We start from the raw sequence: 53,448 nt of genomic DNA, 5'->3' as shown, positions 1-53,448 counted from the left end.
GACGATAAATACCATTACAGGAAAATGTCAGTCAGCTTTTCTTTTTTCAGCTGCTGACAGGTAGCTTGATAAATCAGTCAGGTTAAACAGGACTGTGCAGCTCTCACATTTCTAATTAAAAACATACATGCTTACAAACAGCCGTTCTTCGTATTGGCTGTGTGAAAGACGGTGTGTCTTCACCTCTCTGACTTGGTCCAGTGTTAGACTTAGCATTAGCTCATCTAAAGGGGGAAATTCCTACGAAGGCCCTAAGGGGCCGTGGTTAAAAAAAGAAATTAGTGACGTTGTGTTCCCTCGCAAAATATACGCTTGTCAGACAGCAAACAAACATAGGACCAGAGGTGCCCAACGACACTGCCTACATTAGAGCTGTGTTTTTAGCACAGCTAATGTTAAAAGCTGTTTTCCCAGTTTGGCCAGTCTGTGCTGAGTTTATTCAGCAGTTGTTCTCTGCAGTGTCTGTAAATGTAGCTTTTACTGTACGAGGACACTCAGTCTCAGTTTGAGCTCAATAATAACACAATCATGTTTGATTTTGAGAAGCGACACTGTCTTTATATTTTAATCCAAGATCAATGTAAAATTCAATCAGCTGCTTCATGTCTCAGCTTAAGCAAAGCACAGCTTTTGTAAGTGAATGCAAACCGGTTGCATCGTAATGCAGAACATTTGCGAGGGAACGCAATGTCATTTTTTTTTCTTTTACCACGGTCCCTTAGGGGCTCCGTAGATTCCTGCTGCTTTAATGTAAGCATGGTTTCCACTTTGTTAGCACGAGTGTTACAGGCGCTAACAATTACCCTGTACTGAACGCTTGACAGACATGGCAACGTATAGCTAAGGCAGGAACTTTCTCAGAGTTTTGCAAACAGTCAGTTAGAAAGGATTTTCACACAATTATAGCCGTTTTTATTCACCATCAAAAACAACCACTGAGCCTGCCTGTGTATTCTGAGTTTTATGTGTATTAATGACAGTAAAACAGTGGAAAATCTGAAAAAATGGTTAGGGGACTATACAACACCCTGCATGTCCCTCTCTGCCATGAATGAAATCTTAAAATTATGGTAAAACAGTCTACCAGGCATCATGGCAGAGCATTCATAAATATTTCATATAATAACTTTTTGTGAGGGAGCTGTGGGAGGCGTTAATCCTTTAATAGGCCATGAGCCCACCAGCAGGCCCAAAGTTTTATTACACACTTCTATAAGCTAAGAACAGCTTGATGAGTTTTGCATTGAAGCCCCTGTAGTTACTGAATAATAAGCCTTAGTACGTAATAATCCTGGGGTTTTAAGGAGTTAAACTCTTCAGATGTCTGGTTCCCATCACCACCACTCTGAACAGCTCTGACACTCCACAATAGAGCATTTCACACAAAATCACTCTGGATGGCTCTGTTTAAATCTGAACGATTTGCATAAGTAGAAAATTTGAAAAATTGGTGGAATTCCTCTTTAAACCTGTTACTAGTTCATGACATCTTGTCATAGACCCCACATTGCATCATGTATATATGAATAAATGAATGAATGAGTGAAAAATGAATACGTGTTCTTCACTGAAGGACTGCATCACGTAGGCTATCAGTGATTTTACACACAGTGCAGTGTACAGCCACATACAGTTCACTTGTAGGGAATTAGAAGCTGGATCAGGGCTCTATTCGTCAACATGATCATGTCTGCAATTGTTTTGATGCTCATATCTCATATCCGATATCAAGCCCTGACAAGTCCTTTCAGTGAAAATGTAATTAAATTAATAATTCAATCTTTCTCTCTCTTTCTCTCTCTGAAGGAGGCGCTGCTATGTGTGAATGAGAGCAGGATGAGTCATCTCAGTGAGTCATATCGACTGTGTGTGTGTGTGTGTGTGTGTGTGTGTGTGTGTGTGTGTGTGAAAGAGAGAGAGAGAGAGAGAGAGAGAGAGAGAGTATTTTTATAAATCCAACAACTGGTATGCAAATGTATCAACACATTTAACCAACAGAGCAGCAGAGCAGATAAACCATAATCTCTGTCAGAGAACGTGTTCGCTTCATGTTCGTCAGTCTTTGAATGCAGAGCTCATAAAGGCCTCCAGATGGCAGCCTTGTGGCATTTTCAGGTCTAATGGCACAAACACGCCTGGCTGAAAAGACTATCCAGCTCAGGATTTTATACAGTGCTCAAAGGGGAATTCCACCAATTCTTCAAAAATTTTGTAAAATTGAGTCGTTAAGATGTGAGCAAAGTCATTCAGAGCGGTGTGCTGTGAAATCCTCCATTCTAGAGAAACGCACAACTAATTAGCTATGACGAGATGGCACGAACTAGTAACATTAAAGAGCAAGTCCACCAATTTGTAAAATTTTCTACTTAAGTAAATCGTTCAGATTTAAACAAAGTCATTCAGAGTGATTTCATGTGAAATGCTCCATTCTAGAGTGTCAGAGCTGTTCAGAGTGGTGGTGATGGGAACCAGACATCTGAAGAGTTTAACGCCTCTAACAGCTCCCTCACAAAAAGGTATTAGGATCAATCTATGGAAACGTCCATTTCTGTGTCTCTACCATTTACAGATATATTACACTTGAAAAACACATTAGAGTTACAATTATTTATATTTTAAAATTAAACAATACATTTTTTAACAATTACACCTTATCGAGTCGTCAATTTAGCGATATTGATTTTTAAATCAATCATACAGAATTCCAAGCACCACAGAGGAGCTCGTCCTCACAGTCATGTGTGAAGGCTGAGACCATATTTTGAGGTAAAAAACACACTTTTCTGCTATTTTAACTGCAATAATCTATACATGACTATGAAATATATAAATTAAATGACATAAAGAAAACAAAGCCAAATAAATATTATAAAATATATAATGAAAGTTCCCCAGGAGTCGTGTCACTGGTGTTACTGCATAACAAAAATCTCTTATTTTGTAATAAAAGTCACACTGATGACATCACTCGACTTCCTTTTACCTGTTTTCTGAGGATCTATGAATAAAAGCTCATGGTGAGTCCACTGTGTCTTTCAGTTATCAGAGATTTTCTCATTTATCTCATGATTTCATATGAAGCTTTTAGCTGAAGTCACTGGTGTGACTGACTTTATTTAACTGTGAATAAATTGAACACAAATGGATTAAATTCCATATTTTAGTGGATATTCCATGATTGACAACATGTGGTTTGATGCTCTGTAGCAGTTATTTTGTAAAATGCATTTTTCATTAAAAATGTCTCTGGTGTTCCTTTATAATGTGGAACACCAATGAGGATCAGTAACACCAGTGACTCCTATGGACAGACAGAAAAGTGGACGTTTCTGTAGAATGACCCTTTTACATGAAACGCTTATGGTCCCTGATGCCTGATAGATTGTTTTACCATGATTTTGAGATAAGATTTCATTCATGACAGAGAGGGACATGCAGGGTGTTGTAAAGTCCCCAAACCACTATTTTGCTGCCATTAATACACATAAAGCTCAGAATATGCAAGCAGGCTCAGTGGGTTGTTTTGGATGGTAAATTAACGGCTATAATTTTAACAGAGAAAGTGCCGCCTACCCTAGCTATTGTTCAGTACAGGCTAAATGTTAGCACCTGTAACACTCGTGCTAACGAAGTGGAAATTTCATTAGTACAAAAAATTGTACTCAGAAAAAAAGTGAAAACCATGTTTACAGTAAAACAGCAGGAATCTGACCCTTCAGATGAGCTAATGCTAAGTCTAACACTGGACGTAGTCAGAGAAGTGTAAAAGACATTTTAGGATAGGAACCAGACATCTAGATAGATGGATGGATGGATCAGGGGTCAGTTTCTGGTCATAGACCGCTGTTGACTGGATATTTTTGGTTTGTGAACTGTTCTCAGTCCAGCAGCAACACTGAAATGTTTAAAAACTCCAGCTGTGCTGCTGTGATCTGCTCATGTCACCACCACGTCAGCGTACCTGCAGTGCTGAGAATGACTGACCACCCAAATAATGCCTGTTCACTGGTGGACCTGTGGAGATCCAGGCTGTTGGATGGGTTAAAGGTGGCTATGCAGAGAAACAGATGGACTACAGTCTGTAACTGTGGAACTACAAAGTGCACCTATATAGTAAGTGGAGCTGATAAAATGGACAATGAGTGTAGACAGAAGGTGGGTGTAGCTAATAAAGAGGCCGGTCAGTGTATCAGGTAACTATATTAATTGTCCTAATTTACTATAAGATTCTTACAGGAATCCTGTAGAAATTCCTGTAGTACTACTAGAGATCTTTTTCATGAAGGTTTAGCAGATTTCTTGTCCTTTGAATACATTTTGAATCACATTTATTGCTTTATTTATAAATACAACAAAAAATAGCTTTCAATTCATATACTTACATTTATGAAAATAGAATTCAGAGGCTAATTTTACAACTTCAATTCCAGAAAAGTTGGGATGCTGTGTAAAATGTAAATGAATGTAAATAAAAACACAATGCAATGATTTGCGAATCTCATAGACCCATATTTTATTCACAATAGAACATAGAACACATATCAGATGTTGAAAGTGAGACATTTTAGCATTTCATGAAAAATATTAACTTATTTAGAACTTGATGGCAGCAACACATCTCAAAAAAGTTGGACAGGGGCAACAAAAGGCTGGAAAAGTAAGTGATACTAATAAAAAGAGCATTTTAGAGAGGCAGAGTCTCTCAGAAGCAGGGATGGGCTGAGGTTCACCAGTCTGAGAAAAACTGCATCTAAAAATTGTGGAACAATTTTAGAAAAATATTTCTCAATGTAAAACTGCGAAGGAAATCCCACCGTCTACAGTACAGAATATCATCAAGAGATTCAGAGAATCTGGAGAAATCCCTGTACGCAAGGGACAAGGCCGATGGTCAGTATTGAAGGCTTGTGATCTTCGGGCTCTCAGACGACACTGCATTGAAAACTGGAAATGACTGCATGGGCTCAGGAACACTTCCAGAAATCACTGTCTGTGAACCAAGCAATCCACAAACACAAGTTAAAGCTGTATCACGCAAAGAAGAAGCCACATGTCAACACGATCCAGAAACACCGCCGTCTTCTTTGGGCCAAAGCTTATTTGACATGGGCTGAGGAAAAATGGAAAACTGATCTGTGGTCAGATGAATCAAAAGTTTGAAATTATTTTGGAAACCACAGACGCCGTGTCCTGCAGACTCAAGAGGAGAGGGACCATCCAGTTTTTACAGACTGTCGTTAAGAAGAAGGGATGCTACACAGTGGTAGACACGGCCCTGTCCCAACTTTTTTGAGATGTGTTGCTGCCATTAAGTTCTAAATGAGTTAATGTTTTTCATGAAATGGTAAAATGTCTCACTTTCAACATCTGATATGTGTTCTACACCAATCAGGCATAACATCATGAGCACCTCCTTGTTTCTACACTCATTGTCTATTTTATCAGCTCCACTTACTATATAGGTGCACTTTGTAGTTCTACAGTTACCTGCAGTACCTGCTCTGTGAGGGTTCATGGGGGTCCTGACCACTGAAGAACAGGGTAAAAGGGGGCTAACAAAGTATCAGAGAAACAGATGGACTACAGTCTGTAACTGTAGAGCTACAAAGTGCACCTATACAGTAAGTGGAGCTGATAAAATGGACAATGAGTGTAGAAACAAGGAGGTGGTCAGAATGTTATGCCTGATTGGTGTATATTCTATTGTGAATAAAATATGGGTCTTTTGAAAATCATTGCATTCTGTTTTTATTTACATTTATTTACATTTTACACAGCATCCCAACTTTTTTGGAACTGGGGTTTTATATAAATGAATGTTTTTTTAAATATTTACCTGCTTTGTCAGAGGTGAAGTCATTTTTCTGAGCGTGTGTTTTCAAAAATGTAGAGTTACAAAATAAATGCAGCACATTTTCAGGTTACGTTGATCTTTGGCTCTGCACTCTAAACGTGAAGAACAAGAAACGCGACGTCAGTTTGTGCACATCACAGCCTTAAACCGAGAGAGTACAGGTGAGCGAGGAGGATCTTTTAGAGGCTTCTTCATTAAAATATGGGTCAGCAGGTCGTTTTTCATCCTCCTGCCTGCTTTCTCTCATTTGGAGGTTTCGCTGGGTGCGTTTGGCATTGCAGGGGCGTAAATCACTGCTCTGAATTCTATTAATGAACTTCAGTCTCCTTCACTAAGCTGCCCTGTTCTGACATAATCAGGAAAGTACAAGAGGAAAGCAGCAAAGGAAGAGAGATACTGAGGGAGAGCAGGAAGGAAGGAAGGAAGGAAGAATGGACAGAAGGAAGGAGAGTGAATGTGTAAGGACGGTAGAGTCAGCGAGCTCACACTGGTGGAGTAAACAGCTTCATTTCCCCAGCAACATGGCATCCCTCAGATTTAAAGATACAGGCCCACGCTTTTCTCTCCGTCTGCGTTCCTCACATTTTCTCTCTCTGCTGCGCCTCAGACTGACTCAATGCTCCCACAGCATTCGGTTTATACTCTATGAGAATTATGGCTCTAAATGGCATCAACAATTTGATGTCACCTCCCTATAAGGTGCCACACTGAAAAAACAAATTGTACTGAATTTATTTGATTCAAATGTTCAAATATTCATTTAATTCCTACATAAATAAAACAAATTACATCAACACAAGTCCTGGCAAAAGGAAAAAAACCGTTCTGTTTTGATGTGATGCACACATTTGGATCACTTTGCCTTTCTTTAGTGTGCCCAGGATGAGGCTGCATCTGCTATATGCAGATACAAAATCGAATTATGTTGTATTATTATATTTGATTTAAAATGTAATGCAATATAAAATGATTATTTAATGTATGTGATGTAATATGTAACAATTATCTGCCTTGTAATGTATGCAATATAACGTACGTAACATAATGTGTAACCTAATGCATGTAATGTATAGTATGTAATGTATGTAATGTAATATGTAACTGTTACATGTAATGAATATAAAGTAATAAATAACCCTATATAATGTAATGTATGCAATGTGGTTTGTAAGCGTTGCATGTGATGTAATGTGTGCAAATGGTAATGACATGTGATGATATAGTTTTAGGGGCCATGTTAGAGATCGTGTATCAGTGCAGCACTCCAGAGCAGAGCAGGTAAAAAGAGATGCTGGGAGACAGGAGAGAGGGAGGACAACGGAACGAGGGAGAGAGGGCGGGGGAGAGAGAGAGGGCTCGGAATACAGATGAGCTGTGCGGAGGCGGGGAAGGCAGGGAGTTTTCTGCAGGTGAATTCTGAACACCAGGGGGTTTCTCCGGCCCCCTCATTAATCCATCCCTGCTTCTCTCTCTCTCTCTCTCTCTCTCTCTCTGTCTCTCTCTCTCTCTCTCTCCCTCTCTCCCTCTCTCCCTGGGGAAGTCTCAGGATGGTGGGAGACAGAAGCCGACTTTTTGAACGTAATGAGGGAGGAGGTGGATGATGGTGAAAAGGAGGGATTGAGCAAAGAAGGAACTCTGAAATCTCCCTTTATCAATGAGCAGATCTCAGAACAGCACCTGCTATGCAAACTGCCTGCAAGAGACTGCAGGACTGGCCTGCGGTCAGCACGAAGGAGTGACTATGACTCACGTGAAGAAACTCATAGAGTGAGTGACTTTTAATTAAACCGCAAAGGTTGTGTTCTCCCTTCATGACTACGTAAAGCACATATTGGCTTTGTAGTAGTTACTGAATCATTTGTAGTAGCTGATAAATAATTAGTCTCACAGTCTTCCCCAGTTAAAAATCTTAAATCTAATTAAATCTAATGATTTATCAGCCTACACTCTACTGTGTCCCACACAGTTGATTAACATGGACAGTAGTTTTGATGCATTTGATGACTCTTGAACAGAAACCTTGCTGACTCAAGGGGCAAAGTCAAATGCGCCTGGTCTTTCCGGCCCAACGGGACAAGCGTCGGCGGTCAAAGCGGTCCGTGTTGTTTGCCTTGCTTAGGGGCAGTTGTGGGCTGGAGGTTAGGGATCCCCAGAGCCAACAGTACATGACTGAAGTACCTTTGAGCAAGGCACCTAACCCCCAACTGCTCCCCGGGCGCCGTGGATAGGGCTGCCCACCGCTCTGGGCAAGTGTACTCACTGCCCCCTAGTGTGTGTGTTCACTAGTGTGTATGTGTTGTTTCACTGCACAGATGGGTTAAATGTGGAGGTTGTGGGACTAATAAGGTTCACTTAATCTTAACCTTAATGTAAAAAATACTATATAATGGAAGGCAATAGGAAGTCGCCTCATCATCTGCCCACTGGCTTCTATTAAAATTGTGTTGGATATTCCTTTAAGAATAATAGAAAAGAATAAAATTTAAAGAATAATAGCTGAACACTAAGGCTTGCAGTTTAAGGGCTTGAATGTGGCACACGGTGCAATGCAGATGCAAAGCGTGCACAGAAAGTGTCTGAGTCAGTAAGTCAGAGAAGGAAGGAGGCTGAGGGAAAACGAGAGCATATGGAGCGAGACGGAGAACGAGGGGTTACAGTCTCTGTGACGCACGCATCGTGATCGCCGTGAACGCGAGTTGGGGAGAAAAACACCCCTCTGCTGTACATCTTTTAATGTTTAATTCACACCAGCTCCACCAGAGCGAGAGTGAACGAGAGTGAGCGAGAGAGAAAAACGTATCTGGACTTCGTCTGAACTGCTGGAATGGTGTGTTTAATTAATGAGCTGCTCAGACACCTACACGCACAGCACGATCGTTTCAGATCAATGAAATTAAAGATTAATGGGGTTTTTATGTCATAGTGCATGTATATCCACAGCGTATGAGGAATATACAGTACTGTGCAAGTCAGAGACCACCCCTCATATATTTAACATGGTGAAAACAGCCATTAAATACAGGTTATTCATTTTTTTAGAGACATTTCAGATGAGAATGGATATAAGATGATCTACACGCACAAAGAAGTGAAAAAGTGAAATAACAGTTTAAAAAATGATTGAATGTAGAGAAAATAGCCCCCTAACAGATGTGGAAGACCTACTGGACCACCTAAACTCCATCAGATAAACAGTACTTAAAGGTTCTTCACATAACTGTTGCTTCAGATCTGAAAAAAATAGATTATTCTGTCCATCCTTTCACAGTAAGAGGACAAGAAGAGTCAGTGCTATGGGTCTGAAAGGATGTGTAGCTGTCAAGAAGCAATTATTGATGAACGGAAACAAAGAAAGTTCTGGTGTTTTCAGTACAATGGATTGACCACCAGTCCAGACCTTAACATCAGTGAATGTGTTTGGGATTATTTGGATCATGAAAAGCAGAAAATACAACCAACTTCCAAGACTGAACTGTGGAGGTGTGGAAAAATGTCTGCAGGTTTTTTTGAGAAACTGAAAGCAAGTTTACCAAAAAGAATGGAAGCTCTATTAAAGGTGACGGGTGGACACAATACATACTGAAACATCTGGTGTTATATTTACACTGTTAGAAATAAAGGTTCTCTGCAGGTACGTTTCTTGTTCATCAAGGTACAAACAGTGTAAATGTTCCCTCAAAGCTCCAACAGTGGTTTTAAGGTCTGATTGTGAACCTTAAATAAGTTTCTCCAGGTGAAAAGTTCGTATTTGTTCCTTTTCATAACCGAATGTTTTAAACAGAACAGTAAAATAAAAGCCTGGAGACGAGACGGGGTGTGTGGAGTCAGTACAGCTTAGAACATATCATTTCAGTGGATTATGGTTCAGTTATGTTCCCTGACTGAAGGTACTGAGATGGAGCCTTGAGGGTTCCACCCCAGTGACAGGAGGGGAACTGACCCAGAGACAGTCTAGTACCTTTGTTTCTGAGAGTGTAGCTGTTGAGGCTTCTGTTAAATATGTTTCTGCTTATTTTCCTGATGCTGAAAATGAACTATTTGTGCTTATTTGGATTGAAAATGAAATAAATGAAGGGTGGTCTCTGAGTTTTTACTGTACTGTATATCCCTGGGTATCATCAGCACTTCTGTTATGCAAATTCACAGTTTTAGGAGTAACAGGCTGCGCAGGCTTCATGTACCACAGATAGAACGTCTGCATCTGAGCGTGTAGGGGTGTGTGCGAGTGGGAGGGAGGCAAAAAAGTGTGTGTGTGTAAATGATCATGTGGGGGCGGAGGGGATTTTACCAATCAACTTCCACTTGCTTCTCATCCCCTCTTCTTTTTTTCGCCCTTTGCACAACCACCCCCTCAGCACCCCCCCCCCTCGTTCTCCAAGCCAACCTCATTATATGCAAGTCAGCCTGGCAATCAGAGCGAGAAAACACAAATGAGGTTCGGGCATGCAGGGATTTCGGCATGAGTCAGAGCGAGAGAGAGAGAGAGAGAAAGAGAGAGAGAGAGTGTGAGAGAGAGATGGAGGCAAGGTGGGTGGGTGCGTAAGAGAAGGGTACAGAGGGAATCAGCGAGGGATGAGGGGGGTTTCGTATTGATCTGACTACATTCTGTGAGCAGAATACAGAACAAGGGTGAGAGAGACAGAAAAAACAGGAGAGACTGGGATGGAGGGAGAGAGAGAGAGAGAGAGAGAGAGAGAGAAGAAAAAAGAGGATTTCGGTCAGCAGAAGCTGCGGCGCGTAGACGAAAGTGCTTTGGTCGTGACTCATCTTACGAACTTGGGATGGATGATGTTTTGTGTGCAAATAATGAAGCAATCGAACCAACGAGCTGTGCAGGTGCACATGGTGAAGCAGAGCAAAGGCACAGTGCAGGGAGAGAGAGAGAGAGAGAGAGAGAAGGAGGGGGGGAGGGAAAGAAGGAGGGAGGCAGGTGACAGTGACTGTGGGGGCGATCAGATTGGAGAGGGAGGAAGAGAGTAGGACGAGGAGAGTGGGCGGAAGTGACAGAAGAGAGAGAGAGAGAGAGAGAGAGAGAGAGAGAGATCACATTCAGCAGACATTCATATCACATAACAAAGCAAAGAAATGAGCTACAAATACTGTACCTACAACAGATTTAGCTTCTAAAATCAATCTCTTGTTAACTCTCCTCAAAAACTGCCCATTGGATTCAATTATCGGGGAGTTTTTGGGTCGGAAGGTTTTCTGTTAATATCTGTTCTTTTGTGTTCTGCATCAAAATGAATGTCTGTGGTGAGTGAACATACTACAGGGGTGACTGACCGAGATGTGGCCGAAAAACCCTGGAGTATCTCTTTAACGGTCATTAAAATATAAACATTCATAATTCACCTCTAGCTAATTTACTGAGTTTATCATTTTTTTTAAATATATTTACTGATTTACAGTTCTGGCACACATGGGGATCTATTTCAAGACTAATATCTGCTAAATCTACCCATTTGGCACAAATAATAAAACAATTTCTGGTTATTTGTCACGAATAACAAAATATTCGATGACTATTTAGCAGCACTAATAAAAGAGTTGATGGTTATTTAGCCCTGCGTTCTGCCGTCTCCTCTCAGCCAAGGTAGACGTCAAACAGAGACGAAATAAACTGAGGAAAGAGACGGAGATAGTGAGAGTGGGAAGAGAGAGAGAGAGAGAGAGAGAGAGAGAGAGAGAGAGAGAGAGCGTGTATTTTTTGCGTCTCTAAAAACGTGGAAGCCCTCATGAGGAGCGGGGCGTCTGAAAATAGAAGCGGAAGTGAAGGAAGGCTCCCTGAGCCCGCACCCACTCAGCCTCACCCGCAGCTATTTCCACAGCTCCGCTCGGGTTTAGGAAGTGATAGCAGAGCTAAAGACGAATCAGCCTCACTCATAAAGAGAGATCGGGTCAGGGATAACGCTGCAGGGTCAGCCAGTAAAAAGGGACATGACTGTGACTGGACTGAACACTGTTTTGGGATAGAAAGAATGGAATAAATAAGGGTCAGGGTTTTATTCGGCACTTAAACCTTCACTGACGTTTAGACACCTGTAGGGATAGAACCGCTCCTGGACAGGGGGAGGGAGCAGGTACACTGCATATACTTTACTTACTACCCGACCAGTATACTGGTCAACACGGCAGGTGAATTTGCATAGCAAGACTCAGTATTTGACACAGATAAACATAATATCACTTGAATTTCTGTGTACAGTGCTGTCCAAACGTCAGAGACCACACTTCATTTATCTAATTTCCAGTTAAAACCACCATTAAGTATAAGCTATATGGTTCTCAGTGTCAGGGAAGAAGCATACATTTAATAGAAAATTATACAAAACACCTCAACAACTATATATAATATCACATTTTGTATTTAGTGTGTTGAGCTTTTGCCTTTAGCTGCCTTTCTTTTCAGGAGTCTTGCTTTCAGTTTTTCAAATAAATCTGTAGGGATACTTTTCTTCACTGAAGTTCAGTCTTAGACGTTGGTTGCATTGTTTGAACACCAGGAGCTTCTTTGTTTGATTTTTTTTCCTGTATCTATTTCCACGGTTGCAACTTCTTGACAGCTGCACATCCTTTCAGCGTTGAGATGTCGTCTCACAGTGGAAGGATGAAAGATAAAAGCAGATGAAAGCTGTAAGCTTTAAGATGAAGGCTTCAGTGGTCTACCAGGTTTTGCATGGTTGTTAGGTTTTATTTTGCTTATTTTCCCCTTTCTTATTTAAGCTGATTATCTTATGTCTAATCTCCTTAGAAATATCTCCTGAAGAATTAATAACTGGTACTTATTGGTCATTTGACTGGAATTTGAATTAGTGATGGGTGGTCTTATAGTATGAGTGGAGTTAGTAGTATGTATATTATGTAGCACAGATATCAAAGAATTGCTGCGTCATGTTTCTGTACAATGTTTCTATCTTTATGTAATATTGAAAACATTATATTAGCTCTCTGTCTCAAACCAGGCAGCAAGGGGCTGGAAACATTCCTCAGAGATTCCGATCTATGTTGGCATGATTTCATCAGGTAATTGCAGCAGATTTGACAGCTACACATTCATGCTGTCGATCTCTAGTTCTTCCCCAGCCCAAAAGTGCTGTATTAGAGTCCGATCTGGTGACTGAGGGAGGTTATTTAAGTGCACTGAACTCATTGCCATTTTCATGGAAACTGTTTGAGATGACTTTGTGACTATGCTGTAAGTAGCCATTAGAAGATGGTAAACTGTGGCTATGAAGTGATGCACATGATCAACAGCAATGTGGTTTTCAAACAATGCTTGATTGGTATAAGGAGACCCAATAAGTACCAAGAAACACTCCCCACACTATTACATCACCACCACCTGCTTGAACTGATGACACAAGGCATGCTGAGTCCATGGATTTGTGCTGCTTAAGTTAAGTTACCCTTTATTAATCCCACAAATGGGAAATTCACCTCCGCATTTAACCCATCTGTGCAGTGAAACACCACATACACACTCATGTATGCACACTCACACTAGGGGGCAGTGAGCACACCTGCCCGGAGCAGTGGGCAGCCCTATCCACACAGTTGGGTGTTAGGTGTCTTGCTCAAAGGCACTTTCAGTCACGTCCTGTCGGCTCAGGGGAAACGAACCGGCAACCTTCCGGTCACAAGGCTGGTTCCCTCCAGCCCAAACGCCATATTCTGACCCTACAATCTACCTGCTGCAGCAAATATTGGCATTAATTAGACTAGACAATCTTCCACTCTTCAGTTTGAGTGAGTCTGTACCAACTACAGCCTCAGATTCTTGTTCCTGAATGACAGTAGTGGCTGTTGTAGCCCATCCACCTCAAGATTTGACATGTTGTTTGCTCTGAGACGCTTTTCTGATCACCACGGTTGTACGGAGTGGTTATCTCCTCTGACCTCTCTCATCAGGTAGGCATTTCTGCCCAAAGAACTGAGATAGTTCTGAGACGCTGGATAGTTTTGTATAAATTCTAAAGACTGTTTTGTGTAAATATCCATGGAGATCACCGTCTAGCAGCAACATGCCACAGTCAGAGTCACTCACTAGTCTGCATGCTGAAGCTGGATTTGAACATTAACGTATGCATTACACTGTAGCCACATGATTGGCTGACTGGATAATTGTGTGATTGTGCAGGTGTACCTAATAATAATAAAGTGACCAGTGAGCATATATATCAGCTTTTCTCCTTGTCATGCTTACTCAACCTGTAGCTCTTTAATATATTTCATACATTTTCATACGCCCGACCTCCATGTCATCACTACAGCAGTCACTCTGTATGTAACAACACTGATTACAAAAAGGCCTCTAGTGGCTTTAGCCTCATATTTACAGTAGTTACATACATGGCAAAGAAATATTCTGCTAGTTGGTGAATTTATTATAAAAATAACTCCAGACAGCTACAGATGGAGTTTAGAGTTGAAAGTTGAGAACCTTTGTGTGTGTGTGCACTTGCTCGAGGAGGCTCCTTGTGCGGGGGAGCAGGCAGTGGATTCCACTCTCTCTTTCTCTCTGTCCTCCCACGAGCAGGAGAACGGAGAGGGGGCTACAATCAGCAGTGTGTGTGTCTGCTGCCCTGACATGTGTGCCATGTTTCAGGGGTGCCCCCAGTCCGCAGCTGGAAATCTCTCTCTCTCTGTCTCTCTCTCTGTCTCTCTCTCTGTCTCTCTCTCTCTCTCTCTCTGTCTCTCTCTCTGTCTCTCTCTCTCTCTCTCTCTCTCTCTCTCTCTCTGTCTCTCTCTCTCTCTCTCTCTCTCTCTCTGTCTCTCTCTGTCTCTCTCTCTCTGTCTCTCTCTGTCTCTCTCTGCCATTAAGTAAAAGTTGTTTGTTTTTCAGCAATTAGTTTGTCCACGCTTTGCCTTCATTACAGCTTCTGTTCCCTTCAGAAACTTGCTTTTAGTTTCTCAATGAGCTCTGCAGGACAGTTTCAGATGTTGGTTGCATTTTCTGCTCCTCACAATCCAAGCAATCCAATTATGCATTTACACTGTATGTGCATATGTCTCTCTCCCACTCTCTCTCTCTCTTTCTCTCCTTCTCATTAAACTGAGTGAAATCCTCTCCTCTCTCTCAGTGATGGCTGCCACCAGGGCGAAGCTCCTGAGCTGCAGAATGAATCAGGCAGCTCACCCCGAGACCCTGACAGTGCCGACAGCTCAGCCTTGCGTTCACACACTGATCCCAGTGGTGGGAGAGCGAGGACATGGCGGATGAGGGAAAGAGAGAGCCTACATAGCATCTCATTGCCTTCCTGGAAAAAATCAGACTTTAATTGCTCCTTTCCTGCATGTGACCCCTCAGTAATCACATCCCACAACTCAGACCGTTATGGCTCATCAGCAGCACACAGGTAAAGAGCAATCTGATTCACAGTGGCAGCTCTACATGCAGCCGAGTCAGCGCAGGGAAATGAAGGCACAGCACGGCCAGCTCTGAGACGGAACTCATTACGTCCGAACAGTTACGTCCGAAATGAGTAAAAAACCCCAGGATGTTAAAAAACACATAACTACGGGCTATTTGGTACCTGTCCATGTGCTATTGGACAAAGCCCGCTATAGCAGAGCACCCAAAGTGCCCCCGGTCTGCCCTTTATAAAGCAGCAGCTCCCCAATGACGTCGTGCTCACACGCACTTCGTGTAGGTGCTGCTTTTTAGTGAATGAGTCCTCCTCCCCTCTCCTGCTTTACTAGTACTATGGGCTCTCTATAAAAAGCGCACCGTGTAGATGGGCAGCTCGGAGCAGAGCTCTCCTCTTTCCACGAGGAAAGAAAAAAACAGAAGATGAGACATGTGGAGAAACGTAGAGAGAGAGAGAGAGAGAGAGAGAGATCGAGAGAGGGGGACAGAAGGAGAGAGACATCCACCCTGTTCGACTTCTTTAGCAAGCCTGCGATCTGCTGTCTGCTGAAGAAATCAGCAAGAAGAGGAGACTCTTCTTCTCAGCATCATCAGCCGTTCTGGTCTGGGTGTCCCAAGGTAAGAGTAAACCTACCTTCTGGATTAGTGTGGATGAAGTGTTCATAGCCACGAAATGAACAGGAAGTCTATCAAGGCTATTTTTTAAATAACATACTTGCTTTTATACTTTTATACTTGTTGTCGTCTGTTAGGAACAAAAAGAGACGCAGTGGAACTGCAGACTTTCATTTATTGCAACGTTGATAGTGTTTAGATGCGCCTCTCTTAAACGCTTTACGGTCTTATTGCGGTCTCCTTGTAGCGTTGCTTTTTTTCACACCCGTTTTCGAGCGAGCCCCGCCTCGCCGCGCTCGGATTGGCTAGTAGTTCATACTCAGGCAGGCTGACCGTTCGCGAGTGTGAACTATCAGCCAATCCGAGCGCTGGAAGACTCACACGGCTGCGAGATCGTAGCGCAGGACGCGGGAAACTGCCAGCCAATCGTAGAGCCCGGTGGGCGGGACTTGTCGGAAAACAGGCGGGGAAAAAAAGAGCTGCAGTGTGAGTCACTTTTCTCGCACGTGGGCAGCATGTAGCCCCCTTAAAGAGGGCAGAGCCGCTCATATCAGCCACTTTATACACTTGTGCGCATTTCTGAGCCTCACTGAGTCGCTCGACGTCAAAACCGCACCTGTTTGATGTTTTTGTGTCAGTAAATCATCAAATATCAATCAGCCTGCGCTGAACGCACACGCTCGCTCCAGTGAGCGCGTTCTGGTTCTTTTTGACTGGCTGTGGATGTGTGAGGCTCTCCACGGAGAACCATACACCCCAACCACCGCCTCTTCTCCTCTTTTAACAAGTTTTTTTTTGTTATCTGTGATTTCCGGTGGATATATTTGCACCCCCCCCTCCCTTTCACGTATCTCCACCGACTGCCCTTTGATCACGACAGACAGTGAGCACCTTCCTCCTCCTCCTCCTCCTCCTCCTCTTCTCCTGAGCGTATGAGTTTCCTACCTTATCGCTTCCGTTTACCTTTTTTCCCCTCTATACAAATTCTGTGACGTGGTTCGGCTGCTGAAGTCAGTTCTGCGTCACTCTTGCGCACTTTGCAGATGATTCGCAGTCACCTACTGTAACCCTTTAAAGAGACACACACACACACACACACACACACACACACACACACACACTGACTGCAGCGGAGCGGGGGAGTTCTTTGTGAGAGTGGGCGTCTGTTTTTCATTCATGCGTGAAGATATTTATTCACTGCTGACTTCCTCGCTGAATGACACGAGTAGCCAGAAATAACGAGCGCGCTTCACAGGGCGGGCAAATAACGCAGGAGGGAGTCCGAACTAAACCGGCGGTCAGTTAGCTCAGTCCCTCTGCCTGCCAACGCAAAGCAGCCAAACTGGAAACGGGACACGTTAAGTGATGCACATTAAACTCACTGTGTGTCACTACAACTCGGACAACACCGAGCGGCCAGTCCTGAACGCGGCTCTGTGGCTTTTAAAGCGCACGACCTGTTTCAGCACCACGGACAGCGCTCAGCTCGGCGGCGCGCTGGACCGCACGGTGCTGAATCTCTGCCTGAGTTGATCGGCTCAGAACGGGTTTAATAACAGAGACAGCGACCCTCTGAAACTTTGCGAGCCTGTTAAACCCCCCTTAAGCCTGCATCTACCCCCCCCCCCACCCCAACGTCACTGGGCTAGACTCACGGGAATTTCTGTTCCGAGAACACGGCACCTGGTCAAGCACTGACCTCGATCAATAAGGGCTGTAGGATAACAGCTGCACCCATCTGATACACACACTTAGACAAGACGGCTCTTCAAGGGTTCTTTAGTAAAGGCAATGCTTCCATCTAGAACCACGAGAACCATTTCATGCTCAAATGGTTCTGTGCGAGATGAAATGGTTCTTCAGACTGATGGAGAACGTGTTAAGATTCTGCTTAGAGTCTCTACGTAGCACCAAGAAGGGTTCTGCTACTGTTACGATGTCAAGCTTGTAACAGCAGAGGAACCATTTTTGGTGCTAGATAGAACACGTTCTCCGTCACTCTGAAGGTTCCAGGTTTTGAAGTTTCCAGGTTTAGTTGCTGAATAATAAGCTGCAGGATGCAATAAGCCTGGGATTTAAGGGGGTGAGCACGTAAATGGTTCCATATAGAATTCATGATTCCGAATAGAACCCTTGATAAACCATTTTAAAGTGTTTAGTACAGATATAGACGGGTTTAGTCCATTTAGGTCATCAGGAGGTGCGAAGTAATGTCCTCAGCATGCCTTGTATGTGTTTGTTCAGTAGAGAGCGGAGCTGAAACTTCACCTAACTCGCCTCGGAGACCGATTGGCCAGTCTTTTTTGGGTTTGAACGAAGCTTTGAGGTGAGCATGACTAACCCAGCACGTATCACTGCTTATGACAGCTGCTCTCTGTGAGTCCACGACCTCCACACAGGCCTGCCTTCCTCAGCAGGGCAGTAAGGAGAGCCGGTGCCATTGTGAGCCAGCGCATCATGACCTTGGCTCTAGACTGCTTACTGCTTATAGAGTCGAACAGCACAGTAACAGTCTACAGTCATGGCTACTGAAGCCTGGTGACAGCCCTCCCTCCCTTCACTCTCCTCCTCTCTCTCTCTTTCTGCTGCTTGGGGAACGTGCGTTTGACCTGATTAGGACTCTGACGTCAGGGAAGATAATTGCCCATAGTAATACGCGCTCATGGGATGGTCAGATAAGCGTTACGTCAGAATCGTCCACTTCAATAAAACAGCCGAGATCTCGCTGTTCGCAGGTTCATCTCGGTGCCTTCAGCGCTGACCTGAGGAAAGGCTCTGATTTGGGCTGAAAGGAGTAAAAAGCGAAGAAAATGCTCGAAAATCAATGACCGTAAGGCGAGTGGCACGCTAGAGGACACCCACACGCGCGCGCACACACACGTTGCTGTGACGCCGAGCGCACGCGTTCGAGTGGGGCTGCATTGGGGGAGTCCTGAGCTACGGAAGCTCAGCGTCGCTCCCCGCCGACCAATCAGAGCGCGCTATTTCCAGTTGCCATGCCAACTCCCTCTCGCCCCTACCTCTTCTGTCTCCATGGTGACCGTGGCTTTAGATTGTTACTGTAGCAACGGCACGTGGTAACAGTCTACAGCCATGGTCGCCAAGGGGCCGGAGCGACAGCGCGGTGGACGACGAAGCGGTTCGTTACGGACTTTTCCGTTCGTTTGATCCGTTTATTAGACTCGCTGGAGCCGCTTTGAGCCGAAGCAGCTGACGACACAAAGTAGGTCAGAGTCCTTATTATTTCCCCTCAGACTGTCTGCCTCTCTTTCCCTCCAGCAGCTGAAACCGCTCTGTGGAGATGATGCCTTGAGTTCTGTCAGTTCTAGATCACCAACAGCGTCACCATTTGGATCACCTGGAGCAAGGCTGTCATTATTTAGCTAGACAAGGCAAAACGTGTTCTTTTTGTCATAACAGGCTAGAAGGCTTCCTCTCGTTCAGCTACAGTGGCCCCTAAAAGTGTTTGGACACCACATCCTCAAAAGTATCTGTCCTTTGCACCAGATGCTGATACAAGAACTCAGTTGTGCACATTCAGGTTGTATAATCAAGCCTAAGGTCAATGGGGTCACCAACACCAAACATCAGCTAGAACATGGTTTCTCAACCACTGGGCAGAGGACCATAAGTGGACCTATACTGAGGGGGTCCAGTGGTCCAAAGTGGGCCTGTGATGGCACTTTTGTTATAAAAATCAGTGAAAAAATAATTGACTTAAGAAGTATTTTGCTGTTGTTGGAACAAAACCTCGTATCTCCAAAATGGTAACTTTACAGGAGAAGGAAAAAACCTACTTTACTTTTAATGGAAGTCAGTGGAACCAGACTTTTTACCAAGTCATTTTGGGCCGTTTCTTTTGGTCCATTCTTAATGAAATTTACACACAATGTAAAGGGAAACAGGCATTTTCAAATTATGTCAAAAACTGAAAAACGACAAAAATGGAGATATGAGTTTTTCTTCCGACAACAGCGATTTGTTCACTGATACACATCACATAATGCAGAGTAGCCCCACAATGAGTGTGTTTAAAACTTTCGTCTAAAACTTTTGTGTTAAAACGTTGAGCATCGTTCTCTTGAGGGCTTTAATGCTAGTTCTAGTGATAAACAGGTGGGCCTTGAGGTGGAAAAGGTTGAGAACCTCTGAGCTCGAAGGCTGTAACGCCTCCCAGCGCTGGGCTGTGGAGCAGTGGAGCTGTGTTCTCTGGAGTGATGGAGCTCTGTGTAATGAGTCTGAATGGCATTAGTGATCCAGAACTGATCATCCAACATCAGTACCTGACCTCACTAATGCTTATGTGGCAGTATACAGTCAGATCCTCACAGCCATGTTCCAACGTCTAGTCTAAAGCCTTCTAAGAAGAGTAGAGGCTGTTACTGTTGTAGAAACCTGCTCAGTGTTGGACGAGCAGGTGTCTACAAACTCTTACACGTACAGTGTGTTTACAGACATGTTAGGTTTATATATGTTAGGAATCTGAATGTCAAACAAAATGGAAAATACGTTTTTATTTCTCTAATAAAGGTAATGTAACACTGATATTTCTTGTATGTCCACATTCTCAGCTACTTAAATTATGGAAAAATAGGAAATTCGTCAAATTGGTCTGTAACATGTTTTGTAATGAAACCATTTATTTTAAACAGACGGTCATTTTGCAGCAACATATTCTCACAGAAGGCAGAGTGGAAAACTTCTCCAGGCTTTCTCCACACAGAGACCCCCTCAGTCTGATGATGCGGTTCAACTGAAACGAATATCAGTGAAACATTCTGTAAAGTCACCTAAAGAACTTCATTAAAGTTTGCCAATGGTTAAAGTGTCCAAACATTTTTGGGGCCACTGTATATTATAAACTGCACACCTGAAAACATTAAATATCTAACATCTTCTGAACTGTTGAAACATTAAAGATATGACTTCACTCGTCTTTCATTTCTGAAAAAAAAACACACAATCAAGGGCAGAATCATGTTTCTGTCAGTTTTATTCACAAGAAGAACAGTAAGAACAGATCAAACACAGTGGGGATAATGAGGCCTCGGCTGCAGAGAGCAGAAGAGCAGAGTCATTCACAGTCGTTTAAAATTTAATCCCACCAACTTTGACTCTGTTTTATAAGCTCTTCACTTCTCCGTGTTCATAAAGCATTTGCAGAGCACGAATGCTGACCTACAGTCTGCTGCCTCTCCGTGGAACTGAATCCAGCTAATGTGAGATGCTGGTGAAGGAAGATAGTGACCCTGGTTCAGCACACTGACCCTTTCTTATAACTTCTTGTGCAGAATTTTCTTATAAGACAAATGATTTATGGCCAACAGATGCTGGTCAGTTTTTCCACTATTCACTTGGAGAAGAGACTCGGTATTTCTGTTGGCCTCAGTGAGTGTTGGAGGGAATATAAAGTTCTGATGGATTGTGTAAATGATAATGAACTTACCCAATACCTGATTCTATCTCTGACCTTTCCCTTAACCTGCTCCAACTGGGGAAAACAACTTAAAACAAACGCCAGCACCACTGAGGAGAAATATACAGCAGACTGAAGGGAAAGTACATCACAGTTCTCAATCTACACTCTCAGAAACAAAGGTACTAGACTGTCTCTGGGTCAGTTCCCCTCCTGTCACTGGGGTGGAACCCTCAAGGCTCCATCTCAGTACCTTTAGTCAGGGAACATAACTGAAGCATAATCCACTGAATGATATGTTCTAAGCTGTGCTGACTCCACACACCCCGTCTCGTCTCCAGGCTTTTATTTTACTGTTCTGTTTAAAACATTCGGTTATGAAAAGGTACAAATACGAACTTTTCACCTGGAAACACTTATTTAAGGTTCACAATCAGACCTTAAAACCACTGTTGGAGCTTTGAGGGAACATTTACACTGTTTGTACCTTGATGAACGAGAAACGTACCTGAACAGAACCTTTATTTCTAACAGTGTAACAAACCCTCAGATCAAAATCCATGAAGAATCTCAAGGTATTTGGTTCTGAAAATGCTTTTGGATGACACCTTCTAGGAGAAGATCCGGATAATGAGAAAACAAACAGCAGGGTTTCTCAATTCTCCTTTCGTTGTAGTGTGCTGCCCTCTACAGGCCAAAGTGTAGAACTGCAGATTTATATGAAAGCACAGTGTACTGTCAGGATCTAGATGAGCAAAAGCATCTGTTTTATAATGCTGTTTATGATTAACTCGTGTTATATTTCCATTATCATCTTTTTTTTATCATCTTTGTGCTTCAATGCTTCTGGGGAAACTGGCTCCGGATCCAAAGTGCTTACAAAGGTAACTGAGCTTTTTCTAAATGGATTTGTTATTTCTGTAAAAGAAAAATAAATAAAGTTACACAGTATAAAAATAAAGCCTTTGCTGACACTTTAACTGAAATAGTTTTTCTCATTTGTCATTAAACCGAAGACAGATACAAAGTCTGTCTGTGGGTCAGAGAGAGTATTAAAAGTCCTGGGCTGTCCTGTGGACCGATGTGGGGTCTCTCGTCCCGGCACAGTGAGAGACTATGTGCTGATATTGAACCCCCAGCACATAAACTCTTACTGTTCAGGGCAGAAAGCAGGGAGGTGGAACACTAACGTACGTCTAACCTATAGAAGATCAGTTTCTAATCAGTACCTGTTGTACATAAACTTACCACTATTCAGTGGTGTAACTGCTGGGGGGGCAGGGAGGTAATCGCACTGGGGTCCGTGGTGACCCGACCCCCTAAATACTGTCACAGTTGTAAATTTATGACTCATAGAAAGATCCACTTTCCTAACAACACCAGTTATCTTCCATCAACACTACACAGACAGTCCTGACATCTATTTAATTACCTATTTGTAATGCATCTCTATGGTAACCACTTTCAAATAGATCATTAACGACTTGATTCATAATATATTCATTATTTATAACTCAAAAATCTTAAACGAGCAGCCTTATGTAAACATGTCTAACGTTAGAGTCTGGTGGGTGGAGTGACATGCCTTGAGACCATGTTTGAGACAACTTATTTGACATAATAGTGAGTAAACAAGCAGATTAATTGATTACTTAATTAAGTAATTACTAAAAATAAAATTTAACATTTTTGTTATTTTGTCATCAATTTTTGTGTCTTTTGCACTAAAGCCCCATAAAATCCTACTTATGCCACTTATACTATTGTTACTTCCACTATTAATATTACTACTACTAATAATAATAATGATCTATTCTTATTACTACTTCTACTAGTATATAACACTATAAAACAATATAAAACTAATAATCTACTTCTACTATCAGCACTGCTATTATATACAATATAATATATATAGAATACTTATCATTTCCCTCCAAATGCTCCATCTTCTACAACTGCTACTAATTCAGTACTTAAAATACAGCTATCAAAAGCAGATCTTTGGAGTGATGCCACAGAAGAAACACTTTTGGTTCTGTAAAGAACCTTTCAACGGAAGGTTCTCTAGAGAACACCTTTTTTTGAAAATGAGACACGTGAATGTCATGAACCCTTTAAAGCTTAAAGAAACTCCACATGTATGTTTAGGTTTTATACCCAGTTAAAGTCCATATATGGAAACTAAGCTGCCAAAGAACAGCGTGACTTGAACACAAAAACAACGTATTTACATTCCCTAATCAGGCATAACACTCTGACCACCTCCTTGTGTCTACACTCACTGTCCATCAGCTCCGCTGACCGTATAGTTTCACTCTGTAGTTCTACAGTTACAGACTGTAGTCCATCTGTTTCTCTGCATAGTTTGTTAGCCCCCTTTTACCCTGTGTGTTGCGCTGGTACGAGTGGATCAGACACAGCAGTGCAGCTGGAGTTTTTAAACACTTTGTCCACTCACTGTCCACTTTATTAGACACTCCTACCTTGTCGGTCCACCTTGTAGATGTAAAGTCAGAGACGATAGCTCATCTGCTGCTGCACAGTTTGTGTTGGTCATCCTCTAGTCTTTCATCAGTGGTCACATGACGCTGCCCACAGGACGCTGTTGGCTGGATATTTTTGGTTGGTGGACTGTTCTCAGTCCAGCAGTGACACTGAGGTGTTTAAAAACTCCAGCAGCACTGCTGTGTCTGATCCACTCAGACCAGCACAACACACACTAACACACCACCACCACGTCAGTGTTACTGCAGTGCTGAGAATGATCCACCACCCAAATAGTACCTGCTCTGTGAGGGTCCATGGGGGTCCTGACCACTGAAGAACAGGGTAACAAACTATGCAGAGAAACAGATGGACTACAGTCTGTAACTGTAGAACTACAGAGTGGAACTATACGGTCAGTGGAGCTGATAAAGTGGACAGTAAGGGTAGAAACAAGGAGCTGGTTTCATACCATGGCTGATCGATGTATATCCACCTCTATAGCCTATAGAAATACAAACTGCTTTTTGGACACAGCCATGTGACAAATTCCACCTAAAGTCCAGCCTGCATTAGTCTGACCGCTATGGTTAGACGTGACGCATCTAAATGACATTTCCCTCATCGGAGGAGTCTGATCACATTAAAGATATTGAGATGAAACAATAAATTATCTGGAGTGAAAGGACTCGGAACAAACCCCCTCTTCCCTCCTCCTCCTCCTCCTACTCCTCATGACTCACATTCACCCTCACTAAGGCACCTGTCAGGCTGCCAAACCACAAGAATGCCTCTGACAGGAGCCCAGCAGACCCCAAACCCCCTGATCCCCCACCATGTTGTGAAGAACGAGAGAAAAGCAGGAGAAAGAGAGTCAGAAAGACACAGAAGAGAGAGAGAAAAAGCACGAGAGTGGTGTAAAGAGTAGCTCTGACGTGAAAAAGAGTGGTGAAAGAATCGGGATGGGCGTGGCCTGGCTGCGGCGACGGTACGCACTGTCCACATAAACAGGAAAACCATCAAGCAGAGGGAAGTGTGTGTGTGCGAGTGAGCGTGTGTTAGCCAATGTTTGGCCCGAGCTGGAAGCGAATAATAAGTGACTCTAACCGCACTCAGATGGTCAGATTCCTCTCACAAACAGGCTGTACTGAAGCAGCGAGGACGCTGTGTGTGCCCTGAAACAGACCCGTCCTCGAGTCAAGAAAGAATGACGCAGAGGAACCTCACACAGACCCCACAGAACCCCACAGAACCCTCCAGAACATACCTACTGCTTTTCTGGGTCAGCTCGAGCTCTGAGGAATAACAATTACAACACCACATTTCATCACCGTTGCGCAACAATCAGGCCACAGCCGCTCTGCCGAGGCTGGTCTTATCGGTGTCTCCTATCAACTGTCCACTCCTACACTTCATACACCCTTAAGAAGATGGTTCTTCAAGGGTCCTTTGGTAAAGGGAACGGTTCTGATTAATTCTAATGTGTTTAAGTGGTTCTGTGTGGAACCTTTTTGAATAAGGTTCTACTTGGCACCAAAAACCGTTCTTCTGTTGTTACGAAGCCTCTAACACTTTTTCCCAGAGGAAAGGAAAGTTCTAAATGAGATCTCCTCTTAATCTCAGGTTCTTCTCCTGGACATGATTAAGTCCAGTTTGAGATCAAAAGGAGATCTCATTTAGTACATTTCTTTCCTCTGGGAAAAACTGTTAGAGGCTTCGTAAGAACAGAAGAACCCTTTTTGGTGTACCGTAGAACCATATTCAAAAGGGTTCCACACAGAAATGAGATCTCCTCTTGATCTCAGGTTCTCCTCCTAGACACGGTTAAGTCCAGTTTGAGGTCAGAGTGAGATTAAAGCCGTTTTCTCCTGTTTCTGAGAAATAAAACTCTTTGATCAAAATGTCGTCCCACATGTGGATTAACTCTTTAGAGTCTGACTCGTCTCAGCTGAGTCTCAGCTGAGTAATATCTCCATAAGAACAGTGTGAGATCTCATCGTTCTCTTATACAGCTCTGTTCTAGATCACAGAACCCACTCAGCAGTCTGTCAGCGCAGAAGGAGAACTCACACTTTTCTGCTTCATCACCAGAACGTCTCACAGTGAGACGCTGATGTTAATCTCCTCTTTTCTCCTGAGGAGGTTCAGGAGGAACAGCTCAGAAATCAGAGATATAATACTGAGATCTGCTTTATTTCTCTGAGACGATCTTAAGACGGATCTTTTTTTTCCTCTGGGTTGGTGCTATATAGAACCAAAACATTCTCCATCAGTCTGAAGAACCATTTCACCATGCAGAGAACCATTTAAGCATGAAATGGTTCTATATAGAACTTCTAAATAGAGCCACTCCCTTTACTGAAGAACCCATGAAGATCATGCCACCTACTGTTTCTGCTGCCAGCATTACATCAATAGATCTCCATGTATATCAAAATATAAACAAAGTCATTCGGAGTGGTTTAATGTGGAGTTCTCTGTTCTAGAATAACTGTCAGAACTGTTCACAGTGGTGGTGATAGGAACCAGACATCTGCCTCTTAAAGTGACCACACAAAAAGCTGTTATATGAAGTGTTTATGAATATTCTGTCTGATGCTTGAGACGTTGTTTTATAATAGATTATAAATATATAGATATAATAGAAAAGATTTTAGCCTGAAACATTTATATTTTAAGGACATTGATGGCGCAGTGGTACATACAGGGCACTATAAGGCAAAATAGTCCCCAAAGTGTTTATTAATCAGATTCGCCACTGTTTCACCAAGATCAACATTACATACAAAACTCAGACGTGTAGGTTAGCTGGTCATTTTACATAGTAACCAGGTGAAATGTAGGTAAAGCAACTCCTGGTTCCTGTCACCACCACTGTAAAGAAATCTGAGTTTCTCTAATGAACCGTTTCACATCAAAGCGCTCTGAATGACTTTGTTTACATCTCAACCACTGAATTATGCAGACATGTTTCTCTTTGAGGACAAATTCCAAGTAGACAACAATGCACTTTATGCTTTTCCTGCTGCTAAATGATGCAAATCGCAGTTGTCAGAAGAAAACCTCGTATCTCCATTTTTGACATTTTTCAGTTTTTGACATAATTTGAAAATATCTGTTACCCTTTACATAAGGGTATGTAAATTTCATCATGAACGGACTAAAAGAAACGACCCAAAATAACTTGGTAAAAATTCTGGTTCCATTGACTTACATTGAAAGTAAAGTAGGTTTTTTCCGTCTCCTGTAAAGTTACCATTTTGGAGATACGAGGTAAATAGACTCCACTAGTCATCTGCTTTCTCTGCTCCCAGGACTACAGCAACTTCATAACCATCTCCCTATACTGTAATAAGTAATGCATTGAATTTAATTCATTTCAGTCTGCACATCATTCTGTCTTTCCGTTTACTTTACTTTTGCCAATACCTGTGTTGACGGCAATTCAATGCATCACTTTTTGAAGTGTGTTTCATTCATCCGGCCCACTATTCCTCTTTCCGCTGCACAATCCACCCACTCCATCCTCTAACTCCCCTCCCTGTTTGTAAATACTCAACCTGTGTGTCCAGAGGACATGTCTGAAAGCACTGGGCGTCTGAAATGAACAGCTTTGTCCACTTAAAACAGGCATCTCATTATGCTCTCATTTTATCTCCATGTGAATGCAGTAGTTAAACTGAGGACGTGCATTGAATATACTTGCACATAATTTCCGTATGAATAAAATAGATTACATCACGGTTTTGTCTTTCACTTCACTTATTTTGGCAACACTTGCGTTAATGTAGTGCGTTATATTCAATGCTGGAAATGCGGTACACATTTGCAGTACTTTTTGAAGTGCATGCTGGATCAATTTCATTAGGGAAAGCAGCCAAATTCATGACACCACTGATTGAGATCACAAGCACTCAAAAGATACATAAAAAAGCAGACGCAGACATCACCAGATCATGATCCCTGCTATGGCTAAAGCACCACAAACGCCTGAAATCCAGCCCAGACCATTCAAACAGACAAAACGCCATGGAACCACAACAGCACATTGCAACTGCGTTCAAAGGACGCATGCAGCAAAAGAAAACGACGCAGGTAAAGCTAATGCCAGCAATGAGGAGCAGAAAAGATGACGATGACGATGATGATGATGATGATGATATAATCCATTCGTGAAGCTGTCAGAGAAGTAAACAGTCTCATTTCCCATAGGCCAGAATCCATGTGGTCCTCAAAGTCTAGGTGAGACTGCAGCACTGCTGCCGCTCTTATACAGACCCACCAAAGTTCCACCTTCCAGCTCCATTCTCTAAGCCCCGCCTCCAGAGGCCCCCAGCCCTAAATGAGTCTCCAGCACTTTCCCGCCTTCGACTCTTTTACTTCTTTCCACTCCACCCCCCCGAATCAAAACACAACCCGAGTGACGCACTCTCCCCTCTCCTCCCTCCAGACGGACGATTCCCCAAACTTACACAACTCTTCCCATCCCTCTCGCCCAGTCACTCGCTCCCTCCGTGGCTGCTGTTGTGCAATAGGACAGATTCCTGAGACGGAGAGTCACGACCCTGTTGTAAAACTTACTGGCAAAGAAGTTCTCTTCTCCTCTCCTTTCTCTCCACCAGTTCTTTCGCTCTTATCAAAACCATGTGTTTGTGTGCAGAAGGACCGCCGTGCCGCAGAGGAGAAGAAAAGGCAGGCAAACAAAAAGCAGAGACAGGCTTGTGGGAAGGATGAGGTGAAAGAACAAAACAGTCAGATAAAAAAGAGAAGATTCCAAAAGAGCAGCACCGACACCAACTAACAGCACCGAAAGCACTTTCCACGTAGAAACAGATGAACAAGAAATGAACCAAAGATAAGCACAGGGGCGACAGTAAAGCAGAGTGATGATGGTTTGTTTCCATAAAAAACAAACAGGAGGGAGGGAGGGAGGAGGATGAGTGCAGGCATGTGGGCTTGTGGTGCAGCGCTCCTCCGGCAGAAAAACAAACCGGTTGTCAACCACATCACGCAGCCGGCCCGGCTTCATTCAAACCCCTCATCTGGACGGCAGCCTGCGAACGTCCACGCAAACATTCCGTCCAAACTCACACGGCAATCCACAAACAGAGGAGATCTACGTGGTGCTCAGACTGGACGGCTTAAAAGCCTGTATTCCAGCCACAACTACAGTCATAAGCATAGTGGTTTACAGCTCCACAGTGGTTTGACAGCTCCTGAGTAAATTGAGTCAGAGAGCAGGGGAAGGTGAGGGGACACACTGGCTGCACAGAGAGAAAAACAGGGCACAATCCCCAAACATCTGGAAATGATCAAGCCTGCAATACTGGAGCACGAGCTGACTTAAGCTACAAGAGAACACAGAGTTCCCGCACATGGACGCACACACGCACACGCTTTTCTGTCTGTGTAGACGGGCTCGGGCGCCCTAACACCTCTAGTTTGTCAACTGAGTTGCCAGTGTATTGGGCACACCTACCTGGTCCCTAATCTCCCTATTTTTGTATATTTCTAGTTGTATATATGACTGTAGGTAGGTTTTTTGTATATATTCTTCTTTTTATATTGTAGCACCCTTATTATTATAACTGTCCTGTGCTGTGTGACTCATACTGGCTGCTAAATTCCTTCAGGATCAATAAAGTAACTATTTATCTATCTATCTATCTATCTATCTATCTATCTAGAGGGAAGAAACAGAAAATGTAACAAAAAACTAAATAAAAGTCCCAAAACCTAAATATAATATCATATTTTCAGGATTCAGAGTGTCCACCTTTTCCGGTTATTACAGCTTATATTCTCATCAGGGGACTCACTTTTTTCAAAGGGATCTTTTTACATGCTTAAAAACCTCCAAAGTTCAGTCGTAGAAGTTGGTTGTGCTTTCTGTTTCTCACAATCCAGGTAATCCCAAACACATTAAACAGTGTTGAGGTACGGGCTCTGGGGTGGCCAGTCCATCGTTCTGAGAACACCAGCAGCTTCTTTTCTTCCTCTTCTTTTCTGTTTATTTCCTTTTCTCAGTGAGGTTCTTCTTAACAGCCACACATCCTTTCAGACCCATAGCGCTGAGTTGTCTTCTCACAGTGGAAGGATGGAGAGAAACACCAGGTGAGAGTAGAGATTGATGTTCTCCTCTCTCTCGAAGACGAAAGCTTTAAATACTGTTTATCTGATGGGGCAGTTTTGGCGTTCTGACCGCTTACACAGTTATCAGGAGTCCAAGCTTCTCTTCACCTTTTGTTATTTTTTTGAACTCCAATTTGGGAAACTCCTGTTAGTTTCCTTCGATTTTCACCTAAAATTATGCAAGTGGATTATTTTATATCTGATCTCCCCAGAAATGTGTTCTAAAAATGAGTAACCAGGGTCAGGGATAGCTACTGAAAAATCAGTAGTTGGAAAAATTAGTAGCTACTTTGTAGCTACTTTCCCAGAAAAAAAGTAGTGGATACTTTTTAGCTACTTTCAAAGCATGACTGTCAGAATGTTTGTGAATCTCCACCTGACACTCCAAACAAGCCCAACTGACAGTGTGAACAAGACACTGCATTTAATCATGAGCCAGAAAGAAACACAACTGAAAAGCTGCAAATCTACAAAAAGATCACCAAAAAGTGAGTTTAATGTAACCAACAGTCAAACTCACACAACCAAACAACTTTGTACAAAGCGTTTTCAACTGTTGAAATAAAACTGCTCTAATTTAAACATTGCAGTAAGATGTGCAGACAGACGCGACATTCAGAGACCGTTAAACTTCAGCAACACTTTAGGCCCAAAATCCTCATCAGTGACTCTGGCTCTGCGCAGGACTGTTAGTAACAGACTACTAGGAAAATGTCATTTCCGCTGTAGCTAAGCCAGGGGGCCAGGGGGCGGCAACACACGGCTCCTTAACCGCCCTGTTACGGCTCCACAGCAGAACTTCGTTTGCTCGAACTGTCCACGGCTCAGTCAGGATTGCACAGTCGCTTTGTAGGCGCTACAGCTATTAGCTACAAAAATGTGTAGTTAGCTACAAAAAGTAACGCGCTACTTAGCTACTCCCCCATCCCTGTGAGTAACATACACATAATTTGACTAAAATGAAATAAATCAAAGGTGGTGAAAGGTTTATAACCTTACAGGGTCACTGATGGGAGCCCATCTCTTACTGCACAATTTGTCTGCAATGCCAATGTACCTTATAAACCTGCACCAGCAGCAACACACAACTAGCACATGGGCAGAGCTGCTGAGATCAGCTCAAAAAAAGGTCAGTACTGGGGCTAACAGTGGCCCCAGGGCCCATAAGTGGTATAAGCAAGGCTCATGAGCCAACAAGGGGCCCTACACATTATTTATGTTCTACTGTTTCATTGTCTTTTTACTCTACCTTTTCTGTAACCAAAATAAATGACATTAATTCTTTTTCACTTTCGTATGTAAATATCGATACTCCATGCGGAATACTTGTGAAACATCTCTATAGTGTAAAGGTTTTTTGCTTTTCTATTCATAATGTTTATATTAATTCCTCATCAATCCCATGTATAATATAAATCAGTACCTCAGGCGCAATTCTGGTAAAATATCCTTACAGTGTACATATTGTTTGCTTCTTTATTTATAATTGTTTATATTGTTGATTTTTGTGAAGGATAGAGTTTATATGTTTTATCTTATTTTTTACCTTTAGTATTACATATATTGTCTATATAGTAACAAGCAACAAACTGTAAATAAGGTTAATTATCTGCTTGTTAATTCTCTTCTGGTTGCTTCTTTTCTTGAGTGTCTTCCTCTCCCTTTGCTACCGTAGCACTGAGAATTTCCCCACTGTGGGTCTAATAAAGGATTTTAAAGGATCTTATCTTATCTTACCTCACCTCATCTAAAATGATCTAAATCTTAAATTATGATTCATGTGGGGATGTCCACTCAGGTGGGACGTCACTTAAGGCCTCCAAAAAATCAAAAATACCCCTGACTGGTCTCTTTCTACTGATGACAGTGCATGTCTATAGTAGGTGTACCTGATAAAATGGCCAACGAGTGTAGATACAATTCAGGTATATCCAATACCAAAATTACTCTGCCAAAATTAATTGTACTAAAATACACATAGGGCCACATTAAACGTGTTCAGAGTACTGATATGATTCATGAACACAAATGTGAACAAACCAATATTTAAACCAATATTTAAAATTTTATTCAAGTATCTGCGCCCTGAGAACTTCAGTAAAACATTTTAGTTCACACAGACCCAGAAGCCGAGTCATGATATTACTTTTTAAGTACAGTATGTATTTTAGAGAATTTGAAATTCAGTATAAATTGAACAATCTGCCACATATACATGGTTTCCCATAATAAAGGACATTCAGAAAGTCTTAGGTAAAGGCTATTTGTCCCAGCTCATCCTCCTCCTACTGAAATCTCTGTAGAAATTCCTGGTAGATTTGTTTCTGTGCAGAGGCAGCAGGAATGAAATGTCCACCCGGGTGAGTAAGGATATGAGCTCCAGGGAACACAGGCAGCAGGTCTCGGCTCATCTGCTCCGGAATAACTTTGTCTTCCTGTCCGAATACGTGCAGGGAAGGCAAAGTGACCTGAAGGTCCTCGTAGAAGTGCTGATGCTGGGCACAGGCACTGCGGAACCCCGCCACCAGGATAGCGAAGCGGAAGTTAAAAGCAGGCTCTAGTTTTCGCTCCTGCAGGGCACATACCATGGCCACAAGGGCGGCACCCTGACTGAAGCCCAAAATGCCATCAAAGGGGCCCATGTCCTTCACCGCCACTCGGAGGGCGTCCAGACTCTCATCTAGACCCAGGCTGCTCTCGCACTCCTGCCTGGCGTCAAAGCTGCGTTCCTGGACATCGGAGAACCACCAGCCCCTCTGATCTTCATCACTCACTTTGGAGGATTTCTCTTGATCTGGAGAGTCTGGTGGAGACAGAGTGCATTAGCAGGCCACAGACACACAGAAAAAAAAACAGAAGCTATTTCCAAAGAACTTCTTGCACAATAAATGCCAAAATTAGGGATGCACCAACATGGAAACACTGGGCCGGTGCCAATGTTCAATATTTCTCATGTGTGTATCTGCTGAGTCTGTAGATATCAGGACTCAATGCACTTCAATCTGCATTACAGAGAAATTGAACATTTGTTTGTAGAGGATTACGAACGCAGTAAACTGAATAACATGTAGGCATTTTAGCACAACAGCCCAGCTTTGCCTGAACCTCTGGAAAACAATAAACTCAATCAAATACCAGTTTGAATTACCAGTCAAATAATAATTGGTCTGAGGCCAATGAAGGTTTTATAACAGTGATCTGATATGGGTTCAATATCACAGCACAAGCTACCTCTTGAAGGTCTTTTAGGAATACTTTATGTACAGAGGGGGCAAGAATGTGTCTGTGTGGAGATGAATAATCTATTACATTGCCTATATCATAAAAACAACAACAAACTCATTTCAAACCATAAGAGTTAAATAAATTAAGAAGTTTATAAACGTATGTTTTACTCTCACGTCCCACGAAGTCTATATATCTAAACTAACCTGTAAAAACAGCCTGTTTCATTCTAATACAGGGGTGTCCAAAGTCCAGCCCCAGGGCCAAATGCGTCCCGGGGACAGATTTTAATCGGCCCCTGGCTTCTGTTTTAGAGTGTGTTATAAGTAGCCCTCCAACCAGTACACTGCACTCCTTCCTTCAACCTGATGGGGGCGGCAGTGCTGTAAGATTACAGTGCAACGCTGCACTGCGGTAATGAAGTTAGCTAAAGACTTTCTTCTCTGACTGACCTGCAGCTTCATTAACTGACCACATTTAGTCCAGACAGCAGCCATAAAGCTTAAACTAACACTGAGAGCCACAGATTCTGATGGAAATTGGAACTTTTTCATCGAAAGCCTCAGAAAATGAGCCTCAGGAGAGAAACTAAAGCACCAAACTCTTTTCAGAGCAAATTCAAATTCAGCTCAGTAAATATTAACCCTTTAATCGTGGCGATTATGCTGTTTAATCTGCTCTTCTTGTTTAATAAAGTAATTTGCTTTTGCATTTATGATGTAACAAAACCAAAAATGTACTGATTTTTACCTATATTTATTTAGCCTGAACAAATAAACACCAGAATAGGAAAATGTATAGGTTACACACGTGGTGCTGTCACTCTTAAATAATTTAATAACTCGTTATAAGCGCCGACTGATCCGAATCCAATCCAACAATGAGAGAAGCCTTGTGCATCTTGTATACAGTGATAGGAAACACGGCGTCTATGCGCTATTTTTTGAAAGTTAATAATCTGTAAATGATGTTTTGGCCCTCAGATATTTTTACACTGTATAATTTGGCCCTCTTTACAAAAGAATGTGTCTGTGTGGAGATGAATAATCTATTACATTGTCTATATCATAAAAAACAACAACAAACTAATTTAAAACCATAAAAATGAAATAAATTAGGAAGTTTATAAACGTATGTTTTACTCTCCCGTCCCACGAAGTCTATATCTCTAAACTGACCTGTAAAAACAGCCTGTTTCATTCTAATGCAAAGTCCAAAGTCCAGATATTTTTACACTGTATGATTCGGCCCTCTTTACGAAAGGTTTGGACGCCCCTGTCCTAAAAGATAAACAGAGATTTGAAAACGGTAACGTACGAACGAATCATGTCTGTTTCTAGTAAATAAGTGATAAGAATAATGAGCTCAGGGAGGAGCATCACCAAATGACCGTAAGATACGGTTTGATCAGAAAATTACAAGAAAGGAAGCTGATTGGAATCTATACAACTGTAACACACAGTTTTGGTAAGGTGGCTCAGTTTCGACCCCCTTACTACTCAAAATTACGGAGCCCCGCTGGTGACTTCCTGTATAAATAAAAATAATGCGTGGCCACACCTTATTAACGCGTGGGAACGAGATCCTAATGCATGGCCACGACTTAGTAAGGCGTGGAAACGAGATCACGGCTTACTAAGTCCTGGCCACGCATTAGGATCTCATTCCCACGCTTTACTAAGTCGTGGCCATGATTTAATCATCTCGTTCCCACGCTTTACTAAGTCGTGGCCACGCATTATTTTTATTTATACAGGAAGTCACCAGCAGGGCTCCGTACAAAACGTACAGAAACCTTTTGGGGTTTTTTTGGGGGGAAGGGGGGGGGGTACTGAAACCATCACTCTGTCTGTTCTGTTGACTTTACTTCTTCCAGCTGTGCCCACAGCTGCTGTCCGCTGTCTCAGGTTAAATCAGAGGACCTGACTTTACTGAATTCTGCTCTAGTTAATGACCGTGCGGCGCTGTTCCCTCCACTGGCTGACCGAGTTACGCACTGTGAGCGGGGGGGACCCGGTGCGGCGCGTCCAGGAACACCAGCTCTCCGTGTTTTCGGAGCAGCTTCCGCAGAGCTCCGGTCTTCTCCCGGAACGAGCCGGCGCTCTGCCGGTAACCGTGAACACAGAGGATCCGCAGCGGAGCCATGCGCGACCTACGGACACGGAGCCGCCTCAACACCCGGGATGTAGTTTATAAGCTGCGCACGACTCTCAGTCAAAACGCCGCCCGACAAACCGAGGAAACCCCGGAAAAACGATCCGTACAACTGTCGGAAAAATGACAGAACCCAGAAAAACTACCCCCACTTCCGACATGCACGACTCCTAACCGGAGCCGTGTTGAAACATCGCGAATATAAGGTTCCGCCTGCGGAGCCCGCAGAGCATACGTAGGCGATACGTCTGCGCGTCCGCCATGTTGGAGCGGTCAAGATCCGCTTGTGAACAGATTCACTTGTACTGAGAGACGAAGAGTCTCAGGATTAAATCAGCCACAACTTCCTTATTACTCAACCGATTTTCACCAAATCTGTTTAGTTATAATCCTCAGACACAGATTAAGGCCCTAATAAAATACAAATTAGATATACTGTATGTTCTGGTAGTGGAATGTACGGTACATCTAACCCATATCTATATCTATATCTGATGTTAAATAACGTTCTGAAGTTTATATTTTTTTAAAAGTAGCTATTATTTGCGACACATACTTACATATTTACTAATAGAGAGGAGCTTCTTCAGTGTGATTTCCTGGGTGCAGAAGAAAAAAAAACACAATAGAGAGGAAAGCAAAAGCTAACTACATTTTTAGTCAGAATAGAGCGCTGAACAGGCTCTGCAGACCATACATAACACTAGTGTTAATGTTAGTGTAGACTGCTTCAGTGTAGCATTAATTTCCCAAGGTCCTTCTCTTAAAATGCAGTGGCATCACAGTACTTATTACTTCGTGGAAAAAGTAATGTTTACTTTAGTAATCATTACTTTTACATTACTGTGTAAAATTAGACATATGTTTCAAGCATATTTCATGCCAGTTACCTGACAACAAAGTGATGTACACCGATCAGGCATAACATTCTGACCACCTCCTTGTTTCTACGCTCATTGTCCATTTTATCAGCTCCACTTACTATATAGGTGCACTTTGTAGTTCTACAGTTACAGATTGTAGTCCATCTGTTTCTCTGATACTTTGTTAGCCCACTTTTACCCTGTTCTTCAGTGGTCAGGACCCCCATGGACCCTCACAGAGCAGGTACTATTTGGGTGGTGGGTCATTCTCAGCTGGAGTTTTTAAACACCTCAGTGTCACTGCTGGACTGAGAATAGTCCACCAACCAAAAAATATCCAGCCAACAGCGTCCTGTGGGCAGCGTCCTGTGACCACTGATGAAGGACTAGAGGATGACCAACACAAACTGTGCAGCAGCAGATGAGCTATCGTCTCTGACTTTACATCTACAAGGTGGACTGACAAGGTAGGACTGTCTAATAGAGTGGACAGTGAGTGGATGATCGGTTGTTCCTGAACAAGTGTGTGCTGCCCAGCCAAATTCTGTATGTCATATTTTAGGATTCTGGTTGACTTTGTGTAGTTTGACGAGTTGTATTTCATGCAGATCGGTCCAGAAATTGAGAAGAACTTTAGCCAACGTGAATTGAAAACTATAAATACAGAAGACTACAACATCTTGACAGTCGAGCGGATCTAGTGATTCTGTGGCTTTAGACAAGAGACAAAAATGCGGACGCCTGGAATGTGATGCAACTGTCTACACTGCAAAAAATAGACATTTAATTAAGTGTAATTATCCCACTGTATTAGCAGGTATTTTTTCATGTTTTAAGAAATATGTCTGAGGGTAAATTATCTGCCAGTGTAAGGAGATAATCTGGTGCAGAGTAACAAAGATGTGAAGTAAAGAACATTTTTTAATTTCCTTTGTTTTTCAGGAAGTAATAAGGAAGGTAATCCCAGGACAGTTTGAGAGAAGTAATTATTTACTTGTAATGGATTACTTTTTTGAGTAATTACCCCGAAACTGGAGCTATCTACACTGACATTAACGCTAGCATTATGTACAGCTGCTGAACCTGTGCAGCTCTCAGTTCTGATTGTATTTTGTCATTTAACACTGATAATGGAATAAATAACCCTCTCAGCATTAAACAGATCTATGAGGTAAACGCCAGTTAACGATGAATTAACGTTGATATAGGGATGTTTTATGGTTGAAGAAAGACATTTTGTTTTGTTTAAAACTGGTTTATATGTATAGAAATTTTCATATGGAATATTCACACAACTCAAAATAGAAATTTGTGATGACATACCTGTGTGTTGACAGAACGTTACAAAATAAGATTTAAAAATAAGTATATATATATATATATATATATATATATAAATTAACCTGGCCACTTTCCTGGAGGATCTGGAGCAGTCTGGCTCCGCCAATGGAGGAGCTTGAGAAGTCTGACTCCTCCCACAGAAGAGCTGGAGCAGTCTGACTCTGCCCCTAGAGGAGCTGGAGCAGTCTGACTCCACCCACAGAACAGCTGGAGCAGTCTGACTCCGCCCACAGAACAGCTGGAGCAGTCTGGCTCCGCCCACCGAAGAGCTGGAGCAGTCTGACTCCGCCCACAGAACAGCTGGAGCAGTCTGACTCCGCCCACAGAAGAGCTGGAGCAGTCTGACTCCGCTCACAGAAGAGCTGTTGCAGTCTGACTCCGCCCATAGAAGAGCTGGAGCAGTCTGACTCCACCTACAGAAGGGCTGGAGCAGTCTGACTCCACCTACAGAAGAGCTGGAGCAGTCTGACTCCACCCACAGAGGAGCTGGAGCAGTCTGACTCCACCCACAGAAGAGCTGGAGCAGTCTGACTCCACCCACAGAAGAGCTGGAGCAGTCTGACTCCACCTACAGAGGAGCTGGAGCAGTCTGACTCCGCCCACAGAACAGCTGGAGCAGTCTGACTCTGCCTACGGAGAAGCTGGAGCAGTCTGACTCCGCCCACAGAAGAGCTGGAGCAGTCTGACTCCGCTCACAGAAGAGCTGTTGCAGTCTGACTCCGCCCACAGAAGAGCTGGAGCAGTCTGACTCCACCCACAGAAGGGCTGGAGCAGTCTGACTCCACCTACAGAAGAGCTGGAGCAGTCTGACTCCACCCACAGAGGAGCTGGAGCAGTCTGACTCCACCCACAGAAGAGCTGGAGCAGTCTGACTCTGCCCACAGAAGAGCTGGAGCAGTCTGACTCCGCCTACAGAAGAGCTGGAGCAGTCTGACTCCACCTACAGAAGAGCTGGAGCAGTCTGACTCCGCCCACAGAGGAGCTGGAGCAGTCTGACTCCGCCCACAGAAGAGCTGGAGCAGTCTGACTCCACCTACAGAAGAGCTGGAGCAGTCTGGCTCCGCCCACAGAGGAGCTGGAGCAGTCTGACTCCACCTACAGAAGAGCTGGAGCAGTCTGACTCCACCTACAGAGGAGCTGGAGCAGTCTTTTTACTGACAAGATCAAGTGGAACAGGTCCTGCTTCACGGGTCAAACTCTGCATTTAAATGGTGGGTAATGAGTAACATTGCTAGCTAGTAATTGACTTGAGCTCTACACACATCTGCAGCTGTATCTCTGGGCCAGTCTGAGAGGTAAAGTCGTTAGCATTAGCTAATGATTTGTAAAAAAGCGCCAGTCAGCTGTTTTCACTAGGAGAACCTATTTTAATCTGCTTTAATTCAGTCCCATTAAAAGTGTTCTGATCTAGAAGGCGGTGAAATGGTGAGCGACGTGTTGAATCTGTATGGTCGTCTTCTCTCCTTGCTGGATGGGGAAAAGAATAAGAAGAGAATATCAGACTGGAATGTTTGTCTGTACTGATGTCAAAAATGAGATGTCTGTTTTTAATAAGAGTCAGTATAAATGTGAAAAATGAGCGCGTTTTCCTTTTAACAGATGTCAGTGCAGCGTTTTGATGACCACATTAATGCCTTCTGCCTTTAACGGGTAACAGATGTCTTCGCAGTGATTTGTGTGATTTGGGAGATGATTTTCATGGATGACAGAATGTTTATTGTAACTTAACGCAACTTTGTGAAGTGAAATGGGATCAACACAGCAGTGCAGTTCATGAAGGAAGAGGCAGTGTTTGAAATTGTGGTGAACTGAAATATGAAGGATTTAAATTGGGTGGTCCAATTGTTTACTCCAGTGGAGTTTATCCAACACCAACACGAGTGTAGAGTAAATTCTACAGTGCGCAGTGTGGAGTAGAGTCGATGTTCAACTGTATAAAGTGTGTGATTTTCTCAGGTTTAGTGTTAAAAATGTGTAAGAGCTATTTAACACTGGAGAGTGTGGACAGATTTAACTCTATCAGAGTTCATTCAACACGAGTGATGCTGCTGTGTAGATTAAAGCAAATGCAGCAGCGCCTCCCGCAGGTTCTAGTGGCCTGTGTTCACTGTAAAATTTCAAGTCAAGAGGCTTTTATTGTCATTCCATCTGTGTACAAATACACAGTGGAGCGAAATGACATCCTCCAGGACCAACATGGAACAAAATATTACTTATTAAGTGACACTTATTAGTCCCGCAACGGGGAAGTTCACCTCCCCATCTGTGCAGTGAAACACCACATACACACTAGTGAACACACACACTAGGGGGCGGTGAGCACACTTGCCCAGAGCGGTGGGCAGCCTTATCCACATCTAGGGAGCAGCTGGGGGTTAGGTACCTTGCTCAAGGGCACTTCAGGTACCTTCTGCCAGACGGCAGCAGCGAGAAAAGTCTGTGTGAGGGATGGGCGGGGTCGTCCACAATGCTGGTGGCTTTGCGGATGCAGCGTGTGGTGTAGATGTCCATGATGGAGGGGAGAGAGACCCCGATGTTCTCAGCTGTCCTCACTATGCGCTGTAGGGTCTTGCGGTCAGAGACAGTGCAGTTCCCAAACCAGGCGATGATGCAGCTGCTCAAGAAGCTCCAAGAACTCTCCACAGTCCCCTGTAGTACATGGTGAGGATGGAAGGGGGAGATGAGCTTTCTTCAGCCCCCTAAATCTGGCCTAGCGTTGCACCGGACGGTCGTTCTTCTGACTTTGTTTCTGTTAAAAATAGACCTAACAAAAAAGAAGTTTCAGAAACGTTTCATAACACTGAGTCTGTTTCTCCTTCAGTTTTCCAGGCTCAGCCTGCGCTGCTCCTCTGTTCTAGTGTGTTTATACATAATACAATATGTGTGTTTATTTATTTATTTTTTGCGAAACAAAGACACTGTTTATCAATAAAGAGCCTTTATTATTTTATTTACTGCATTAAGTTTTGTGATACAATCTTTGAACAGCACATAATTTAAACAAATGTGCTAATTTTATACACCAACTGCTCCATTTTGCTGAGCCTCCAATGGCAGATTAGATTTTGAGACAATGGAGACAAAAACTGATTAACATGAAAACATATTTACTGTAGTGTATTATAGCAGACGGACATATTGCATATAAATTAGGGGTGTGAATCTTTAGGCACCTCACAATTCGATTCGATTATGATTCAAAGGGCTGCGATGTGATTATAAAACGATTATCGATGCATCTTTTTTCTCTATACAGGATTTCTATCTTCCTACTGTCTGAGGACTTGGGTAGTTTTAAAGCATGTATTTGTAATGATCCATAATGTAAATGCATTACGGATCATTACAAATACTTTGCTTTAAATATCTAAAATATCTTTTATTAATAAATCAAATGGAGGTGATGTGGCAAGTGAACTGGAAGGCTCTCATTATCATAACCCAGGCCCTTCTTGTTGTGAGGTGACAGCGCCACCCACTGTGTCACTTGCAGTGTGAAAAACAACGATGATGTCAAATCCAGAGTGACGGTAGTGACTGTTCGGAGGGCGAGAAGATGCACCTCCATCTCTCCTGCATTCGCGTTTGAAATCCACATCACCAGTGTAGCTACGTATTTACTGATGCCGACATCGTTACCAGAGAAACCCATGCAGATCGGTCGGTGAGGTCTGGACACACAAATCTAATCTAATCACTGAGTTTTTTGCAGTCAAAAAAAAATCTGATGGCCAATGGTCCTTTAGCAGTACCACTACAGGCCACTGGGCGTCTTTCAACCTGTGGGCTACATACATACATCATCTAAACCGCTTATCCTTCTGGGTCGCGGTGGGGTGCTGGAGCCTATCCCAGCTGTCATTGGGCAGAAGGCAGGATACACCCTGGACAGGTCGCCAGTCCATCGCAGGGCAGACACGGGGAGAACCTGCAAACTCCACACAGAAATGACCCTGGTTACCCGGCTGGGAATTGAACCCAGGCCCTTCTTACTGTGAGGTGACAGCGCTACCCACTGCGCCACTGTGCCGCCACCTGTGGGCTTTAAATAAAATCTGAGTGCTTCTGGTTGAGGATCTAATTGATCTTTCCAGGCTGGTTTTAGAGAAGAAGAGACAGATAATAACCTTACCAGAGTGCCAGAGTCTCAGGCAGAGTGTCTTTAGTTGTTTTTAGCTTAGCTTTTAGCATGACTAGGCTAACTAGCCATATTTTTATTCTTATTTTTAATCTCTGTTTTAAGCTTCAGCACTGACTGGCCTAATGTTCAGACTCTTTATTTCTTGGACTGTTTTAAATCTACCAAGACCCTTTTCTCCAAGCCTCCACTCAGCTCTCAAGGGCGGTGTGATGGCTGTGGATGGCTAAGCCAACAGATTTCAGAACTTGAAAGAATTTCTGTGCTTTATCAAATAAAGGATCTTCTTGACTCTCTGCTGGCATCAACTCAGGCAATTCCCACTGGGCTGGAGGGCAGTGTCCCCCAAGCGGCTGCTGTGGCAAACCAAGCCGGGGATCCCTGGCCTTAAACAGGGCCTTAAGAGTTAAGCTAAAGAGAGACGTTTTCAAAGTGTGTACCGACCTTGACTGCCTAATAAAAGATGAAAGTGAGTTCCCATTAGTATAATAACAGAAAAAGGCCTCTTTTCTGTATTTTACAGAAGGGATATGCAGAAGGCCAGATCTTCAGATCCAAGATCTGGCCTTTGAACTTAGACACACATGCTTTGAGTTACACTAATACTTTAAGGTCATTTAGAGCCTTAAAACCGAGTACCAGAACGATCTATCCTAAAAGATAATGGCAGCCAGTGCAGCTCTTTTAAAGCGGGAGTGATATGAGCTCTCGTTCTGTTTTTGTTAGAAACTGTGCTGCTACGTTTTTACAAGTTGTTTTCTGGTTAAAAAAAATAAAGTGATCAACTCTGCTGTAATAAAGGCATGAAAAAGTTTCTCTGCGTTGCTCTGAGATAGAAAAGGCCAAACTTTAGCAATATTTCTCAAATGATAAGAAAAAGTTACTAGTGACTGCGTTTGCATGCAACATAAAACAGCTCAGAATCTCGGATCACATCCAGGTTTTGTACTTCAGCTTTGCTAAATGAAGCAAAAGCGCCTAGTAGCAATGATCAGCATCTCAGTCTTTGATTTTTCTGGATTTACTTCCACATCCATCTGACACACAGCTGGTAAGTCTGTCAGTAGAGTCAAAAAATAATAATAATAAAAAAAAAGTATTTTCTCAATGGTGGTAAAAATCTGTGGCAAAATGATGGTAAACATTTAATTCCTCAGACATGCTCACGTTTTCAACTAGTTACAGTATTTTACCATAATAATAACAACCATGTAAATAAACACAAATGTCTCTAAAACAGAGGTGATCATTTGTTGTTTGTGAATTTATGTTCTATTTTTTTGCAAATTAACAACATGTGAAATATTTAATAAACTGTACATAGACTTCATTTTAACAGCAGTGTTAAATTAAAGTCTTTGTGTGGTTTATTTACATTCATTTAAGCTTTTTCTAAAAAAAGATAAAAACAGGTATAGGCCTTTACATCTTACAGTAGTTTAGCAGTGATTTTTTTTTTTCAGCTATAAAAATGGAGATCATGTTCTCTGATGACATTACCTAGAGCTAATGTATGTAAAGAGAAAAGCAAAGGCCCTAAAATGAGCATCAATGGCATATGTATGTTTAAAAACCTGTCATCACAACCTGCCATAAAACCAAAACAAACAACAAAAAAACCTACAGATACACTATTAGTTCACTAGGGGGCACTCTCTCCCTTTACTATGCAGGGCCATCCTTGTTCCCTTTAAGCATCTCAAAACATTGCTTGGCATTATCATGCTGACAACTATCAAGGTTATATCAGGCAGCAGCTAATCAGGAGACGCTTTTACATCATCCAGATTTCACGTTCAGAGGCTTCCAGGCCAGTCGGTACCTTAAGATTTCTGCTGGGTTCGCTTTAAAAACATGAAATCAAACGTGTCTGAACAACAGAAGAAAAGACAAGTTAAAAAGGATGAGAGAGAGAGAGAGAGAGGGGGGGGGGTGGAGAGAGGGGGGGAGGGAGAGAGAGGGACAGAGAGAGAGAGAGAGAGAGAGGGGGGGAGAGATGGAGAGAGAGGGGGGAGAGGGAGAGAGAGGGACAGAGAGAGAGAGAGAGAGAGAGAGAGAGGGAGAGAGAGATGGGGAGAGAGAGAGAGATGGAGAGAGAGAGAGATGGAGAGAGAGAGAGAGGGAGAGAGAGATGGAGAGAGAGGGGGAGGAGGGAGAGAGAGAGGGACAGAGAGAGAGAGAGAGAGGGAGAGAGGGGGGGGAGAGAGAAAGAGAGGGATAGAGAGATGGGGAGAGAGAGGGGGGGGGAGGGGGGAGAGAGGGAGAGAGAGACAGAGAGAGAGAGAGAGATAGGGAGAGAGAGAGAGAGATGGAGAGAGAGAGAGAGATGGAGAGAGAGGGGGGGAGAGAGAGAGAGAGAGAGAGGGACAGAGAGAGAGAGAGAGAGATAGGAGAGAGAGAGAGAGATGGAGAGAGAGGGGGAGAGAGAGAGAGAGAGAGAGGGGAGAGAGGGAGAGAGAGAGGGACGAGAGAGAGAGAGAGAGAGAGAGAGGGAGAGAGAGATGGGGAGAGAGAGAGAGAGAGAGAGAGAGGAAGAGCATGAGAGAGAGGGAGAAGGAGAGAGAGAGAGAGAGAGAGAGAGAGAGGAAGAGCATGAGAGAGAGGGAGAAGGAGAGAGAGAGAGGAGGGGAGAGAGAGAGAGAGAGAGCTGGCAGTAAAAGGACAGTCTGGTCCTTACAAATGAGAAAAAGAGAATGCAGATGAGTTAAAAAGAACTGGCTGCAAATACTACTGAGTCTCAGAGGACCTACCCTACATAGCGGTATGACAGACAGAGCGAGGGAGAGGGAAACGGATAATGGGAGAACAGAGAATAGTTACAGAACTGAGAGTAAAGAATGGAGGCCAAAGGTATGAAGATGAGCTTCCTAATTACCTGATCCCTCCATTTGCAGTCTTCCTGGAAAGAGATGCGGAGGCGTGTGGGCTAGTTTGCCGCCTACTGGATGAAAAATAAATAATCAGGTTGCATAACTTGTGTTCAAAATACTGAACTTTCAGACAGAAAGATGTTGTTAAATCACTCAAACGTAATGCCAAATGTAGAGACTTCTCTGCTTACGGTTCAAGATGTTGGTATAAGAGAGAGAAGCGAATGTAATGCGGGGCTGCAGGCGACTGTAAAAAAGCAGAGGCATTTGCATTTGTTCACATCACATGCTTTCCTGGGGGAAGAGCTCCTAATTTAGTTTTGAGGATTACGTTTGCATGTTGACGTCACCAGAAAATGCTTTTTGCCTCTCGAGCACTTTACAATTAAGCTCAAAATAAATTGGGCCTGTACATAAATGGCCCTGATGTGCTTCTACACTCACAATGACAAGTTTCTGTGATTCAGGATGTTTTCCACTGCAGGGCCATCGAGGTCACAGGGCTGGACAGGGGTCTCACAAAGCAGGATTTCTTGCTTAACTAGCTAACTTTAAGCTTGGTTTGATCGAACCCTGGATTTTCAGTCTCTTGATGATGGATCATTTTTTACCATGACAAATTATGTTCCAGGACAGGTTAAATTCAGGATTTCAGGCCATAAACAAGTCTTGGATCACACAGAGCTAAGGTTCTGACCAAACAGGGACAGCCTTCTGACAGAGGTGACGTTTTCTTTGTGACATTTGTGGCATCAAGGATGTGAAAAATATCGCTTTTCAGCAGAGGAGCCTAATCAAACTACATAGATATCAAAAATATAAAGCAGTTATTACTCCAAGTGGGTCAAACCAGATACTGAAAGCAAAGGTTCACATACTTTTGTGACTCACAGATCTGTAATGTTGCATCATTTTCCCCAATAAAAGACCAAGGCCCAGTCCCATTTCTTCTTTTTACCTGTACTCCTTGTTTTCGAGTGTCACCTTAACCCCTTTCAACTGAGCTACAGGGTAGTGGTTGAAATCTTCCCTCTGAAATGGGACCCTCAAATAAAAAGAGCATCACTTCATTAACAGCTACCAGCGCTGCTCTGTAGGCGACCCTGCCAGTCTGCAGTGACAGCAGAGGAGGGTAAAGTTCAGCTCCTCACTGCTGGGCTTTAGTTACATTTAGGGATCATATGCCTTCAAAGAGGGGGCAATTATTTATTATCACCCACCCCTAATTCTTCAGTGATATGAAGCTGAAGTCAGATATTCACCAGATTCTTGTTCGAATTTTCCTGTTCCACCTTAAATGGAGCAGCAGTTACATTCTGGCCCTTCAGGCGTCAGAACTGCTGGACTATTTAAGGTGGAACGGAAAAGTTAGCTAGCTAGCTATCGAGACATCAGCATACTATTAGTGATTTTTTATGCTTGTTATGAAGAAAAACAACCAAAATACACTGAAACGACATTAAACTAAGATAAAACAGTGATTACTGTAATTTTTTAATGGAGAAAATTCTCACATTTGTGTTTCTTTGGTCTCTTGTTCTCCATCTCTCTGGTTTTTCTTTTTTTCTCATAACTCTCTGTTTGGAGTCTCTGAAAAACCTCTGTTTGGAGGGTCATGTAGCCCCAACACTTCACCCTCCCCCTCTATCTCAACAAACATTGGGACACCCTACCCCTAGACGTGAGCGCGCAAAACAGAGGGCTAAGGGCTCAGTGGTAGGGGCGAGGGGTGAAATGGGATTGGCCAAAGTCTATTTTGTCTAATTTGCTTAATTTGGTTCTCTTTATCTACTTTTAGGACTTGTGTGAAAATCTGATGGCGTTTTAGGTCAAATTTATGCAGACATATAGAAAAATTTGAAAAATAATCTGCTTCACTTCCTGTATTTCATGTGACTAGCTGTTCTTCATAAGCTCCTGTCCCAGTAGATGCCCTGAGCTCTGCGGTCCTTTCTTTGGTCAACACTGGTGACGTCAACAACGTGCGGATGTACAGAAGTAGAGGCTGTGAGGGTGCTGGAGTTAAAACTGTGCATTTGTGACTCAGGCGATGTTTAGTGTCTGTAAGTGGCGTAAACAGTGAGAGTTTGTTATCGTTTCTACTAATTTTATTAAATGATCTGATTTGCTTTCCTACAGTGGCTCAGTTCAGATTACGAGTAGATTACAGCTCAGTGACCAGTTACATTTATAAACAATTGTGTTTTAGCTCACGTGAATATCTTCTTCATCTCTATGTTGGTTAGACAAACAAACAAACCCCTGCAGTCTGAATGGTCCCAGCCTGCAGCTCAAAGAATGGGAAGAGGCCGCTGCTGAGTCTAGATCGATGGGAGCATAGAGGGCGCTCTAAAATGAGAACTCTACACTCTACACCAGTGGTCACCATCCCTGATCCTGGAGATCTACTTTCCTGAAGATTTCACTTCCAACCCTGATCTGATCCAGATCATAAATTCACTTAATTAGGTGGATAAAGTGAGTTAGAATTCTGCAGAAAGGTAGTTCTCCAGGTTCAGGGTTGGTGACCAACACTCTATAGCCTTTCGGCCCTCGTGTGCGCCCACAAATGAGGACTGCGAGTGTTCCAGTTGGGACAGGGCGCTTGAGTAACTAAACCAGGGTTAGTTGTTAACCTCTGTGCAAAACTGAGTTAACCGCTCACCCCTAACACTTAGCCCTACACCTCTGTTTTGCGTTTTCTCATCTAGGTGTAGGGGGTCCCGATTCTTGTTGAGATAGAGGGGGAGGGTGAAGTGTTGGGGCTACATGACCCTCCAAACAGAGGTTTTTCAGAGACTCCAAACAGAGAGTTATGAGAAAAAAAGAAAAACTGGCAAAATGCAGAACAAGAGACCAAAGAAACCCACAAATGTGAGAATCTTCTCTGTTAAAAAATTACGATAACCATCATTATCTTTGTTTAATGTTGTTTCAGTGTATTATGGTCTGTTTTCTTCATAACAAGAATAAAAAATGCTAGCAGTATACTGACGTCTCAGTAGCTAAATTTTTCCCGTTCTACCTCAAATGGTGCAGCAGTTACATCCCATTTAAGGTGGAATGGTAAAATTCAAACGAGAAGCTGGCAGATAGCTAATTTTAGCTATTTCACTGAAGAATCAGGGGTGATCGATAATAAATAATTGCCCCCCCCCTTTAAAGTCGTAGGATCCCCTAAATGTCACTAAAGCCCAGCAGTGAGGAGCTGAACTTTACCCTCCTCTGCTGTCACTGCAGACTGGCAGGGTCGCCTACAGAGCAGCGCTGGTAGCTGTTAAAGAAGTGATGCTCTTTTTATTTGAGGGTCCCATTTCAGAGGGAAGATTTCAACCACTACCCTGTAACTCAGTTCCAAGGAGCAACATTCAAAAACAAGGGGTAAAATAAAGAAATGGGACGGGTATAAAGTTGAAGATGTAGGTTGGCTAGCTCTGTTAAGAACTGGCAAAAAATAAATAAGGCCACCTCCAGATGGAGCCTTTCTTCCAGCTGTAAATGATGGTAGTGCGATGTGAAATAAAAGCTAAATAAGCTTTCCATTAAGAAGGGCTGCTACATTTAGGTATTCAGAAAATATTCGGAATCTAAGCATGAAGTCGACAAATCCTTGAGATGCCTGTGTGTGCGTGAGAGAGCGAGAGAGAGAGGAGAGAGAGAGAGAGAGAGAGAGAACAACTCTGAACATATGCTCTGAGCAGTAATTAAGTCGAGATTTGAAGCAATGCAGCATGTTCATTGTAAACAGAAAAAAGAGCACTTTAATTAGTGCTAGAATATATACTCTCTCTCTCTCTCTCTCTCTCTCTCTCACACACACACACACACACACACACTCTCTCTATTTCTTAGCATCCATTCACACTCGACAGACTAGACCCAGAGCATCCTCTTCAGCCTGCAATATGCTTCTCAAATGTCCAGCCATCTCCGGTGGACACTCCACACCACTACTCCTCTTTCCTTTATAAAGCGTTAGCCTTTCCATCAGCCGGTGCTTTAGCTGTATTAGCGCATTACCGTTCTGCTCTCTCGAGGCCTCTGATTGCTGGCCTACTTTAATATTCGCCACAGTCGGCCTAAGAAAGATGAGTCATAAATGAAGTCATGATAAATAAAAGAGGGCATGTGGCCAGCTTTCATTATCAGCTGTACTTATGTGATTTATTTCTAAACAGAGGCAGGTGGAGGATCTTTTCAGGGATGATCTAACGCCCTGAAACCTCTACAGCATGGAGGGCAAATGACATTATAAGTGCATAAAAGCAACATTGCTCACACACAAACCAGTTGATTCGGGTAGGAGGCTATGGTTCTACACACACTCAGCCTCAAAACTCTGCCCACATTGATACTGACTGGTGTCCATAGTACGCTAAGATGCCCACTAATAGATTTGTTTCTGTAACACTCTGATTGATCTGCATTACAGTATAAACACACTTCTAAGCAATAAAATGGATTATCAGTCTGATAGGAAACATTTTTTTTCTTCATCAATCTAAATACTAGCTAGTCTTCAGCAAGCAGTTGCGTGTTCCGCTGTAAGTACTCTGGCGCAGTATGGCTGCCGCTCTACATCGGGTTTTCATTAGTTTTGTACTGTTTGTGTGTTTGTTTTGATGTTTGCCTGAGAAGTTTGCCATCATATCCACCGAGACAGCGGCCGAGAGCTGTGGCTCAGAGGCTTACTGGACCGGCTGTTTGGGTGTTACTACATCTCAGCTATTATGCAGCCTGGACCAGCCGCTTGAGTGACGCTGCATCGCGGCTAAGGGGCTCTCTGGACTGGGGACCTGATCGACGTGACATCGCAGCCTGGGCCGGCTGCTTGGTTGATGCTGCACTGTAGCTATGAGGCTGCCTGGACCGGTGGTGTTCGGCTGCAGGAAAATGCTCCCCGTTCGTGGTGAAGGACATCATCAGCCTTCGAGGCTTCCCGGGCCGGCCTCCTGTGTGATGCACCATAGCTGCGGTGTGAGACTTTCCCCACGGCTAAGGACTCTTTCCGGGCTAGCTAAGTGACTCTGTGTATAGTGTGGTCAGTGAAATTCCCTTCGCTAGCTGTGGGAACCATGGAATATGTGTGTGTGTGTGTGTGTGTGTGTGTGTTCTGTGTTATGTATTGTTGATTATGTATTGATAGTAAAGCATCCTTGAGCGTGGGAAAGGTGCTATATAAATAAAAGTGATGATGATGCTATGCACAGCATAATGTTAATGAGCACTTCTGAGCAACACATAGTCTCCAATCATTTTCCAGCACCTTTGGTGTTAATGACAGCATTTCACAGTGGCCACTGAACCCACTGCCCACCACTTTGTGCTCCTTCAAGTCACAACAACAACCGTGGTTGGTTCATTTACATGTCAGATGGCCCCTTCCCCTGTCAAGGTAGAGTTCTGGGCCACTTTGAGTGACGAAACATACCACCCACCAGACTTTGGGGATAGCCAGATGGTGTGGTTTGCAAGACGAATGGTACATTGAGACGGTCCTTGTAAACACATGAATTTCTGAGTTCCCCACAAGGGAGATGTAAACGAATGGCGACGAAGTAGCATATCCAAGTGATAAATTTGGGTAGGTCCCATACTACCTGAGTTTACGAGCCGGTGTATTGTCTAATACTATGTAAGAATGGTAGCATAAGCTGGCAAAGCACTGCTGTGTCTGATCCACTTGCACCAGCACAGCACACACTAACACACCACCACCACATCAGTGTTACTGCAGTGCTGAGAATGATCCACCACCCAAATAGTACCTGCTCTGTGAGGGTCCATGGGGGTCCTGACCACTGAAGAACAGGGTAAAAGGGGGCTAACAAAGTATCAGAGAAACAGATGGACTACAGTCTGTAACTGTAGAACTACAAAGTGCACCTATATAGTAAGTGGAGCTGATAAAATGGACAATGAGCGTAGAAACAAGGAGGTGGTCAGAATGTTATGCTTAAATGGTGTATGCTGAAGTTAATCTAACACATTAGGCCTTCAGCTCTAGAAGTCTTAACCAATAGGAATGCTCACTTAGTGATATCTACCTATAAACGGCACAGAAAAACAATTACTGGTTGGCCAATTTTCTGCTCACCGTTTCAAAAATGTAACCCTTTTGTTTTTATATCCAAAAAAGACGTTTGGTGTGTTTTAGTCCCCAGAAATCATTAGGATTCCTCTAGAAGGTGCATGTATGTACAAAACAGTCTCTCTGGACTGTCGTGATCAAAAGAGACAAATGAGGCCATGAAAACTTTGTAAAAGTAAGTGCACTCTAAAATTACAGAATAACAGAAAGGTGTTCTTTGTTTTCTTCTTCTTCTTATTTTGTCAACAATGTTATACAATTCGGGTGCAGTTAGTTCACGCAAGCAATTCACAGCTCTTAATCATGCGAGATCTCCTTTTTCCTGTGTTTGTTCTTGCAGGTGTCCCTGTCTGAATGTGTGTGGGATGTGTTGCTGTCTGCTCGAGCTTCTGCCTGACGAGAGGAGTTCATTTCATCATACCTCATTGTAACATTACTGCTTATTTACATTGCAGTAGGAGCAGTTAACAGCACTGACAGTGACTGTTCTATCCAGACGAGTCTGTTTACAACTGCCTCAAAACTCCCTGCAGTCTTTGGATTGTCTTGACATTTAACCTCACAGTGGTGGTTTGACGGACTCTCGTCTGTTTTCCCTTTTAATTGGGAAGCAGTGTTGTCTTCAGAGTAAACTCCACGTGGCTCACGCTGATTCCTCTGTGAAAGCCACTCATGTGAAGAGCAGGTAAGTGTGATATACAAAGGCAAGTAGGACCACTTTGAAGATCCTCCCAGAGGACAGGGCAATTACCGTTCCCCATTCACCTGCTATTTATGGCCCAGCTGTGTCTGAGCTCTGCTGTGGAGGAAGGGGAAGAGGTTGACAAAAAACGTGAGAGACTCAGCTGAATGAGAGCTTTATATCATTATAAGACCCTTCATTCAATAGAGGGCAGAACGAAGTCAACGTGGACAAACGATGAGGTCTCTTTGGTTTGACTGAGGGAATTGGGACTTTCATACTGGTACATGAGCAGCGTTGTTCACACTCTCGTCTGCATACCTCTTGTGCAAGTGGAGGATTAAGAACTGTACCCACTATGATGCAACGTCTGGCCAGGACTGGAACACCTCGCCTGATCACGTCTTCTAATTTTGCACAAAACCAACAATAAACATGGTGACATCTGAGGACACTATCCTGGCAGAACTTGGCAGGAAGATGTTCTTGTTGTGGTTTGAGCAGATATGGCAGGTCCCAAATGCACCCTAAGCTCTACGGCTCTGCATATACCTGTCATACTCACCTTTTAAACTGTTTATCTACAGTGGTTCAGCATGATGCAGCTCAGTGACAAGCTCAATTAATAAATGCATTTTTACTTGCATCTGAGTACATTCTGTTCTGCCATGTTGGTCAGGCAGTAGCAAACAAACTTCCACTCTGATTGGCCCTCCATGCATGGCTTAAAAGGGGTGGCCAGGTGGCCTGGAGAGTTGTTTCAGTATCTGCAATCAGTTGGACCTCTGCACGTCCAACCTCTCTCCAACCCACTCACACCACCGCTTTGCCAGCCCTGGTAAAAACGTCTGGATCTGTCAGAGCCTGTATCTTAAAGACCTTTGGGTCTTTGCTGAGTATGTCTTGATGTGGTCCTCGCCAAAAGACTGAGAGCACATAAAAGGCATTTGTAATCATCACTTTGAACACCAAAATAAGAAATGGGACACCCCACAGCAGGAGGGTCCAATCCTGGTCCTGGAGATACACTATTCTGCAGAGTTTGGCTCCAACTCTAATTTAACACACCTGATCTGCACACTTTAAACAGGGTTTTTTGCATCATTAAAGGGTTCTTCAGATTGATGGAGAATGTGTTGTAGATGGTTCTATATAGAACCTTTTTGAAATGGGTTTTATATAGCACCACAAAGGATTCATCTACCGTTACAGGCTGGACATCATAACAATACCAGAATTCTTTTTGGTCCTTTATAGAACCCTTTTCAAAAATGTTGTATATAAAACCATCTACAGCACATTCTCTACCAATCTGAAGAACCCTTTAATCATGCAAAGGGGTCTTTGAGTGTTCATGGTTCTATATAGAACCATTTTTTTTTACTAAAGAACACTTGAAGAACCATCATTTTTAAGAGTGTAGGTAATGAAGGCCTTCAGGGCCATGTGAATATAGTGGCAGGTGTGTTGGAGCTGTTAGATATCCAGGACCAGGATTGGACACCTCTGCACTACAGCCACGGATGCATGTACGAATGAGGACAGCAGGACCATAAGTGTGCAGGTTGAGACAGCTATTTTATCATTCATCTTGAGGAAACGGTAGAAACAGGCCGCAGAAGTGGGTATCACTGTTTGTTAGTCTGGCCTGGCCCATAAGATGCCTTAAACCATGTGGGACTCTTTCAAGTCCGCACTTTGTTGAAGTCAACACAGTAGACGCTGCGCTCATTGTCCATTTATTCAGCTCCACTTACTATATAGGTGCACTTTGTAGTTCTACAGTTACAGACTGTAGTCCATCTGTTTCTCTGATACTTTGTTAGCCCCCTTTTACCCTGTTCTTCAGTGGTCAGGACCCCCATGGACCCTCACAGAGCAGGTACTATTTGGGTGGTGGGTCATTCTCAGCACTGCAGTAACGCTGACGTGGTGTTGGTGTGTTAGTGTGTGTTGTGCTGGTCTGAGTGGATCAGACACAGCAGCGCTTCTGAGGTCTCTGACCTCAAGGGCATTATGTTTAAAAGCAGGCATTTAGGACAGAGTCCTGCAATGGACAGGCTGTGCATATACCACACCAGGTGGAATTATGTTATTTATCTTTTTATTTTAATGAGCTCATTTCCTTATCTATAGTGGCTCAATCCAGATTACAAGCGTAATGCAGCTGAAAGATAAGGTAAATTAATAAACAAAGTATTAACTCACACCTG

The 53,448-nt window shown here is 43.1% G+C and overlaps 1 protein-coding gene across 2 annotated transcripts; it reads right to left on the bottom strand.

Moving 5' to 3' along the window:
• Nucleotides 1-31,928: 31,928 nt before the first annotated feature.
• Nucleotides 31,929-35,412, bottom strand: ovca2 (OVCA2 serine hydrolase domain containing). 2 transcript variants are annotated; one of them, XM_036595851.1, is made up of 2 exons: nt 35,094-35,412; nt 31,929-32,674 (listed from the first exon to the last, which is right to left on the bottom strand). In XM_036595851.1, the coding sequence occupies exons 1-2, from the start codon at nt 35,239-35,241 to the stop codon at nt 32,157-32,159; spliced, it is 666 nt and encodes a 221-aa protein (XP_036451744.1). In that variant the 5' UTR covers nt 35,242-35,412; the 3' UTR covers nt 31,929-32,156. The 2 variants fall into 2 exon arrangements, with proteins under 2 accessions (XP_036451744.1, XP_036451745.1); XM_036595852.1 differs by lacking the exon at nt 35,094-35,412 and adding an exon at nt 34,275-34,643.
• Nucleotides 35,413-53,448: the final 18,036 nt, after the last annotated feature.

Source organism: Colossoma macropomum, unplaced genomic scaffold (genome assembly GCF_904425465.1).
Source record: "Colossoma macropomum unplaced genomic scaffold, Colossoma_macropomum, whole genome shotgun sequence".
Taxonomy (NCBI): domain Eukaryota; kingdom Metazoa; phylum Chordata; class Actinopteri; order Characiformes; family Serrasalmidae; genus Colossoma; species Colossoma macropomum.
Note: the sequence above shows the minus strand (reverse complement) of the source record. Positions and strands in the feature narration are given on the sequence as shown.

Coding starts and splice junctions, on each gene's coding strand:
- ovca2 (XM_036595851.1), bottom strand. CDS start 35,241: ATGGCTCCGCTGCGGATCCTCTGTGTTCACGGTTACCGGCAGAGCGCC. Junction 32,675..35,093: donor CCGGGTCCCCCCCGCTCACA/GTGCGTAACTCG, acceptor TGTCTCCACCAG/ACTCTCCAGATCAAGAGAAA.